At 34.8% G+C, this 72,089-nt stretch overlaps 2 protein-coding genes and 2 pseudogenes across 2 annotated transcripts; 2 read left to right on the top strand and 2 right to left on the bottom strand.

Annotated features, from left to right (window-relative positions):
• Positions 1 to 13,474: 13,474 nt before the first annotated feature.
• On the bottom strand, positions 13,475 to 14,419 carry LOC141559932 (olfactory receptor 52B4-like). Its single transcript, XM_074297590.1, has one exon. It carries the CDS (start codon positions 14,417 to 14,419, stop codon positions 13,475 to 13,477), a length of 945 nt encoding a protein of 314 aa, XP_074153691.1.
• Positions 14,420 to 22,464: 8,045 nt separating this feature from the next.
• LOC141559933 (olfactory receptor 52B4-like) lies at positions 22,465 to 23,782 on the bottom strand (annotated as a pseudogene).
• Positions 23,783 to 35,674: 11,892 nt separating this feature from the next.
• Positions 35,675 to 36,563, top strand: LOC141562495 (olfactory receptor 52B4-like; annotated as a pseudogene).
• Positions 36,564 to 68,910: 32,347 nt separating this feature from the next.
• LOC141559934 (olfactory receptor 52D1-like) lies at positions 68,911 to 69,861 on the top strand. The gene has a single exon (XM_074297591.1). It carries the CDS (start codon positions 68,911 to 68,913, stop codon positions 69,859 to 69,861), a length of 951 nt encoding a protein of 316 aa, XP_074153692.1.
• Positions 69,862 to 72,089: the final 2,228 nt, after the last annotated feature.

Consider the following 72,089-nt stretch of genomic DNA (forward strand, 5'->3'; position numbering starts at 1 on the left):
TCAATTTCTGAGGTAAAATTTGAACTCAGATGCTCCTAATGCCATCTAACTGCCCCAAGAATAGACAATTTCTGAGTTTCTTTTGCCTATGACTCTTCAAATAGCATCATGTGGCTCCAATGATGGGAAGTGAAGAAATGGTCCTTTACTACTTTTGTATTATTAAAAACTAGCTATTCCTTATGTTGAATGTTGTCTCAGATATATCAATTGTCTTTTGATACAGTCCCTCCCTATTTTTATCCCATCTTGCTTTTATAGCTGCACTGTATTTATTTTCTTTATATTCATCCTCCATTTCACAAATTCTGCTTTTCAACAAATTTGAATCTTTTTCATATCTATTTTAAGGAGTTATATATATATATATATTTTTCCATTTCATCAAATCTAATTTTAAGTTTTCTTCAGATAATCTGTTTTTCCTTCTCCATACCCTCTTGCAAAGATATCACTTCCTTTATGGAAAAATGGGAATTTTTCTTCTAACTCTCTTATAAGATAACTTTTTTGAAATCTTCCAAAAAAGCTTTGTGAAATGGGGACCAGTGCATGTCTCTCTTTGGGGCTTTATCTGGAATTGATTAGTCTTTAAGAACCTCAGGGTTTTAGGTCTTCTCTCTCTTTCTCCATAAAAGTTGTTTATGGTCAGAGTTCTTTTTGGTTTTTTTGCTCATTTTTAAGGGTTGAGATCTGCTCTTAAGGTAAAGGGGTGACAGCAGCTTTAATTTGCCCCAGGACTGGTATTTCTGACTGACTTTCAGTGCTGGGTAACTGCGGCCAGGTTCTGAGTTCTTTCAGGGCTCTGTAGCTTACAATTTACCTTTTATATTTGTTTTTGGGAATTTTATTACAAACCTGCTAAACCACCCACAAGCATACCAGGACAGAGTCGCCTAAGAGCCTCACAGAAGATTCCCCAGATGCCACAATGTTCTGCCTCCCTGCCCCAGCTCCTTGCTCTGGGCTCCCTACACTGCAATCTGGACTTGGAGGACTGTCCCCCTGATGGATTGAAACAGACCTGTTCTTTTTCCAAAGTATCTTCTTCTGTAAATGTGTTGTTCTCCAAATATTTTTGGGTTCTGTCACTCTAAAACCAGTTCAGAGGCTTAATCTGCTGTTGGTTTGAGAGGTCAGAGGAGGTCACAGAAAACCGTGTCTATTCTCCTCCCTATTGGCTCTACTACTTATATATAAAATATGTATACGTATACAAGTGCTATGTAGTAAATCACTGAAGTGGGACTCTGTTATGAAAATTGTGGTATCTTGTATTAACTTCATTAGAGCTAATGCAATAAATCACAGACAATTTCAGGAATTTCTGTTTGAGCTAAATGCTGAGTATGAAGATGTTCAATATCACACAGAAGTCCGTTGGCTGAGTGGAGGGAGAGTTTTGAAATGTTTCTATGACTTACTTCCACAGATCACAAATTTTCTGCTTTCAAAAAACAAAGAAGTCGAATATAGAGAGGCCTGGAGAGACTTAAATCAACTGATGCTGAGTGAAATGAGCAGAACCAGAAGATCACTGTACACTTCAACAACAATACTGTATGAGGATGTATTCTGATGGAAGTGGAAATCTTCAACATAAAGAAGATCCAACTCACTTCCAGTTGATCAATGATGGACAGAGGTAGCTACACCCAGAGAAGAAACACTGGGAGGGGAATGTAAATTGTTAGCACTAATATCTGTCTGCCCAGGTTGCATGTACCTTCGGATTCTAATGTTTATTGTGCAACAAGAAAATGATATTCACACACATGTATTGTACCTAGACTATATTGTAACACATGTAAAATGTATGGTATTGCCTGTCGTCAGGGGGAGGGAATAGAGGGAGGGGGGATAATTTGGAAAAATGAATACAAGGGATAATATTATAAAATATATATATATATTATAAAAAAAAAAAAACAAAGAAGTACCAGAGTTCAATGATACAGAATGGAAATGGCACCTTGCCTTTCTGACAGATATAACAGAGCTACTCAACAATTTCAATATGCAACTTCAAGGAAAGGGGAAGTTCATCTGTGATATGCAATCACATGTCAAAGCATTTGAAGTAAAATGAGGTCTCCTCATCAAACAAGTGAAGGAAGAAAACTTCTGCCATCTCCCCACAACTCAAAATCTGTTAGCAGAAAATCTTCTGATTGCATTCCCAAACAAAACATGTGTGGATTCATTGGAAAAATTGCAAAAGGAGTTTCAAGGACCTTATAATCTAAGGGAAAACCAACAAGCCCATGCATAAATACAGATAGAAAAGAATGTTATGACTATAAATACCTATTATTTTAGGTAAAGGATGGAGGACATTGAAGTTGGAAATAAAAGGAAAGGCTTTGTGTAAAAGCTGATGTTTGAAGAGATTCTTGAGGAAAGAAAGGGATTTTATGAGTTGAAGGAAGGAAGTGTATGTATTCTAAGTGTTGGGCAAGATTTAGCAGATGGATGAATATAGGGGGAGAGAGAAAGAGAAGGAACTGAGGATAACAAAAAATGACAAATATGAGAGAAGAAACATGAGAGCTTTCAATAAAAATAGATCATGGCAGTTATGGAGGGTGGGATTAAGGACGCCAAGAAGATGAAAGACCTGAGAGAAGAGAGAACTTTAAAAATAAAAAGGAAAGTTTAGAAGAGGAATTGCTTTGGTAGTCACATTTTAGTGATGTATGAAGAAACACAAAATCAAAGAATTGTGGGCATTTGTTTATGCCTAGGTTATGAGACTTCAAGTTTCATGCATGTACCATCACACATCTATATTTCAGCATTCTTTCCCTTATTCTGCCTCACCTTTCTCCATTCTCATTATTCAAAGTCAATGTCTTTGCTGATTAGTGCCTTCAACACTGTCAGCAGCTGTGACTACTAAGGTCATCCTGAAGTGGAAAAGCATCCCAAATGGGAGAAATATAATCTTGAATCTTTGTAGTTAGAAGTTTATTACTAGTTCTTCACTCCCTACTGCAGATGGCATTTTTAACAACCCAGATGTACTGTCCTGAAAGACCAAGACCTTGACAACCTGATAAGCTTAAAGAAATACTGCTTGCTGCTGCCTGAGAATGACCCCCTTACAGTGATAACTTTTTTTTGCCTCCTATCTAGAATAGAAATTCCTTTATTATGACAAATGTATCAAGAAACATTTTGATGTCTCTCTCTCTCCTTTCTATAAATATATGGCCCTGAGGTCACATTACTGACCCCTCCAGTCTTTGTGTTGGGGGATCAGTCCTGGCCAGTAATAAAATGCTCTTAAAACTTCATTTGTTGCAAAGGAAGAATTGTATTCGGAAGGTAAAAATAATCTGGGAAGAAAAACAAAAAAAAAATGCTCACAGTTTACACTCATTTCCCAGTGGGTGTAGCTGATTCTGTCCATCATTGATCAATTGGAATTGGATTAGCTCTTCTCTATGTTGAAGATATCTACTTCTAAAAGAATATATCCTCATACAGTATTGTTGTTGAGGTGTATAATGATCTCCTGGTCCTGCTCGTTTCACTCAGCATCAGTTGATGTAAGTCTCTCCAAGCCTCTCTGTATTCCTCCTGTTGGTCATTTCTTACAGAACAATAATATTCCATAACATTCATATACCATAATTTACCCAACCATTCTCCAATCGATGGACATCCATTCATTTTCCAGTTTCTAGCCACTACAAAAAGGGCTGCCACAAACATTTTGGCACATACAGGTCCCTTTCCCTTCTTTAGTATTCCCTTGGGATATAAGCCCAGTAGCAGCACTGCTGGGTCAAAGTTTGGTTCTGGGACAAAATTCGGTTCTTCACATATATATTGTACCTACGATATACTATAAGATACTTAATATGTATGGGAATGCCTGATATCTAGGGGAGGGAAGGAGGGGAAAAATTTGGAACAGAAGGGAGTACAAGGGATAATGTTGTAAAAAAATTACCTATGCATATGTACTGTCAAAAAAAGTTTTGATTATAAAATTAATAAAAATAAAAAAAAAAAACGTCATTTGTTTTGGCTGCCCTTGTTTTTCTCTTGCCTGGGTACTTCAATCCTTTTGTCTGTTTTGTTTGTTTGTTTGTTTGTTTGTTTTGTTTTGTTTTGTTTTGTTTTTTTGTTTTGCTTGGCTGATTCTCGGTCTCCTTGAGTAATTCAATTCTGATTTTTAATGAATTATTTTCTCCATTTTGGCAATTTATTTTTTAAGGAGTTATTTTCTTTTTCAAATTTACAAATTCTGTTTTTCAGTGAGTTGTTTTCTTTTTCCACTCTATCTTTTAATGATTTATATGCCTTATTCAGACTCTCTTGCAAAGCTTTCCTTTCCTGTTCCCATTTTTCTTCTAGCTCTCTTTTAAGATCCTTTTAAATTTCTTTTATGAAAGCCTGTGTGGTAGGGACCAGATCATATTCTCCTTTGGGTTTTCATCTGGAGACAAACTTGTAACATGCTCTCCTGGCAGTTACAATTACTAGTCTGTCCTAGGCCCAACAGAGTACTTTTGACCACTGACCTTTGCAGTGTCAACTCTACCCAGCTTGCCTCCTCTGAGGCCTTCAAAGGTCTCTGGCCACAATCTCTTGAATCTATAGTTTAATAACTGGTAGCTCACTCAAGAACAGCCATGTATAATCTTAAAAGCCTTTATTATACCTACTCACATAATACCCTGACTTGATGCCCTGACTTGTTGATTCTCTAGTGAACACCTGGTCAGAAGATCCACGTGTTCTCTACCAAACTCCTTAACTCTTGGCTATCCATCAGCTTGGCTCAGCTACCCCAGGCTAGGGAGCCAGGGTAAAGAGAGCGACTGCTGTCTGCAGTGGGCTTATAAAGGGCCTATGAGGTCACACACACAGCCATTCATTGAGAGAGCCGTCACCCATTACGAATCTATCTCAATATGGACAGGATCCCACCCACAGGGCAGTCCTATATTCACAGAGATTACTTCCAGGCCTCAATCTCCTGTTGTGCTGTGGCGCCGCCCTTACACAAACTGGTTTTGGTCTCCTCAGGGTTTGAAATCTTCTCTCTTTCAGTATAGAACTATCAATAGTTAGAGCCTGCTTTGCCTTTTTAATCATTAAAAAAGAAAACAAAAACAAAAACAAAAACAAAAACCCTGCAGTCTGCTTATGAGGTAGTGAGGGATTTCCAAGCTGCCTCTACAGACAACAGGAACTGGCAATAAAGCAGCAGTGGGACAGCAGTGTCTGCTCTAGGATTAATGGTTGCACACTGACATTGTGCTGAACCCTTCCCAGTGCTGGGTGGGTGTGGCCAGGTCCCAGAGACTCTAGAGTTTGGGGGTTATATTTACCCTCTGAGTTTATAGTTTCTCTGCTGATCTACTGGCTTGCTGCCAGGGCAGAGTAGCCAACATTGTGTTAGAGTTTCACCACAGATTTTTTTCCCCAACAAAAACCACACCCTGCTATCCCCCTCCAGTCTGCTTAGTGTGAGCTGTTTCCCAGGCTCTCACTGCCTACCTGCCTGAGTCTATACCTGGCCTAGCACCATTCCGAACCTGAGCATGAGCAAAAGCAAATCTTTGCTGGCAAATTTCTAGATTATCTTCTATTGGTAATGTAGTTGTACTCCCAATATTCATGAGTTTTGACAGTCAAGCACTATTCAGAGGCTGAGTTTCATAAAATAGTTTGAGGGTAGAGGAGAGCTTAGAAATATAGTTATGTCTTCTCAGCCATCTTGACTCTGCCCCCCATCCTTTCCTTTGAAACAACAAATGAGACAGCCTGTTCCTGATCTGTTTGGTCTTCATCTCATGTACAATGAGGTTAATCACAGGAGGAACCAGCATACAGACATTAGCCTTTAGAATGGGGACATGAGGTGGGATCTCTTTGCCAAAAAGGACAAGAATGTGAAGAATTCCTGAGATATACAAAAGGAAAATGACACAAATATGGGAACCACAGGTGTTGAGAGTATTATGATGAGCTTCCTTAGGGGGGATGTGAAAGATGGCATGAAGAAGCATATAGTAGGAGGCAAAAATGAGGATAATGTCTACTATCACAATTGTTAAAAGGCCAAATATGCCATACCAGATGTTGCTTGAATGTTGGCACAAGCATACTTGGCCAAATCAATTTTCTCCCAATAGTGTGTGGAAGAAGGATATTTTTGCAAAAAGAGAGCTTTTTCCCAAAGAATATTATGAGGAATATGCAATCAGTTTTTCTTATTTAGAAAGGCATAGAAATTTTTATAGTTATTGAAAGGGAGCATTGTATATCTTAGTGGGCAGCATGTGGCAACATAATGATCAAATGCCATTAACAAAAGGATTCCTAATTCAGCAATGAAGGTAAAGTTAATGAAAAGCAAATGAGCAATATACATATATAAGGATATCCTTGCAGATTTACGCCAAAAATTAATTGGATATTAAATAATCTAATCCTAAAGAATGAGTAGGTCAAACAAATCATAGAAACAATACGTAATTTCATCAAAGAAAATGAAAATAATGAGGAAAACATACTAAAATTTATGGGGTGCAATCAAAGCAGTTCTCAGAGGAAATTTTATATCTCTTAATGGTTGTTTGATAAATAAATACAGATGGAAAAGAAATATTATGACAATAAATATCTATCATTCTAAGGTAAATACATGATAATAAGGAAAGGAGGACACTAAAGTTGGGCATAAAAGAGACAGCTTTGTGTAAGAACTGATGTTTGAAGAAATTCTTGAAGAAAGAAAGGAATATAAAGAAAGGAATAGAGAAAGAGATCAGTGAATTGGACATGCAATTAAAAAGTTAGAAAAAGAATAAATTGAAAACCCCCAATTAAATACTGAAATTGAAATTCTGAAAATAAAAGGGGAGACTAATAAAAGTGAAAGAAAATTGTTGAACTATTTAATAAAATTCAGTTGGTTTTATGAAAAAATAGATAAACCTTTAGTTAATTTGATTACAGAAAAAGAAAATAATCAAATTGGCAGTATCAAAAATGAAAAGGATGAACTCATCCCCAATGAAGAGAAAATTGAAACAATAATTAGGAGCTATTTTGCCCAACTGTATGGCAATAAATCTAATAATCTAAGTGAAATCAATGGTTCCTTACAGAAATATGAATTGCTCAGATAAACAGAGGAAGAAATAATCACTTAAATGGTCCCATTTTAGAAAAGGAAATTGAACAAACTATTAATGAGATCTCTAAGAAAAACTGGCCAGGGATAGATGGATCAACAAGTAAATTTTACCAAACCTTTAAAGAAAAATGAATTTGAATACTATGCAAACTATTTGGAAAAATAGGGAAAATAGAAATCCAATCAAATTCCTTTTATACTTCAGATATATGCTGATACCTAAATCAGGTAGGGTTAATGAGAGAAAAAAAAAGTATAGACCAATTTCCCTAATAAACAATGATGCAAAAATCTTGATTAAAATATTAGCAAAGAAATTAGGGAGGCAGAGCCAAGATGGTGGAGAAGCTAGACAGAACTTTCTAAACTCTCTAATTTCCTTTCTACCAAGTATTTAATTCAGTCTCAAAAACAGGGCTTGATGGGTAAAACCCACGAAGTTTAGAAATACAAAAACTCACCAGCGGAAGAGAATCTGGAATATTGCCAGAAAAGGTTTGACCTGAGGTGGTGGGAGCAGACCAGCACAGGGCAGAGATAGAAACGGGAGTGGGGCAGCCTTAGCAGTTGGAAGGTTCACACAGAGCTCTCTGCTGTAGCCTGACTGCTTTGCTTTGGTGGCAGAGTACGGGACCAGCAAAGAAGTTGGAGCCTGGAGTAGTGGGTACTTCGAGGGACGCCAGAGCCTGGCTGCGCCCACCCAGAACCGGAAGTGACCTAGGGCAGACCATAACACAGCTCTTCGAGGCATTCCGCTGTGAGAGGTCATGGGGGGCAGTCACACACAGCAGGGACACAACCCAGGGCAGCCTCTCATCTGTATAGTGAGGGGCTTGCTGGGGGTAGTGGAATTTCCCCACATAAGAGTGAGCCAGGTAATTTATGCATGTGTAATACATGGGGGTGGTCTGTGATGTGTCCTTAGATTATCCTTAGTCATCTTTAGCCCTGGGATCATCAAGCCTTAGATGATCCAGTAAGGGGTGAGCCAGGAAGGAAGTCTTGTTAATAACACAGGACAGTGGCATTCTGTAGTTGGCTTTGGAAGCTAGCTAACTACTTCCAATTTTAATCAGCCCAGTCACCAAAGGGTCCACTCTGTGTATTATAGGAGGTCAGGCTGTGAGATTGGATGCTCTGGAAAGAAGAAGCAGTCCAACTCAAATCTTCGGCGAAAAAAAGGAAAAAAAAAGTGCACTTGATGGGGTATTTTTGTTGTATTTGGGGAAGGGATGATTCTCTTCCATGTAATTTTTGTCTGTGTTTATGTCTGTGCAGAATGTCTTAGTCATGTCTGTTCTGTGAGCTAGAATTTTTTAAAAAGAGAAAGGCCTGAACTTTCCTGTAGACTCCAACTCAAAGTCCAAACTGCAAGAAAGTCTGTTAAAAGTAATGATTGGGCCATTTGGCAATTGGTCATTTCAAGATTCCAAAGCAAATGCTATGTGAGTGTTAAACTGGGTCCTCCTGGAAGAGGATGGTGAATAAAGAGAGTCTTTTTTCCATTTCCCGACTGTAGCAGGGACATGTTGGGGCCAGAGGGAGAGAAAGAAACTATGCTCAGTTTAGGGAAAATTTGTTATTTGAGATGTGAAAGTAAAAGAAGTTTTATATTATTGAAAATTTAAAGCCGTATATGATTTTATTTTAATTAAAATATAGGTTATTAAAACAAAGTTCCAGTAGGTTAGCTTAGGGGAGGTCACATTTGTATCCCCCTAATTAGATGGTATGTTGCTTTCTGGGTAAATTGTAAAATTATGAGTTATGCCTTAAAATTTTGTCAGCTCTACTGGATATATGTATAAGTTTTATGAAGTTTGGTCCAAAGTTATTTAATTGTGAATCTTAAAAGTTTAAAGTTTAAAAAGAGTGATTTAATGACAAGAAATATTGATTGGGAACATGGGAACATGTTAGAGAAAGGGAGAGAGTATGTTGGAGAAGGAGAAAGTATGTTGGAGAAGGAGAGAGTATGTTGGAATTAGGAGAAGGGAGAGAGAGAGAGAGAGAGAGAGAGAGAGAGAGAGAGAGAGAGAGAGAGGATGAATTACAGGGAAGAGATGATATAGAAGAGAAAAAGAGAAAGAAATGGAAAATGGAGTGTTGGAAATAGTGGGAAAAAAAGAGAGAAAAACCAGCATGTTAGAAAAAGAGAAGAGTTAGTTTGGACAGAAAGGCACAAACTCCTAGTGGAACTTGCCATTTGCCAGAGGAAAGGAGACACCCCATGAGGCTGAGGTATGTCTGGCTGGCAGGCTGGATAGTGAGGGATTTGGTACCCTAAAAGAGTTGGCTGTGAGAAGTGGGTGTCAGGAAGCATGGTGGAGTTGGGAGAAATGCCACCTAGAATGGGAGAAAGGCTAAGAGAACCTTGTCAAGTGACAATGTAATTTCCCTCTCCCCCACTTTAACAAACTTCAGATCTTTGGAACTTGCTTTCCCCTTTCTGGTTGAAACACTAATTGCTTATATTGTTTAAAGGAACAGTTCTATATGTATATGATGTTAATAACTGAATGTTTTATTTTTATTTTTCAAATCTATAGCTACTCTAAGAGAAAACTCTTAAGTTTTCTAAAAGTGATTTATTTCTACTAAGGTGTGCATCTGTTTTCACCAAATTATTTAATGGTTATATAATTGTATAATGGTCTCCTTGTTTAAGGAATATGATAACAAATGAGATCTACAGCTTTTTTGTTTGTTTGTTTGTTTTTTTTTGTTTGTTTTTTAAGTACCTAAAGCCAAATTTTAACCTGATTTGATAAGTTGATCGGGCTATTTCCAAAACTTTGTAGGGACTCCTTAATTGGAGGAACTTGACAACATATTTTTATTAAGAATGGAGAAGTTGTTAATGTTAATTGTGTCACCTTAAAGTTGTACCCATTATTTAAAGGAACTGAGAAAAATAGTATTTTTTTCCTTTGTCCTTTTGAACATGTTTCTGTTATGGACAATGTGCAATTTGGAATTTTTCTATGTCTGGGTTTTTAAAAAGCAAAATTATTTGTGAAATGTTGAACTTAGCCATCTACTTAGATATGAAAGATAAACTGTGAACTTTCTAGGATGCATTTCCTACTATGATCCTTGAGAGCTAGATTTATCTGAAGCTTTGATTAATAAGAAATACTATTGGAAATAAAATTTCTTGGGTCTGTGGTTGATATCTATTTGGAGTTTTAAGTGCAGATATAACTGTATGATCATCAAGCCAGTGATCTACCATCTGAAAGTAATATGCCACAAGCTACTCAGAAGAAATTGTTACAGGTGGAAGTTAATATCTGGGAATGAATTAGGAGGATGATCTTGGCTTCTGCTTAAGGTAGGATCTTCTGAGTTACTTTTCTAGTTGTGTTCTTTTGAATTAGAGCCCATCTGATTATTCCTGAGTCTGTCTTAAGGTGGAATTATTAAAACTAGGACAGTTACCTGAAGTAAAATTGCATTAAGGATGCATTATTTTATATTACTCTCAGGTCAAAACCTAAAGGTCCAATTTTCATACTATTTAAATCACGACCCTGATTTTTCCTCTTTTACCAAATTTCTATAATCAAAGCAAGTGATCAGTGGAAGATATGAGGCACAATGCAAGTATACAGATGATATTCTGATTTGCAACCCAGCCCTGGAGGATTCTCTGGTGGCTGCTATAAAATCATTCACTCTTTTGCTTTCTAGAACTAGAGTTTCCTTGTCCAAAGCCCACTTTGTCTAAGTATTTGGGGCCACTCCCACTTTCCCTTTTGCTAACTGAGAGAGGAAGCAAACAATCTTAGCATTCCCTGATCAGGCCCAGGTTTTTAGGACCCTGAAAGCTAAACTAATCTGCCAAGATTATACTTTTATACTGTATGTTTACAAAAGGCAGGGCTAGATCCTAGGTGTCTCTGGAACACTATCCTAGACTCCTTGTTTACTTCATAAAGATCTATACTGACTTCAAATGTGTTTTTTATGTGTTGCATGATCATGAGGGCTATATGGAAATAAAGGGGATTTTGACAGCCAAACAATTCCCCATTAAGAATGCAGGAGGAAAAAATTACTGCAAAGTGTCCATGGATCTATGAGACCATGTTCCCTTAAAGAAGGGAAATTCGTTTGAGGTGAAGGGAAACAGGCTTACAGATCAGCTGCCCATTTGCCCCTAACCATGGCACTTTTAATTCCCCAATTCCTGACTCCTGCATTCCCCCTTATAAAGCTCCCAGGCAAATAAATTCTGAAAGGACTATCTAAAAGGCCTGCACATATGTCCCCTTTCAGGGATTTCAAACTGCTTTTGGTTTTGTTAATACCTTCACAAATTGGGTAAACGCCTTTCCTTATAAGACTCCAGGTTTTTGCTGGGGGAGATCATACTCACTGAAGGGCATAATGTTCTATCCATTACCCCTACTCCTTTGAAGAAACAAAAGCAAGAATTTTTGGAAAACATTATTTGGTATTTCTCTAGGAAAAGCTGTTTGGATGAGAAGCATTTATAATAACCTCATCTCCCCTGCCCAGCTTTCCTCTGGGTGGAGTTTCTGGTTACTGTTACTGTCCCTAGTAATCTCCATGTTAACTACACTTTTGTTTATTCTTTCTCTTTATCTTATATTTAGTCCTTATATTTTTAATATATTTGTGAAAGTTGTTTCTTCTAGACTCTGAGTCATGAAATTCCAACAACTTGGTCAATCTGAAATCAGATGATACCTGATTCTGACATTCAGCACCAGATGCTACTGACACTGCCTACAAGTCACTTATCTCCTCTCTTCAGTACAGACCCCACTGGGTAAGGCCATCTCTACCACCCCTTATCAGCCTAAAGCAATTCCAGAAGATGAGACCTTCATCCCTTTGTCCCAAATGAATTTGGGTCTGGGCTGCTTGAGGTGAGAATGGTGATGATGGTCCTGAGGCCCCTGGGCTTCCACAGTGCTGTAGTTCTATGGCTGCCAGATGCCAATCTGTTCGGTGATGACTAGATTTCCAAGATGGATAGTGGGAGTTGATAGAAGCAGAGTCTCTGATTCCTGCTCATTGTTTTAAGCAGCAGTATGCTGTCACCCTCTTGCTTGTGTACTTAATCATTAGAGTAGTTCAAGATTTAGCTAAGTTCAGGAGTACCTAAAGTGGTTTTTGAAACTTCCACTGATGTGCAGGTATTGCTTCTAAATGGATTACAGTTAGTACTGAAGAGAGTGATGAGCCTAGGTCACAAAGATTCCCCAGTAGAAAAAAAAAAAAAAAAAAATATATATATATATATATATATATATATATATATATATATATATATGAATGAGGAGGTCTAGCACCTGTCAAGAAACCGATCATTATATCCATGAAATCAAAGATAATATTTTAGAGATGAAACTTTATATATCTTTTTTTTTCAAATGTTTTATTGTAAATATAAGGAGCTTTAAGACTTAGATCAATAAATTGGGCTGCCTAAGGTCACATGAACAGTATACACCAGGACAGTGACCTGAATCCAGTTCTTCTGATTTGTAGTCCAAGGTTTTTCTAGTACATACACAGTTCCTTCATGGAGAAAACCAAAGGATGAAATTACATAGAACTGGAAGAGAACTTGATTCAACTAATTAAGTAAGTGATCAATAAATATTTTGAATCACTCACAAACTAGGTGGCAAGTATTATGTTATCTTCCCCGAAGACAATTACAAAGGAATACAATAACCTCTCCAATCAAGAATTTTGCATTCTAAAGGAAAACCAACAAGCACTTGCATAAATTCAAATAGAAAAGAAACATACTGACAATAAATGCTTCTTAGTCTAAAGTAGTTAAATACAAGAGAGATAAGGAAGGAGACACTGTAGTAAAGCATAACAAGAAAAGTTTTGTGTGAAAAGTTGGTGGTTGGGTGTATTCTTGATGACAGAAAGGGATTTTATGAACTGGAGGTAGGAAGCTGTTGGAAAAAATTTAGAAAATGGGTGAGTAAGGGAGGAGAGCAAAAGAAAAGGATTTGAGGATGACATGAAAATGAGAAACCTGAGAGAAGAGAGAGCTTTCACCAAATACTGGAAAGTTTGAAAGAGGGATTGGTTCACATTTGACTCAAAACCAAAGAATTTCTGGCATTTGTCTCCAAGTACACAGAAGAAGAGGCAAAATCTGTGCCTCATTTATCAGGCTACAAATTTCATACATCCCACATCTATGTTACAGCATTCTTTCCTTTTGTCCCTTCTAACCTTCCTTCATTACTATTGTTCAAAATCAACATCTTTGTTCATTAGTGCATTCAACACTGTTCATAGTTGTAATTACTAAGGTCATCTTTTTCTGTGAAACAACAAATGAGACAAGCTGTTTTTTATCTGTTTGGTCTTGATACCATATATGATGGGGTTCATCACAGGAGGAGCCAGCATGCAGACATTAGCAATCAGAATGTGGACATGAGGTGGGATCTTTTTGCCATACCTTTGGACGAGAACAGTGAAAATTCCAGGAATGTAGAAAAGGAAGATGACACAGATATGGGAACCACAAGTATTAAGAGCCTTGTGACGAGCTTCCTGGGAAGGAAGGTGAAAGATGGCATGGAGAATCATACAGTAGGATAAAACAATGAGGATAACATCTAGAACGATTGTTATAAAAATGACAAATAAGCCATACAAGATATTCACTCGAAAGCTGGCACAAGCATACTTGGCCAAACCAATGTGCTCACAATATGTGTGTGGAAGAAGATTGTTTTTGCAAAAAGGGAGCCTCTTTACAAGGAATATCATAGGGAATATGGTAACAATACTTCTTAAATAGATAGACATAACAATTTTTATAATCACTGAGCGGGTAAGGATCATTGTATATCTCAGAGGATAACAGATAGCAACATAGCGGTCAAATGCCATTAGCAGAAGGATTCCTGATTCAGCAACAAAGGTGGAGTGGATGAAGAAGAACTGAGTGATACAAGCATTTAGTGATATTCCTCCAGAATTAAACCAGAAAATTGCCAGGGCTTTGGGAATTGTAATGGTGGAGAGTGAAATATCAAGTCCAGCCAATATGCATAAGAAGATATACATGGGTTCATGAAGGCTATTATCAGTTACAATAATAAAGATGAGGAGACTGTTACCAAGGAGGGCAACAATATAGCAGGTAAAAAATGGGATTGAAATCCAGATGTGTTGATCCTCCAGGCCAGGAATGCCCAGAAGGTAGAAAAATGTGTGGCTTATGACAGTGATGTTAGTGATGGCCATGTTTAAGGCAGGTCATCCTGTCAAGATAGCAATATCCCAAATTAAAGGGTGAGCTTAACACTTCTGATTGTTTAAAATATGTATAATTACTTTTTGTATTCACCCAACCACATGGTCCATTTTTGTAAATGCATTTATTGGAGCTGAGAATCATATATAGTTTTAATGGTGCCTCTCAAAAAAATTTTAGACCTTTCAAGTCTAAATTCTCCAACATTTTTTTCAATTTTGCACTTTTTCTTAACTTTTGTATGAAATTAGCCATCTTTTGAAAAAGTAACATTATTGGATTTTGTAATTAGTATTAGATAGATATGTGGCATAAGAAAGAGAATGTCTGACCTTTTCTAGACTCATCTTCCTGAGTTCAAAACAGGCTTGAAACACTTAACAAGTTGTATGACCCTGTCTAAGCCACTTCATTCTGTTTACTTCAATCCCTTCTCTGTCAAATGAGCTGATAAAGGAAATGGCAAGCCACTCCAGTTTCCTTGCTAAGAAAACCCCAAATGGGACCATGAAAAGTTGGAAACAAGTGAAATGATTGAACAACAAAATAATTATTATTATACAATACACGTTATCACAATTAACATTATGTATGTTCATTTAGATTCTATGTCAATTGGTTTGTACACCCTGAGAATTGATATTTGTTCCTTTTCTTGATCCTAATTTCATACTTAATCACTTTGAATATCCAACATTACATAAGAAATAGAGTGATTAACCAAGTTAGTAGATTCAGTGCATAATATGCAACATTAGTATAAATGTAATAAGCCTGAAATTGACAAACCCCCAAAATTCAACTTTTTGTAGGCAAGAACTCATTAATATTCAAAAACCACTCAGAAGGTTGGAAAGGAATCTGGAAGAAAATAAGCCTAGATAAATATCTCATTCTGTACACCAAGATAATGCCAAAATAAGTATATGATTTAGATATATAAATACACAAAATATAAAAATGATTTAGATATAAGCAAATGAACCAGATAGCTTGAAACAATTTCCTATCCAATCTACAGATAAGAGTTTACTACAAAACAAAGAAGAGAGAATGGTTAGAGATAGAATGAAAAAAATTTATTATTTTACTTAATTTTATTTTCCAGAAACAAAACCAATCCAAGACTAAAAAGGAAAGCAGGAAAATGGGAAACATTTTAAAATAGGTTCCTCTGGCAATGGTTTCATTTCTCAAGTATATAGGGAATTGAGCTAAATTTACAAAAATCAGTGTCATTTCTCAATTGACACATGATCAAAGAGAACAGTTGTCAGAAGAAGAAATCAAAGCTATGTGAAAAGAAGCTCTAAATTACAAATTAGAGAAATATAAAGTACAGTACTACCTCACATCTAATAAAATGGATAATAGGATGGAAAAGAAATTTAAACAAATTGAAGAGGGAACATAGAAAAATGGGTACAGTAATATGTTGTTAGTGGAGCGGTGAACTGATCCAACCAGTGGGCAGAAAAATGCCAAAGGTCTCCAAAACCTAGCAATACTTCTATTAACATTGTATGCCAAAGAAATAATGAATGAAATATATACAAAAGAAAATGAAAAGGAAAAATGAAAAATATGCATATACATATAATTACATATATATGTATATATATATTTTATGATGGCAGAGAATTAGAAATTACATCAATTGGAAGATGGCTGAATAAATTATGATATATAATTGTAATAGAATACTATTCTGCTGTAAGAATTGAAAAGGGAATGGCATCAGAAAAACTGAGGAATATTTATTTAAACTGATGCAAAGTCAATTGAAGGGAAATAAGAAACTGCCACAGCAACAACTACATTATAATATTAATCATCTATGAAAGACTTAGCAACTCATCTCTGTACAATGATCAGTAACAATTACAAAGGATTCATGAAGAAAAAATACTATCTCTAGATAGTATATTATCTAGATAGTAGACCTCTAGAGGAAGAATTGATGAATTTGATACAGCTTAAAGGATAGTTTTTTTTAATTTTATTTTTCTTGCTTATATTTCTAACAATTAATATGGAACTCTGCTTTTCATGACTGCAGATGTGCAATAGGTATCATATTGTACACATTCTTCATGATTCAGGGAAAGATAAAAGGTTAATATAGAATTTAGAACTCAAATTTTAAAATAAATTTTAAATCACTTCAACATGATCTCATATTCTCTCTCTTTTTTTTGGCTATATGCTTGGGGAAAGGTGTAACCTCCTTTTGACATTCCTTCTATCTATATCATATTACCTGGGCTCTGACTCAGATCCCAACCTGCTTTCCTTGAATCCATTCATTTGCCTTTCTAATTCAGCTTCCAAAAAACTTCCAAAGTGATATTCTTAAAGCAAAATTTTGATCATAGAACTTTTATACAATGCTTGTCCTGGGATGGATCTAATATACAATTGAGTCTAAATATATCATTTGATTGGTGATAAAATAGGTCCAAAAATCTTATGGGATTTGCCTGTCACAAAATTAATAAAGCAGGTTATCCTTTTCTAGTCTCCTTCTGCCCATCTACTATCATCTTTCCAAATTCATAGTTGCCTTGAGCCTGCTTTGTCAAACATGCATATATGCATAGTATATGTATGTATTCAGATATGTATACATATCTATGCACACACTCATAAACTTTATGTGTAAATGTGTGTATCTCATATGTTATATCTGCTTGTTACAATGAACAATACAGTCTACTTTACTGGGAAAAAAAAAAAAAACTTCCACTTTAGTTTACACATTACTTAGTACAGTGCCTAAGATATATAAGATGTTTAATAATTGTATGTGTGTTGATTGATACATACATATACCAATTTACTGTTTCAATCAATCAATCCCAGGCAAGTCACACTCATTTTCTTTATCAGCAAAATAGAGAAAAGTAGTAGTACCTGCTAATCTTATTGAGTTGTTTGCAGGATCAAATAAAATTTATCAAATGTGTAAAGTGCTTTTTTCAACCCTTAAAGCTATATGAGTGTACTTTATTATTATGATTGTTATTATATCATAACTTTTTGCTTTATGAATGCTGGATTTGATATCCTACCTTCTCAGGTAGAGAAACAGAGATTTTCTCCAGTTGATAATTTAGGGCAGTAAACATCCAGACTGGTGGGATACTGTATATCCAGGGGTGCTGTGATGCTGAAATATTGTGGATCTAAAGCACATTGTAAACTTTAAAGTGCTATATAAAAGGCAATTCTTTTTATTTCTCTTATCACTAGTTTACAATCACTGGATTCAAGATCTGATCATGATTTCACTCCCTGAGGCATCTACTGCACAAATACTGAGCTTAAGTAATCTTTGTAGTAATACAGAGATATGCTGTCAAATGTTCATAACCAGGTTATATATTTGTATGTGCATGCATATATAAAGATGCATGGATATACACACATATGTATACATGCACACTTATATTTGTTTATCTTAATTATTAAGCTTTTCAAAATTCTAGACAATCAGCAAAACAATCATTCAAATCTCAATTTACAGATTGTTGATTTCTGAGGTGCAGATGCTCAAACAGATATTATACCACTCTGTTTGCAGGGTCAGAGCTGCCTTCAGCCCATCCCCATTTTCAACTCTAAAATGATGTTCCTAAGATCCCTGAAAACCTGGTCTGCAGATGTCAAATACAATGTTCTTTCACCACACTATATACTGCCTCAAAATCTTATGTAATAATCTATAAGAAAATACTAGAAAGAGCATGAATTGTTGAGAAACTAGAAAGTAAAGGAGATTTCACCTAATCATGAGCCAGAGATGGCTGACACAAAACTTTAAGAAGCTATATACCAACCTGAAAAGGCTTCTCTTCAAAACAAAAACAAAAGGTTTGAGGACATGATCATTAAGCTCCCTCCAAGTCTGATATTTTATGACTCTAGATAAACCCACAGGATAGTGCAATGGGTAGAGAACCGGATTTGGATTCAGGAAGACCTGAGTTAAAATCTGATCTCACACCAATTACGTGATGCTGGGCATATCATTTCATCTCTGTTTCAGTTTCTTCGTGTGTAAAAAGGGCATGATAAATGATACAGAGAGGACAAAAGGAGATAACATTTGTAAAGTGATCTGCAAGCCATAAAGTGCTTTATACAAAATAGCTTATAAGTTGGCAGCAATAGTAGCTAATATTATAGAACCTTACGATAGATATGTTATATCATCTGGTTCACAAAACCATCTGTGAGGCAAATGCTCACATTGTCCTCATTTTATTCATGAGCAAACTGAGACTGAAAGATGGAGAAAGATTAAATAATTTGTCCAGGTTCACATAACTAGGAAATATCTGAAGCAGGATTCCAACTCAAATCTCGTTGAGAGATCTAAAATCTGGAAATATTCCAAATCCAATTCTCTAACCATTATACCACCTAGCTGTGAGAAGAACAACCAAGGAACTCTGTCTAATCATGCATGAGCTGCATGCATCTGAGCTTTATTTATTACAGTAGCCAAATATATATGTTTTTCTTATAAAATAGACATTGAGAGAAAGTCTGGCTGGTAAAGGCATGAAGTAGGGTTGAAAGTATAATATGTTTCTTTAGTCAAATACTCTATGGTAGGCACCTGTGGTAGACATAACATATAGACTTAACATAGCCTGTGTCTTATGAAGTTTCAGATTCTAGGAAGTGTCAACTGATGTACTGATCATTTAAAAAGATCACTAGAAAAAGAAATGTAGGACAAAGATGTATATGACTTCAAAACCCAGTTAAAGACAAGACTTTTTTTTAATTCCTTGGATAGTGCAATCTCCTAAAACCAAAGCCAAAGAAGGGTCCCTTTATCTCTGAGGTCATTCAGAAAGGGCAGCCTTCTTATGCTGATCCTGAACAAATCTTCTGTCTCTGATATGAGAACCCAGTGCAAGAGTCTTTTACTCACTCTACCCATAAAAGGCATTGTGGGTTAATGCATATGGCACTTGACTTGAAATCAAGTTCAGAACTGTGTCAAGATCCTGCTTCATTTAGTTATCTGCTTTATAACTATGGGCAAATTATTTAATATACCTCAGGCTCAGTTTCTTTGTCTGCAAAATGAAAGATTATACTTTGTGTTTTTTGAGTTCCTTGCTAGTTCTAAAATATTTGATATGACCCAAGAGGATAAAAAAAAAATTAAATGGCTCAAATTTTCTTTCCTATTCTTTTAATTTTGATTCCTCATCAAGTCCCTCTGTTACCCATCATTACCAAGTACTCCTCTCATGTTCTGTCTCTCATTCAAAACACCTCACTGACTGAATTACCACTTTCAGATAGTTTCCTTACCAGCGTCATCTGGTGGTTATTACACCAGCCAAAATGTGCCCAATGTTACTGGTGACCCTTAAATATAAAGTACAGGAGAAGCAAAATTGTTTATTCTCTTCTTTATCAGTCCCAGGAGGTCAAATTCTTAAAATTGTAATTATCTCCCAGAAGAGAATATTAATTTAAATTTGTCTACCTCTTAATTAAACCTTCCATTAAGATATAAACTTTTTGGAATTAGAAACTTTATTGTCTTTCTTTGTATACCTAGCATGTAGGCCTGTGTCTAAAACATAGAAATCTGAATTTTTATTTAGACATGTTTCTGCTGTATTCAATATCTCTGTTAATGATAACACCATTAACTCAGTCCTCCATGATCAAAGCCTCCATTTTATCTTTGATTTGTCTATCTTCCTTACTTGCTACCAAATTTTTCATTAGTTACTTGCTCTCTCAAATATTTTCCTTCATTTCTTTCTGTTTAGCCTTAAATACCAGAGATGTGGATAAATAAAATAACTTGATAGCTGATCTTCCCTCTCAATATAACTACTTTTTTTGTATTTCAATGAAGATAAAGCTCTCCTCAATGGATTCAGTGCAAATTTATCTTTTGTATAACTCCAGAAGCATACACAACAAAATAGATAATACCTTTGCTTTCATATGACTTTGAAATCTGCTTTTTCCTTTTAATTAAGTACATTTAAAAAGTTTTTTTTTCCATGTAGCAAGAGATTCTGAATATTTGGTATGAGGCATTTACACAAATTTTGTCCTTATCTTTTTATGAATCAATTTTGTATTAAGGATATTGTAATGTTAATGGGCAATCAAAAGATTGATTGGTGATATTGATCTGGTTCTAGTACAATATATCTGTTCTGCACTCCAGGGCTTTTGAATTCTATTTTTGTAATATGGGATTTGGTATACTAATACATGAGATATAACAAATTTATGCCAGATAACTTTAGTCACTGTATCAGGTCATGGTAGGTATCTAATTGGTGGTAAATTCTGGAAATCTGCAATGATGGATTGCATAGTTCCTACTAATCATTATATATTTTATTTTGATCATTGAATCCAAGCCACTTAAGGAAATCTTCCAAGAATTAAATTAAAGGCTTAGTGACCAAAAAAGATACAGAAAGATATATAGGAGGTAAAAGAGATCATTTTGATTACATGAAATTAAAAAGGTTTTGAACTACAATCTGGGAAACTAAAAATAAAGTTGGTGAGAGGCAAATTTTTGAAAAAAAATCTCTGAAAGAGGTCTCATTTCTAAATGAAATTTACAGGAATTGGCATCATCCTCTAATTGATAATTGGTCAAGGTCATGAACAGGTGGTTTTCAAAATAAGAAATCTAAACTACCAAAATAGTAAAAAAAAAAAAAAGTGTTCTAACTTAGAGAAATGAACATTAAAGAAACTATGACATGCCATCTTATTTCCATTGGATTTGCACTGACAGATAAAAAAAGAAAGAAAATGTTGTAGGGTTTATGGGAAAATATATACATTATTGCATTATTGATGAAGATATGAACTAGTCTTACAAAGAGCAATTTAAAACTGTACCCAAAAGGTATTATGCTAGACATATCATTTGATCTAATATACTACTACTAAGTCTTCACCTGAAAGATTGCAGAAAGGAAAAAAGTGTGTGTGTGTGTGTGTGTGTGTGTGTGTGTGTGTGTGTGTGTGTGCGTGTGTCTGTATATGTGTGTGTGTGTGTGTAAGTAAATAAAAATAGAGAAAATTGATTTTTGTAGAATGGTATTAGAAACCAAGTAATCATCATACTCATGAAATCAAAAGATGATAGTTTAGAGATGAAACCTTATATCTTATTTTTTCAAATCTTTATTGTACACATAAGGAAACTAAGATTAAGATCAATAAAATGGGTGCCGAAGACATATGAGCAACATGTGGTAGGGCTTCTCTGGTTCTTCTAGTATATGCATAGAGAAAACTAAAAGTATGAATAGAAGTAGGGTATGAAGGGACCTTGATTCACACCATCCAGCAAGTAAACAAATATTTTTATTCATAAACTGTGACTAATATGTTTTGCTATGAGAAGAGAATTACAAATAAACAAAATAAGGGAAAACCTATAAGCACATGCATAAATTCAGATAGAAAAGAAACATAATGAAAATAAATACCTCTTAGTCTAAGATGGTTAAATACAAGGGAGATAAAGAGAGAAGTACTCCAGTTGAACCTAACAAGAAAGGTTTTGTGAAAAAGCTGATGTTTAAGGTATTCAAAGAAGAAGGAAAGGGGTTTTATGAGCTGGAGGTAGGAAGGGTATATATTTTAGGCATCAGGCAAGATTTGACTGATAAATTGAGAATGTGAAAAGAGAAGGAAGCATTTGAACTTGACAAAAAATAGCAAACCTGAGAGAATGGAGTTCAAAAAAATAAGGAAATGTTAGAAGAATTATTTCATATTTGAGTGATGTATGAAAAGATTCAAAACTAAAGAATTTTAGGCATTTGCCTCCAATTTTACCTTTTACACAAAAGAGGCAAAAAACATACCTACTTCATCAGACTCCAAATTTCAAGTATGTACTTTTGCACTACTATGTCTTTCCTTTGCCCGTTCTAACCTTCCTCCATTCCTATTGTTCAAAACCAACATCTTTGCTTGTGTACTTTCAACATGTCCACAGCTGCCATTACTAAGCTCATCTTTTTCTCTGAAACAACAAATGAGATACTCTGTTCCTTATCTGTTGGGTTTTGATCCCATATATGATGGAGTTCATCACTGGAGGAGCTAGCATGCAAACATTAGCCATTAGGATGTGGATATGAACTGGGATTTGTTTGCCAAACCTTTGGACCAGAAATGTGAAGATTCCTAGGATATGGAAAAGGAAGATGATACAAATATGGGAACCACAAGTATTAAGAGCCTTGTGACGCGCTTCCTGAGAGGGGATATGAAAGATGGCATAAAGAATCATACAGTAGGATAGAACAATGAGGATTATGTCTATTACCACAGTTGTTAAAAGGACAAATATGCCACACCAGATGTTCACTCGAATGCTGGCACAAGCATACTTGGCCAAACCAATGTGCTCACAATATGTGTGTGGAAGAAGATTGTTTTTGCAAAAAGGTAGCCTCTTCACAAGGAATATTATTGGGGAATATTCTGATAATACTTCTAAAGCAGACATACATAGCAGTTTTTATGATCACTGAAGGGGTAAGGATCATTGTATATCTCAAAGGGTAACAGATGGCAATATAGCGGTCAAATGCCATTAGCAGAAGGACTCCTTATTCAGCAACATAGGTGGAGTGGATAAAGAACAACTGAGCAATACACCCATATAGGGATATCCCTCCAGAATTAAGCCAAAAAATAGCCAGGGCTTTGGGAACTGTAATGGTGGAGAGTGAAATGTCAATTCCAGCCAACATGCATAAGAAGATATACATGGGTTCATGAAGGCTGTGGTCAGTGACAACAATAAAGATGAGGAGACTGTTACCAAGGAGAGCAATAATATACGAAGTAAAAAATGGGATTGATATCCAGATGTGTTGATCTTCCAAGCCAAGAATACCCAGAAGATAGAAAAATGTATGGCTTATGACAGTGATGTTAGAGCTGGCAATATTCATGGAAGTCACCTATAAAAATAGTAATATTTCAAATTAAAGGGTAGATTTCAACTTCTGATTATAATTATCTGTAGTCTTTACCCAAGCACATGGTCCATTTTCGTAAATGTATCAACTGAAGCTGAGAAATACACATAATTTTAAAGACACTATAAGTCTTTCAGATTCAAATTCTCCAGCTTTATTTTTGCAGTCTGTATCTTTCCTTAATCTTTCTATGAGTTTGCCAACCTCTGAAAAAAAGAACATTAATGGATTCTATAATTATGGTTAAACAGCTAGGTAGCACATGGGATAGAATTCCTGGCCCTTTCTAGACTCAGCTTCTTGAGTTCAAAACTGGCCTCCAGATAGTGCCTAACTGTATGACTTTGGCAAGCCACTTAATTCTGTTTACCTCAGTTCCTTGTCTACCAAATTAGTTGATGAAGGAAATGGCAAACCACTCCAGTATTACACATACACACACACACACACACACACACACACACACACACACACACACACACACACAAAGCTTCAAATGGGACCATGAAGAGATGGATACAATTGAAATGATTGAACAATATTTTTTCAATCATCTTATCACAGTTAAAATTATATATACTCATTTAGATGCTGTTCATTGATTTGCATATGCTGAAAATTTATATTCATTCCTTCTTTTAATGCTAATTTCATACTTAAATCTCCTTGAATATCCAGAACTGTATAAGAAATAGAGCAATTGACCAGTTGAGTAGATCTGATGCACAATATGCAATACTATTGTAAATGTAGTAAATCCGTAATTGATAAATCCCAAAATTCAACTTCCTATAGGCAAGAACTCACTATTAGACAAAACCTCCCAGAAATTTGGAAAGGAAAGCCTAGGCAAATTTTTCACTCTATATACCAAGATAAGGTCAAAATCGGTACATGATTGAGACATAAAGAGTGATATAAGCAAATTAAGGTAGCATGAAATAATGACCAGTCAAACATACAGATAAAAGTTTTTACTACCAAACAAGAAAGAAAGTATGACTAGAGGTAGAATGAATAATTTAAATTCCATGAAATCTAATTTTTTGCAGAAACAAAACCAATACATTAAAAATTAAAAGAAAAAAAGGAAAGAGAAGACATTTTTTTACACTAGGTTCCTCTGACAATGGTCTCATTTCTCAAATATATAGGAAATTGAGCCATATTTATAAGAATCAATGCCATTTTGCAATTGACAAACAGTTAAAGAATATGAACAAGACAGCTGTCAAAAGAAATATGTCACATGAAAATAAGTTCTAAATTACTAGAGAAAAGAAAATTAAAACAGCTCTAACATATTATCTCACATCTATCAAATTGATAATATGATAAAAAAAGAAAATGAACAAATTCAGGAGGGTATGTAGAAAAATAGGTACAATAATGTGCTGTCAAGTAGTGAACTGATCCAACCATTTTTTCAGAATAATATGGAACTATGCTCAAAGGTCTAGAAAACCTAGAAATATCATTACTAAGTCTGTATGCCAAAGAGATCAAAGAAAAAGGAAAAGGACATATGTATTAAAAATATTTAGAGAAACGTTTCTGTGATGGCATAGAATTGGAAGTTAAGTGATATCCATTAATTGTGGGTTGAATGAACAAGTTATGATATATGATTGTGATGGAATACTGTTGTGTTCTGTAATATTTGAAAAGGGAATGGTGCCAGAAAAACCTGGGAATATTTACATAAATTGATGTAAAATGAATTGAGTAGAAGTAGGAGATTGCCACAGTAACAAAATTATAACGGTAATTAACTGTGAAAGACTTAGCAATTGCTCAGTATAATGATCTATGACAATTCCAAAGATTTATGATGAAAAAATGCTATTCACCTCCAGAGGAAAAATTGATGAATCAGATAGAAGTTAAAACATAATTTCTTTTCATTTTATTTTTCTTGTTCATGTTTTTAACAGCTAATATAGAACTAAGCTTTACAAGACTACACATGCATTATATTGCTTGTCTTCTCAGTGAATGAAAGAATTGAAAAGGAGATATATAACTTAGAACTCAAAATTTGTAAATGAATTTTAACTCACCTTGACAAGATCATCTCCTCTTTTTTTGGCTATAGACTTTCAAGTAGCATTCCGTCTATTTATATCCTATTACCTGGACTCTGATTCAGATCCCTACCTGCTTTTCTTGAATTCATTCACTTCTCTTTCTAGTCCAACTTCCACAAAACTGCCAAAGTGATATTTCTGAAGCAAAATTCTGATCATAGAATTCCTACAGAATGTTTGCCCTGGGGTGGATCTATTATACAATGAAGTCTAAACATCTCATTTGATTGATCATGAAAAAAATAGGTCTGTCTGTTATGTGATTTGCTTAAGGTCACAAAATTAGAAAATCAGGATATACTTTTCTGGTCCTCTTCTGCCTAGCTACTAATATCTTTCCATTCACTGTCACCTTGTGGTTACTTTGTCATACACACATACATATAATCATGCACACATACATGGTATATATGTGTATATGGATGTAGGTATGCATATATGCAAAAGAACAGGAATTGTTGAGATTTCAGCTCCTCATGAGCCAGAACTGACCGAAGCAAAGCATTGAGAGACTTTTCTTAAATAAAAACAAAAGGTATGAGGAGATGATCATTAAGCTCCCTCTAACTCTGTTGCTTTATAATTCTAGATAAAGTCAAAGGATAGTGCAATGGATAGAGCACTGGTTTTGGAGTCAGGAAGAGCTGCTAAGTAAGTAAAAAATGATCTTACACTAATTATGTGAGCCTGGCCATATCATTTCATCTCTTTCTCAGTATCTTAGTGTATAAAAAGGCAATTATAAGTGAACTACAAGCAGGACAAAATGAGATAATATTTGTAAAATGCTCTACAAATCATCAAGTGCTTCACATAGGCTAGCTTATTATAAGGTATAGTTTAGCAGTAGTATTATCTAATATTATAGCACCTCAAGTAGTATTATCTAATATTATAATACAACACTGCCGAGTGATATTCCTGAAGCAAAATTCTGACCATAGAATTCCTACAAAATGTTTGTCCTGGGATGGAGCTAATATACAATTAAGTCTAAACATCTCATTTGATTGACAACGAAAAAGAGGTCTTGAAATGTTATGTGATTTGCTTAAGGTAAAAAAATTAGAAAATTGGGATATCCTTTTCTGGTCCTCTTCTGCCTTACTAGTATCTTTCCATTCACTGTAACCTTGTGCTTACTTTGTCACACACAAAAACCATCCTGTGAGGCTCTTGTTCCTCATTTTATTCATGAGCAAACTTAAAGAGAGATTAAATTATGTATCTAGGGTCATGTAGCTCTGAAACATCTGAAGCAGAATTCCAAATCAGATCTCTCTGATTCCAAATTCAATGATCTAACTATTATATGACCTAGATTTCTAGGTCAAGACTGTGATTTTAAAAAGCAAGAGTTAAAATTGTCTGTTTCATATGACAAACATTCTAATGTGTGCACTTGTGGTTGACATAACATACAGACAATACAACCTGTGTCCTATGAGATTTCAGATCCTAGAAAGGGAGATTTTCACCCAAAATTGCAGTTATATTCTAATCATTTAAAAAGAGCCTTGGAAAAGAAATTCAGGGCAAAGCTGAATGTGACCTCAAAAACCCATGTTAAAAAAGAGAGTTCTTTAAATTATTTGGGTAGTGAAGATACCCAGAACCAGAGGCAGAAAGAATGTCTTTTTCTCTAAGGTCAGTCAAAGAAGGGCAGCCTTCTTATGCTGACCTTAAAGAACAAATCTTTAGTCTCTGCTGTGAGTACCTAGTACATAAGTCTTTTACTCACTCTACCCATAAAAGGCATTGTGGATTAATGTATATGGCACTAGAGTTGAAATCAAGTTCAGAACTGCATTGAAATCCTGCTTCATGTAGTTATTTGCTTTAGAAGTATAGGTAAATCATTTAATCCCTCAACTTCAATTTCTTTATCTGTAAAATTAAGTAGTTATACTCTGTGTGTTTTAAGTTCCCTGTCATCTCAAAACATAGATGGTGTTGTGATCTAATAGGGATAAAACCCTCCATGTCCTAAATTTCCTTTTCCATTCTTTTAATTTTGATTCCTGGACAAGTTTCCCTGTTGCCCATTACAACCAAGTCCTCCTCTCATCTCTTGTCTCCCATCCAAAATATCTGACTGGTGAAATTACTACCACTTTCAAGTAGTTTCCTTTCCAGTGTCATCCAGTGGTGATTACACCAGCCAAAATATACCCAATGACTGGCGACACTTAAATAAGAAGAATAGGAGCAGCAAAGTTGTTTATTCTCCTCTTTACCAGTCCCAGAGTATCAAATTCTTACAATCTGACTTATCTCCCAGAAGGGAATATAAATTTAAATTTCTGTCTACCTCTATATTTGTTTTTCTCTATCTCAACCTTTTTTGTCTCTCTCACTACAAGGGCATATTTTTCTGTTTCTCATTGAAGGTATATGACTCTCTTTACTTTCCTCATTGATATACATCCTAATAAAAAGTGGTATCTTTGGGTAGTCTTCAACTTATTTGTCTCAGATTATTAGGAACTTTTCATTAGGAACTTTGGGGATGATCTGCATTACTGATTGAACACTGGTCTTTTGAGGATGATAGGAATCTTGCTTTTATGTCCTTGGTTTTTCCTTGGAAGAAGAATTAGCAATTAGCTAAGTATTATGCAGCATACTTACCCAGATATTCATTAGCATAATAACAGTATATTTGTATATATAGATATACATATTTAAATATGTATTCTCATCTCCATGATATCATAACAAATCAATTGTTCCTCATGTGAAGTGAGGATTCAACTAAATAGGTTTCCAAGTGGGTCTTCAGCAGATTGTACCTTATCTTGTACTTAAACACATTGTATTTATTCTATGCATATAGCCGTGGGAGCACGCGCGCACGCACACACACACACACACACACACACACACACACACACACACACACACACCCTTGTAGTGTCCTTCTGGAGGTCCCTGTTCAAGCACCAAAATGTAGTGTGCTTTCTAGAGCCCCCAGTTGGCTGCCAAAATATACCATCCAGTCTAGTTCTCTGGAGGATCTTGGGACCAGCCTTGGTCTTAGTGGAGGAATGAAGAAAGGCAGGAGACTCACAGGGATAGTGGTCAAAGATGGAGTCTGTCATTTCCAGTCCTCTCAGCTCTTAAATAGCTCAGTATGATTACATCATTACAGCACACTAAGTATGTGCCAACTACGGAACTATTGTATCATCACATCACACTGAGCAAGTGCTAACTATGGTAGCATCACATCACCATAGCACACAGTACAAGTGATAACTATAAGCACTCTTCTATTGATATGTAAATGTCTCTTACTATAAATATCCCTTGCTTCAAGTAGAACACAGGTATCCAAGCCCTCCCTGATTTCTCAGGAAAGGTAAGAACACCAAAGGGAGGTGGGGAGCCAAACTAGACATTGTCAGCTGGTTCCCTCTGGGCTGAAGGATCTTACCTTACCCAGAGTTCCCCCACTATGTTCCAATCTCTACACACCCCTTTATAATGTAAGTTTCTTGCTGATAGAAATTGAGATTGTGATGATCAACTATGACAAGGGCATGGTTGTTCTCAAGGTTCAATGATCCAAATGCCATCTGCATCCAGAAAAGAACCAAAAAGAATGAATGTAAATCAACACATGCTTTGTTCCTTCTCTTTTCTGTTTTTTTTAAAATGATTTTTCTCTTTTGTTCTGATTTTTCTCTCCCAACATGATTCATAGAGCAATATGTATTAAAATTATATATTAAAAATAAACTTACTTCAATAAAAAAAATCTAAAAGTAACATAAAAATTTAAAAAAATGAATCCCTGAAGGGAAAGAAATATTCTGGGGAGATACTGACATTATTCATATCATTCTCTAGGTAAATTTCAAATGAAGCCAAACATGGGTTTAAACTGCATAGCTTCCCTGTTTGAAGTCATGTACCACTGTCAACTTTAATTCTTAGAGACTTTAATTCATATTTCACTATCATATAATGCCATAAATATTATTGCTTTTAAAAAAATTGGTCTTTTATCATACAAGTTTGATATTCCAAATATATAGAAAATTAATACAAATATATGACAAAGAATCATTTCCTAATAGAAAAGTAAACTAAGTAATTTTTAAAAGAAGGAAAACAGACTGTTCAAAATTCAACTACATAATTGACTATCAATAATTATATTAAAAATGATCCAAATATCTCTTAATTAAAGAAATTCAGACAGAAAGAACAGAGAGAGATTTTTTTTTTAATTTTTGGTCTTATTTCAAGGTGGTTTTTTGAATAAGAAGGGGGGTTTAGAAAATTGGAGTGGAAAGACTGATTAGTTGAATCTACAGGAATTGGGACACTTGAGAGATCTATTAATCAAGTCTATAGGGACTTGGGCTCTTGAACCTTCCTGTCTTATAGCAAGCTATTCAGTTCAAACCCCATAAACCTCGTCAGGCTTGGATCTGGACCACTCCTTTTATTGATATTTATCCTCTCCCATATAGAAACTTACTTTGGCTTTCTTGACTAGAGTCACTTACAACTCAGGACCTCTGGACCTTTCAAAGATTGGCTCCATCCTGGATGTATTCATCCTGTGATATTCCTTTGACTAAGATTAAGAAACAAATATAAATCAAACAATAAATCACCCAACAAGTGAATAGTATTTCATTAAGTGCCCACTAATACAAAGCACTTAACTATATTCTGGAGATGCAAATGTTATGAATGAGAGAAAATGGGTAGTTCATTCAAAAGACATTATTGAATTATTCAGTCATTTCAGTTGTGTCTCACTGTGTCATGATCTCATTTGAGGTTCTCTTAAGTAACATTCTATCATTTCCCAGAACTCATCCCATTAACGCAACTTCCTCCTTTTATACTGACTTTTCTCTTTAGAATATAAGTTCTTTGAAGGCAGAGACTTATATTTGCCCTGGTTTATAGAGCTCTAAATAAGGAATAATCATTTGATACATATATTTTCAATGTATCAGACTATTTTGATATCTTGGTTTCTGTGCTGGTTTGTTTTGCTGTGCTCAATAATGTGTTGTATCTGGGATCCAATTAACAATGTCTTCTCAGGCATTGCTGCTAAAGCCTGATGCCTTCCCCACCCCTCTCATTTAGTTCCTTCTCTCCTATTCTCTCTTCAAGAGGCTCCAGGATGCCAAGAGTATGTTCCCTGGGATTTATTTAAAAGGGAAAAGGCTTAAAAACTGTAAACTTTTAGTGTTCAAAATCTATCTTCAGCCAGGGAAATACCTGATTACTGCCTTTCTAGTAAGTTTCTGACCTGAGTTTGGGTCTGAGTTATGTACCTGTGGGCTTGTTGCTGACTGAAGTTCTAGTAGTTTGCTATTGAATTTAGCCCACTTTTAGCATGCTGGAAAACTCTGCATGTTCAGAGAGACAGTTTCAGGGTCTCTTTGATCTGGCACTTTTGCTTTGATTATTACACTGTAAGCTTCAGATTGGATTGGAGATTTGAATGGAATCCTTTTTGTGATCCTGGGCTTTAGCCATACAGCTACTATTTGCTTCTAAACTTGTTCTCAGTACTTAACAACTAAGACCTCTGACCTCTTCTCACTCTGGAACTACAATTTTAGGCATAAATCTATTTTGGAGTCTGTGAGCTGGAAAAGAATAGAGAATACAGAGCTATCACTGAATCTTTTAGGAGGCCAGGGTCCCCTTATCTGTCATCTTTTCTTACTCCGGTGCATTTTGAATTCACTCTCCATATTTCCAGTCTACCATCTGGGGTCCAGAGGATTTCTTCCCTTTTTTAAGGACTTTTCCCAAAGTGCCCTTTAGCAATAAATCTCAGAAATGACCATATATGTGATACAGACCTTATACTGTCCTAAACTTATGTAAAGAAATTGAAATCAATTATAAATACAAAATTATGCAGGCCATGAAGCTTATAAGAGTTTATTATTTGCCTAGAACTCATAAATTTCCTATTTTGGTGCTTGGAAAGGCCTAAAGTTGGCTGGCTTCTCACAATCATGTTCAGGATTATCAAATAAATGGGTAGCATGTCTTTGTTTCTCTCTTTTATTGAGTATAACTTGTAAATATAACCAAATCTCTTATGCCATCTTCCAACTAGTTTATTTATGGATAATTTAATGTCTCTTTCAGAGATTAAGTGGTCCAAGAGATCTTTTCCTTATGTTATTAATTTGAGCAAGATTTTCCAATTTTTTTTTAAATTCTCAGTTTTTCTGGAACTTAATAATTAAGTATAATAGTTTTATTATAATTCCCTTAATGTTCTATTTTGTATAATTGCCTAAATGTTTAAAAATTTACTTTTTTCTCTAGTTTGAATTAAATTAGAATATTAGCTTATAGAGCACATCTTTTATTCATCATCTCAGTTTTTTTTTTAATATTGTTTTTCCTCTAATTTTCCAAAATTTCTCATTATGTGCTTTATGGGGCCTTATTAATTTGATAGCTTAATGATTATTCTCTTCTTTCATATGTAATTAATCAAACTTTTACTACTTCCTATATCTATTAGCATATGTCAGAGATATGAATTATCCTCTAAAATGGGACTATTTAAGTAATTTATGTCCTCTTCTGTGAATCTGGGCAATTTATATTTTTGTGAATATTAATCAATTTCAGTTAAATTATCCATTTCTGGCATAAACTTGGGCAAAATAGCTCCTAATTATTGCTTTAATTTTTTTTCATTGGTGGTAAATTCATCCTTTTCATTTTTGATGCTAGAAATCTTTTTTTTTCTTCCCTTTTTTTAAATCAAATCAAAGTTTTATCTACTTTGTTAGTTTTTGCATAAAACCAACTTTTAGTTTTATTAATTAGTTCAATAGTTTTCTTAGTTTCAGAATTTTTAGCTTGATATTTAATTGGGGGGGTTTATTTTGTTCTTTTTTTAGCTTTTTCAGTTGCATACCTAATTCATTGATCTCCTTTTTCTCTGTTTTAGTCATGTTTAGTCATTTGGAGATATAAAATTTCCCCTAAAAATGCTTTAGCTGCATCCCATAGGTTTGGGGATGTTGTCTCATTATTATCATTCTCTTTGATGGAATTATGAATAGTTTCTGTGATTTGTTGTTTGACCCACTCATTTTTTAGAATTACATTATTTAACTTCCAATTGATTTTTAATCTATCTTTTCCTGGCCCTTTATTGAATGTAATTTTATTATGTTGTGATTTCAAAAAGAACTATTTACTATTTCTGCTTCTCTGCATTTGATTGTGAGGTTTTTACACTCCAATACATGGTCAATTTTTACGTAGATGCTATAGACTACTGAGAAAAAGGTGTATTCCTTTTTATCCCTCTTCAATTTTCTCCAGGGATCTATCATATCTAGGTTTTCTAGGATTCTATTAACTTCTCTAATTTCTTTCATTTTTATTTTGTGGTTAGATTTGTCTAATTCAGAGAAAGGAAGGTTGAAGTACCTTCCTTTTTAAAATTATTTTTAATTTGTTTGAATGTTTTCTTGATGTCTCATTGCCCTGTTCTAATTTTTAATGTGTGATTTTCTTCAGTTAGCTTCTGTATCTCCTTTTCCATTTGATTAATTTTATTTTTCAAGATATTTCCTCCAGGGGATTTTTTTGTCCAATTATATTTTTAAGGAATTGCATTCCTTTTTCAACCTATTACCTATCTCTTGCATACCTCCCATTTATTTTTCTCAGTTTTTATTATACTTCTCTTTTTTTCCCTTTAAAATCTTTTGCGAGTACTTCCAAGAAGGCTGTTTGGGTTTGAGACTCTTTGAAATCTGGCATGGTAGATAAGAGTGCTCAGTTCTGAAGTCAGGAAAACTTGAAGTCAAATCTCCTTTAAGACATTTATTAGCTGTATAATTCTGAGCAATATCTCTTTTAGCTTCATCATCCTTAAAATTAGAAAAATAATAGTGCCTACTTCCCAGTTATGTTTTAAGGATCAAATGAAATAACAGTTAACATAAATGTTAGCTAATATCATTAGTCTCTCAAGTCAACCCAAGAACTAATGAGTACTTATTGATCTTCTCCATGCTTCTCTTCCATATTTTTTTGTTTCCAGGACCTTCTTCTCAGGTACTGTAAATTTCCAATTTCTAGAAATAATAACTCATAGAGTGTAAAGAGCTAGAACTGAGCAATCAATGCACTTGGATAATGAAGCACGTGAGACTAATTGCCAATTGGACGGTTCCCTATTAACTTGTTTGAAGGTTGACCCTCCCCAGCTGTTCTGTGCTGACTTGATTGGTGGGACAAAGAGGGGGAAATGACTTGTGTGGGAGGAGTAGGAGAAGGAAGCGGAAATTGAGATGCAGAAGCGGACTCAGTTTCTCCTGGCGTTTGAGGGAGAAAGCTGTGTGTGAGATTGCTAGACCTAACCCCTTGACCTTGACTGTGAAAGATCAAGAATAAAGACATTTAGTGATCCTGACTCCGGCTGATTTCTGGGAAGACAGAGTTCCAGCAATAGAGAGTTAAAAGAAATAAGAGAGCTCTACATGCAGAGTCAGGGGACTGGGGACCTGTGACACCACTTTCCTACACTGGCGATGGCATTTTTTCCACATACTAATGGCACTTCCCTATCTTTCTTTACTCTATGTGTCAGAAGTCATTCAATCCAATCTGTAATTAAGTAGGAATATCCTTTTCAAAAAATCTTGACAAATGAGCATCTTGGCGACACTTGAAAATTTTCAGTGGTAAAGGAATCAATGTTCCCTGAATCTTCCTATTTGTTTTTATACCATTTTGATTTTGGAGACATTTTTCTTTAAATGAAACATAAATGTGTCTTCCCACACATACCATTTCTATAATTTTGGAATAGCAACCCTTCCTTCATGTTTCTAATTTTTCTCTCTTCCTCCCACTATGGCATCATCATTATCATAATAATAAAAACTTAGGTTTTGATATGATAAAGAGAAAGACAATTTTAATACCTGTACCTATAGAGATATCTTTTTATTCCCATCTCCCTCAAGATCCATTTCTTTCTCTTTAAGATTTTCCTCAGATGAAATGAGCAGAGCCAAGAGATCATTATACACTTCAACAGAGATACTGTATATGGATATATTCTGATAGAAGTAGGTGTCTTCAACAGAGAGAGAGAGGATTTAGTTCAGTTCCAGTTGATCAATGATGGACAAAATCAGCTACACCCAGAGGGGGAGCAGTGGGAAATGAGTGTTAACTGTTTGCATTTTTGTTTTTCTTCCCAGGTTATTTTTACCTTCTGAATCCAATTCTTCCTGTGCAATAAGAAATTAGGTTCTGCACACATATATTGTATCTAAGATATACTATAACACATTTAACATATATGGGACTGCCTGCCATCTAGGGGAAGGATGAAGAGAAGGAGGGGAGGGGGAGAGGGAGGTTTCCAATTAAGTAATTAATTAATTAATTTTTAATTAAGTGAAAAGAAAAATGTTGCTGTTCAATCATCCCTGGCTCTTCATGATGCTTTAGGATTTTCTTGCTAAAGATACTGGAATGATTTGCCATTTCCTTTTCCAGCTCATTTTATAAATGAAAAAACTGAGCAAACAGGGTTAAGTGACTTGTTCAAGATCATACATCTAATTAAGAGTTTGAAGATTTCAATTCGGGAAAGTTGAGTCTTCTTGACTCCAAGCCAACACTCTCCACTGTGACAACTAGCTACCCCAATTCCATTGAGAATTATAGTTGTACAAGATGGAGACTGAGCTTATACATATATGTTGCTACTAGAAATCTCCAAAGAAAGAAGAGATGATTCTTTCTAGAAGACGTGAAAGAGCTTACTTTTTAGTATAATTTGAGTTATGAAGATTCTGTGAAGTAATGTAAACTGAATTATTCAGGAGATGGAAGAATAATGCAGAGTATCTCAAACAGTTTTAGTTTAGTTTCAAAAAATTTATAGTTTAAAACTGCACTAAGACTTTTGGAAATATCCGGTAAAGCTGTGATTATTTTGCTTCAGGAAGTTTAAAGTGAATTAGAGATACATGAGTAAAATATTACACTTGAGAATTCTCAGCCCCACTCTTTCTATCTTTTGAGAACACTTCCTGAATCTAATGAGTGGCTTAGGTATTGTGTGGGATATAAGGATCTTTTTGGGAGTTCATTTGCTATAAAGATGGAGGCTGGACAAGAGGACAATAGAGGGTATGGTTTAAGAGTTTGATACTTGGAGGTAGTCAAAAAGATCTGAAATTATAGATCCAAGGGTATTAAGTAGATGTTGCATAAGTACTTTGTCACTGAGAGAAGCTCCATGAGCCTATGTATCTCTTTTTGTCCATGCTGGCCGCTGCTGACATTGTTCTCTCCATCACCACTGTACCCAAATCATTGTCCATCTTTTGGTTCAATGCTAGGGAGATCTCCCTTGGGGCGTGCATTACTCAATTGTTCTTTATTCACTCTACATATATGATGGAGTCAGGGTTTCTGTTAGTTATGACTTTTGATTGATACATTACAATCTCTTATCCTCTGAGATATAACATGATCCTCACCAGTTTAGTCACTAGAAACATTAGCTTGGTTAAGAAGCTTTGGCACCACTGTTCCTGGTATTCCTTCTGACTTGGTTGACAATTTGTAGAAATAACATTCTTCCTTATATATCCTGTGAGGTTAGATGTTGGTTTGCCCAAATATGCTTGTGCTGACATCCATGTGAATATATGATATGATGTGTTTGTCCTTTTAATAACTATAATGTTGGCTATTATCCTCATAGCAACTTCCTATGGGCTGCTTCTCCAAATTGTCTTCCGTATCCCTTCCAGGGATGCTCATCACATGACTCCCATGTCTGTGTTATTGCCCTCTTCTATGTTACAGGAGTTTTCTCATTTCTTACCCAAAGTTTTGGGCATCATATCTCACCTCAAGTCCATATCCCATTAGCCAATGTTTGTGCTCTGGCCCCACCCATGCTGAATCCCATTATCTATGGGATCAAGACAAAACAGATCAGAGACAAATTGGTCTGTGTGGTTTTTCTAAGAGAGAAATGACTTTGGACAATGGATACCAAGAGAATCATTTTTCAGATGCTGTCTAGCCAAGATTGGTAATAGTGGGAGTGAGAAGAGTTAAGAGGAAGCAACAAAAACATTACTAAGAGTTCCATGACTCAGTGGTTTGTGGGATAATAGAATATAGAGGTTTTCCTGAAGGCACTTCTCCATAGATCTTTTTAAATGAAATATGAATTTCTTTCTGGAATAGACAATATGATAAACTCATATTACAGTGATTTATTTTGAGCTTTCCTTAAGAAACTTCATCTATGTGGATACAGCTTTTGCCCCATGAAAATTATATTGGTTATATCTTCATAAGTATAATCATGGTTTCTAAAAACTTTTCTGTAAAAATATTAACTACCTAGTGATATGCATTCTAGTGATAATCATTTATTGAATTTAAACAAAAACTTGAAGTACAGACATAAAGTCCAATCATTATTTCTATTCTCAAAGTTTGATAAGACTGCCAAAGCTTATTTGACATGTCCTTGAGAAAACCAGGCCAAAAACCTCCTTTTCCAGAGTTGTAGAGGGCAGTCAGGTAGCCCTGTCGAAGTGGAAAGAGAAAGGAATGCATTGAATCCAGTCCCACTGAACTTTGCCCCCTCTAAAGTGCTACAATTCCCTTCTCCCCTTCACCCCCTTACCACTGGGAGTAACAAAGATAGACCCTTTATTTTGTAGCCCCTCTCCCCACTTTAACTTCCAGCTTCTCCTGTAGAAGGCCAATATTGAATAAATCCAAGTATTAATTGAGACCTCTTCTTTTTAAGGGCGAATAATTCAAAGCAATGGCTCAAACTCTCCCTTAACAATGCATGAAAAACATTCGAGGTTTAGAATAATCTTGATGGAAAATGCATGTGATAGGGACAAGGCAACAAAACTGGGCTATTTACAACTGTGTTTGACAACCTGTTATTAATAAAATTTCTGCTACTTACAACTCTGTTTTGACAAATATCTTGTTATGCAGAGTTATTGTTATTTACTACCTTGTTACAATAGATATCTATAAGGTGGAATTGAAGTGGCAAAATATGGCCTATGCATTCAGGGCAGCTTAAAACCATGTGAGCAGGAGCCTTGACCTTGAGGTGATGAGGCAATGTCATCAGACATGAACCAGAGCAGCATAGTTCAAGTGGCCAATTTTTGGATGTGGAGACAGTAAAGGTGAAGTTTTAAGCGACTCTGAATTTAGAGGGGTGGGGAATAGGATAAGTCAGGTTCAGTGGCTTAGGATCTTTCACTCTCCACGCCCTTTCAAGCACATTTTCCCCCGTATCCCATTCTACTCTTCACCAGACTAGAGTTCCCCAGACTTGCCGTCCCACTATTTCTCTCCCACTAGGTGTAACGGGCCTCAAGAAAGGAAACATGATGAAGAATGTTGTTGCCTCTGGCTGAGAGTGGACTTGAGGACTAAACTCCTCTCACTTATAAGATTGTTTAAATATTTTCTTCCCTCAAAATTCGATATACAAATACAGTTCGTTAAACTTATTCAGTATCTGGTACATGCATGGAGTGCTGGGGCTGGAATCATTTCAAATCCAGTCTTGGGCACTTCCTTGCTGTGTGACCCTGGGCAAGTCACTTAACCCTGTTTGCCTTCTTTTGTTCATCTGTAAAATGAGCTGAAGAAAGAAATGGCAAAGCTCTCCAGTATCTCTTCCCAAGAAAATTCAAAGGAGATCACGAATTATTGGACAGACTGAACAAGAGCTGGATGAGAATAGAATTTTGTTCTCAAGGTATTTATATTGTATCTGGGAATACACTTATACCCAGATAAAAGAAGAGGGACAGAGAACACAAAGTAGAGAAAGAGTGGATATATAGAAAAACACAACATAGGTGTGAAAAAAGAAAATTCAGGTTTTTTTTTAAAATAAAGTTTTTATTTTTTAGTGATCTGAATGGGCAATACTAATTTGAAGTATTGAGTTAATTTGTAATCTCATAATTTAGGAAAGCAGGAATGTCCAGGGTGCATTCAGGATGGTAAAGAGGTCAGCATCTAAGGCATAATTAGAAGTAGATGAAGGGCATTTCGAATACTGATTTGCAATGATGAATAGTATAAACTCAGAAAATAGTGAGCAGTAGAAGGAGAAATAGATTTGAAGAAAGCTTGATTTGGATTTCAATGAAGCAAGATCATACAGAGAATTTTTATGGATGATACTAGAGGAAGGTTAAAGAACAAGAAAGAAAGTATCCAGATTTCTGTCACAAATTTTTTTTAATGTATTCATTTTCTCACAATTTCTTTTCTCTGTCAATGCCATTGTAACCATATTTGTTTACTTAACATCATAAGTTTTCATATCTCATGAAGAAAGAGAAATGATATTAAAGCAAAAGACAAAAACCAGGTAGAACAGATCAGTGTTTTTTAGTAAATGTTATTTTCATTGCGACCCTAATTATAGAAATTTGACTATAAACTTACCTTTATTATTTTAATAGAGCTTTTTATTTACAAACCATATGCACAGCTGATTTTTCAACATTAACCCTTGCAAAACCTTGTGTTCCAAATTTTTCTCTTCTTCTCTACTCCCCTAGATGGCAGGTAATCCAATACATGTTAAATATGTTAAAATATACGTTAAATCCAATATATGTATACATATTTATACAGTTATCTTGCTACACAAGAAAAATCGGATCAAGAAGGGAAAAAAAACTGAGAAAATAAAATGCAAGCAAACAACAATAAAAGGAGTGAAAATGCTATGTTGTGGTCCACATTCAGTTCTCACAGATCTCTCTGGGTATAGATGGCTCTCTTCATCCAAAAATTGGAATTGATCTGAATCTGCTTGTGAAAGAATGTATGTTTTTATTTTAATAACCTTGCTGTACTTAAAAAAAACTTTTATATATATTCTGTATTGGGAATGCAATAAAGAGAAAAGTTCAGAGATTTTCACTCAACTGTCTCTTTGTCTCCTTGTATCATTATTATCCTCTCACATGATATGATCTATTTTGCTGATCAGAACTAGATCCATAGCAGCATTTCAGTAGTCCAAGTAGATGTTAATTAGGGGATAAATTCGAATTGTGGAAGTGAAAAAAAGAAAGGACTATTCATATATAAGACATTTTAAAGGAGTTTAAAAGATATGGGAGAACAATCAAGATAGATTGTGAGCATGTAACTGGTTGAGTAGTGTTGACATCAGAAGAAAAGAATAAATTTTGTTGAATCAACTTTTCCTTTTAAAAATTTAACATCATTATTTTTAAATATTGAATTCTAAATTCTCTCTCAACTTGGACATCCTCCACTCACTGAGAAAGAAAACAATATACCTATTATACATGTGAAGTCATGTAAAACATTTCACAGCTGATTATCATTACAATATTACTGTTACTATAAGCAAAGTTCTAGTTTTGATCACTTCACTTTGCATCAGTTAATATATAACTTTATAGGTTTTTCTGAAACTCCTTTTGTCATTTCTTATAACCCAACAGAATTCTATCATAATCATATGCCATAACTTAAGACATTCAAACAAAATTTCTATAACTACCTTTATCCTTGACCTGCTGCTATTAAAAAGTTTTTTTCTGTGACATTTTTTTAAAATGTGGTGGTCCTTCTAAAGACTCACCTTGCTACATATAAATTAATAACGCTCATTTTATCTTTTCCAATATTGCTCCCACTATAATCTTCATTTTTCATCTAATGCTCAATCTCTATTGGTTCTATGCTATCTACAAACATATATATGATTCCAAAACATATGAATAAGAATATAAAACTCACAATTTCTATTCCTCAGGTTATTGACCTATATCTCTTTTTTCATTTAAACTTAAATTTTTAATTGTCTATAAGATGCTTCGATTTTATTTTACCTGAGTCTCAAATCCCCTACAAACTGTATCCAAACTTGTTATTCAATTGAAATTGCTTTCTGTCTTCAAAGTTACCAATGATTAATTATTTTTCAATTAGGATTATGATCTTTCCCTTTCATGTCCTCACATTGAGAAAAGAAAAAGCCCTTATAGCAATTATACCCAATCAAGGAAATAATGATCCCTCGATTTAAAATTTTGATTTTTCCCCCAAACCTTATCTTTCTTGATATATACAAGTGTTGATAATGTTGATTTCATCTCTCTTGGATATTTAGTCCTCTTTAGGTTTTGTTATGTTGTTGTCTCTTGGTTCTCTCATTTCAAACAGAATTCTATGTTGAAAACAGATAATAGATAATATTCATACTTATCCATATAATTATGTATGTCTATAATATCTATCATCTATATCTGTATATAGATGGATTATAGACTATGAAATGAGACCATAAAAATGATAATTCCACTTTGGTAAAAGACCAAGTAAGATTAAGTAATTAATTTCTACTAGACTCAGCACAGTTTTTTGTTGCCAAAGATGATGCCAACAGGAATGTTTATAAGGAAAATAGTAATAATGATGGTAGAGTGGTAGTGGATAGAAGGGTAAAAATCAGAGGAATTGTTATGCTAATGAGGGTGATCAGATCTTTCCAATAACAATTATATTGAATATTCTCTTCTTTGTTAATATTATTTGCTTAAACTCCTTGTATCAAGGAGAACATGCTCTAAATTTATGTTTTCTTATGAAATAATTATTTCTTTTAAACCTAGCTCTGTAATTTAAAGTTCCAAAATACACACATAACACCCAGACATAGACATAAAATAGCACATCTTCATACACTTGGACACGAACCTGATTTTGGGAGACACCTGATATCTGCCCTTATATAAAAGAAAATTTAACAAATCAATTTGTGATATAAACAAGTGAAGAGATATAATTAAAAGTAATACAATTTCAAAAGTAGATAGATCAATTACAGACATGACAAAGGAAGAGAAAATCTGCTATAATCATGTTGCCTCTATGGAAAAGGATTTAAAAATTACACAAGATCTGGAGTCCCTGGGGTTGGAGCTGTCCCTTCAGGACTCTCATGAGAAAGAATAAATATCCCTGAAACATCTACTCCTCACAGTCAGGAACTTACAACTCTCCTTTAAAACTGGTGAGCCATTTAGGCAAGGTTGGGGAACAGAGATCAGCAAGGAAGGGATTTGAGAAGTGTTAATGGATTGCTCAAAAGCAAATACAGAATAGAACCAAATAGATAGAAATGAATGAATATAAAGAAATGGAAGCCTTTATCATCATAATTTGCTTCCTTGGATTTATTAAATGCTGGACAATTGTGGATATGTGTGTGTTTATTCTAAATCTTGCTTATTTGATGTATTCTACCAATACACTTCTTCACTTTTATAAAAAGTAAGACTAAATAATTTTGATGTTTTCTGCTTTATAATATAAGTTGAGACCTCATAATGCTGGTCTTCTTTTATGCCTTTATTCCATATTATTTTCCTTGAAATTATTGATTTCCTTCCTTCAAATGAATTTTGTCCTTATTAAAAAAAAAACTTTTAAAGTAATCTCTTGGGAATATTGGTAAATTGAAAATAAAAATTCGTTAGGAATATAATTTTTAACATATTAATTCAAATTAATCATGTATATTGACTATATCACCAATTACTAGGTCATACTTTATCCTTGAATCATGTATCCTTGTATGTCTTGACAGTTTAAATTCCAGATCTTATTATATCATGTAACTGTTTAGGATGAGATTTCTCTATCTAGCATTTATTAATAATGCACAGATTGCTAGTGATTTTGTGGTTTTAGTGTGTATCCTTCTACATTTTTGAAACTATTAATCATATAAAATCATTTCTTTGCAGATTTGGGGGAATTTTATAATTAAGTCAGCCTAACATCTTTCAACGGAGATTATATTATCTTTTTGCCAATATTTATTTATTCCTCTTCATTCATTGTTATTGCTAGCATTTCTCTCTCTGTATTAATTAAAAGGGGAAAAAGAAACAAGCTTTTGGGGAAAGCTTCTAGAATTTTTTAAAATTACAAAATGTTCTTGTTCTTGGCAAGAGATTTATTCTTTTGACCATTCTTCCATATTTATGCTTTGTAGAATTTTCAACTAACCAAAAAGCATTCATTAATCAATTATAACTTGTGAAATACTAAGGTAGGTACAAAGATACCTTAGGCGCCCTCTCCTGCGCGGAGCAGTCACTGCGACCCCTGCTGCGCCTGCGCCATTTCCCCAGCGCGATTCCTGAGAACCTGCTCAATCTAAGCGGGGTGAAGCCGAGCGGGGCGAGGACATTCTGGAGCAAGGCGCAGAGAAATGTGATTGGTTCCGGGTGAGCGGGCGGTTTGACCCGGAGGCGAAGTGTCAACGTCATCGGACGTGGAAAGAGTCGGTGTAATTCGATTGGTCATTTCGTGGATATAGAGGCGGGAAAGGTGAAGCTCGAGGCGGCCGGGATGTGGAGGGGTGGGAACTGGAGGAGTCGGAGTTGGTGATTTAGGATCTTTCACTCTCCACGCCCTCTTCCTCTACGCTCCTTCTTTCCCGTCCCCCATTCTATTCTTCTCGGGACGAGAGTTTCCCAGACGTGCTATTGTGCGATTCCTATCCCTCCGCGCCGCTGCGGGACGCGAGAAGCATGACGGGATGTTATGTCTCCAGTTGAGTGTGACCTTGAGGACTAAACTCCTCCCACTTATAAGATAGTTTAAATATTTTCTACCCCCTCAATTCGCTATACAAATACAGTATCTGGTACGTGCAAGGAAGGGGCAGCTAGGTGGCGCCATGGTGCAAGGAGCTCTGGGGCTGGAATCACCTCAAATCCAGCCTTGGGCCCTTCCTCGCTGTGTGACCCTGGGCAAGTCACTTAACCCTCTTTGCCTTCTTTTGTTCATCTGTAAAATGAGGTGGAGAAAGAAATGGCAAAGCTCTCCAGTATCTCTTCCAAGAAAATCCGGAGGAGATCAGGAAGTGTTGGGCAGTCTGAACGAGGGCTGGTGCAAGGGAACTGGGACTTTCAAATACAAGGATGAAATTTCGTTCTCAGATACATCTTATCTGGGGATATGCCTAGAGAAAAGAAGTGGAGCATCCAAAGTAGGCAAAGAAATGACATATAAAAGAAAAGGATGAAAAGAAAGTTTTCATTTTTAGTGACCTGAATGAGTTAAGTTGTGATCTCATCATTTAGGAAGGCCGCTAATCAAGCAGGAATGTCCAGAGCACATTCAGGACCGCAAAGAGGCCAGCATTGGAGTATAATTAGGACTAGGTGAAGGTCACTTTGAATACTGTTTTTCAGATGAGGAAACTTATTTTAGATAACTTGTCTTTAGTTCACATAGTAAGTGCTTGAGACTGAATTTAAAATCAAATTTTCTTAACTCCAGGTCTGCACTATCCACTGTGCCATCTAACTCCATGCTGGAGTTTCTATAATTTTGAGAACACTGGAAGACTGATTTCCAAGATTTTTATGGCTGCTTAGAAAAAGTTATTACTAGTTATGAGTAAATCCTCTGAAGACATCTCAATATTTAACCATCACTTCTCTATACCTGTAAAATCTTTAACAGAAAAATGAATATATATATCCATATTTTCTTGATGAAGATAAACATGGAGTCTTTGTAAATAGTTTTGTGTAAAGTAACTTAGCAGTCAGTTGACTGAAAAGTTCAGAGAATAGAAGATCCCACTGAGTTAATTTGTTGACTGTGAAAAATGTATGATTTGGAGGGGAAAATATGACATTGAAGCAGATGTGTCACTTAGTGTTTAGTGTGAATGGACTTGAAGTCAGGAAGATTTAAGTTCAAATACTATTCAAACTCTTACTAGCTGTGTTCCCCCAAGAAAGTTTTAACTCCTTTAAAGCTGCTTCTTTCGTCTCTAAAATAGATATAATAGTAGCATCTACCACATAGGGTGATTATGAGAATCAAATGATGTAACATACAAATGCTAGCTATTATCACGAAGGTGTTTAAGGCTCTCCATCAGTTTATTTTTCATGACTTGGTAAAAGACATAAAATTCACTGATGGGGGCAATAACAGGTCCATCTTTTTTAGATCATCTTCTGGTTGTCAGTTATTTCAAGGGAGAGAGTTAAACAGGGAGAGAATGTTTGCCATCATAATGGAGGATACCCCACTCTGGACTTTCTCTTTAACATATTTTCCAAATATTCCTCTTTAAGGATATTATCATATTGGACCCAGGTTGTCTAAACAGAAAAGTGCGTTCTCTGTATATATGGATTACTGAAGAACTGTATAGTTGAGAAATGAATTATTCTCAGAATGAATAGCAACAGACTAGATAAATTTGAGAAATGGCACACTGCTTTAGTGACTCCAAGCTTTTATATGAAGCAAAAGGCAATCTTTTAAAAGTCATTTTCTGTTCTTTATTGCTTTAAATCAGGGGTTCTCAAAAGACGGCCTGCAGGCCAGAATGGGCCAGCTGAGGACCTTTATGCAGCAGAGGGGTTCTGGCAAATGGGCTGAGGGGTGGAGACAGAGTGTGAGCTTTTGTTTTTATTATCTTCCGGCCCTCCAGCCGTCTGAGGAGGGACAGTGAACTGGCCCCCTGCTTAAAAAGTTTGAGGACCAAGTTTAAATCATGGAGTACTATCATCTCTGAAGAATTGAAATTATAAACAATAGGTGGGGGTGGGGAGACTTGTTATAGAAAAAGATAGGCTGTAGTATATTACCTGGAAGACTTTTAGATAAGAACCAGCATAAAAAAAGTAAGCCCCCCCCCAAAAAAAAAGTGTAATCATAAAATAAATTTATTGATCACAGGAGGGAGAAGAATAACCAATGGGAGTCAGTCTAGACTTCATTTGTATTTTTGTTTGTTAAGGGACCTAAAGGAAGGCCCCTAACATTTTCTGAAAATTTCTCTGGATATTTTATGAAAGGACATAGACAGACTTAAAAGACCTGAATGAGTTATAATTTTCAGTATTGGAGAGAAACTTAAGGGAGTGCTCAGCACATAGTAAATCTATAGTAAATATTCATTGTAATTTGGAGGATGATTTATGCCAGATTTCCACAGTTTCAAAAAGAAACTAGTACCCTTAGAGAAACAGAGAAGATAACTGTGTCTGCTCTTTCTACTAGTGTGAGTTTCTTCTAATCATCTAATTTCCATGAACCTCAGTTTCTTCATCCATAAAATCAGCAAGACAATGCCATTTAGCCTCTGAAGTATCTTTCATTCTATCTTTAATCTTGTGATAATTTATCGTTAGGAAATTGGGAAAATTCTTAGTGGCATAAATCATTTATGGTTTATTATCTCCTGTTTAAGTCCTCACGCAATATTTATCAATAATGAAAAATGATTGCTGTTGATATATATATATATATGTATATATATATATATATATATATATACATATATATATATATATACACACACATATTTAGTATACTTGCTAAAATTAACATATCTAATTGTAAGATGTATGGTTATGAAGTTGTATGATTTTTTTTCATTTCAGTTTTTTATTTTCAAAACATATTCATGGATAATATTTCAATATTGACCCTTGCAAAACCTTGTGTTTCAAATTTTTCTACCCTTTTCCCCTACTCCCTCCCCTAGATGACAAGTAATCCAATATATGTTAAAATATGTTAAATCCAATATATGTGTACATATTTATACAATTATCATGTTGCATAAGATAAATCAGATCAAAAAGGAAAAAAATTGAGGAAGAAAACAAAATACAAGCAAACAATAACAAATAGAGTGAAAATATTATATTGTGATCCACACTTACTTCCCTTAGTTCTCTCTCTGGGTGTAGAAGTTGTATTATTTGTAGCCTTAGCACTTAAGTACATGAGTTAATTGGGGCTTAGGATTAGTTGATAGGATTTGGTGGGATGAACTTGAGTAGTGAAATTTCTACATCCTACTGTTACTACCATATAGTGAGACACACATTTTTTAAGTTGTCAAAATATTTGACAAAAAATATTCAAAATTCTGAATCCTGTGAGTACATTTCCATTCTGCCAGCTGTCTGATTCCTGAAAATGATAGTCATTGGGTAAGGAGGAATGTGGTTGATTTAGGAATCCATAAAACTTAAAAAATGTGGCTTTGGAATTCACTTGGGAGGAGTGGAAACAATTGGACCTTGCACAGAAAGACTTGTCTCAGGATGTTTTGATGGAGAACTTTGAGAATTTCATCTCCATGGGTAAGAATAGTATCCTAGGTTTTGCCCTTTATCCCTTTTGGGGTACATTTTTACTTCTCCATTGTACTACTCTATATCTGTAGTGTACCTGAAGTACACTATTGTGCAGTAATATTTAAGAAATTATAACTTAAGAGACCTTTGACTATTATTAATGACCAATAAACAGAATATTTGTTACCTTTTTCTCGATGAAGTTCTTTGGTTAATAGAAATAGAAATCTCATAGCTTTCTCGAACTTAATCCTAAGACTATATTTTCCATATTTTCAAGTCAAAGATTCCTGCCAATGTCCCAGGAATTATGAAACTACTTCCTTTCAAAAGTCTTTTCCTTCCCATTATATTTCTCCCTCCCAGAATTTAAAATGCCTACTGACTGATTTGGATAGCTGATTTGGATAATTTATTCCAAATTATATTTGTAGCCCATTCTTCCTTGAAATACAGTAGAGCAGAGTTGTCAAACATATGGCTTAAAGCATGAAGTGAAAGAAAATATAATTGGGAAGTATATAACAAAATAAATTAAAATACAAGAGGTTATAGATAATGTTAACATGTGGTTTTCTGAGTCAGTAATAGCCTATGATCTTTATGTATTATTTAATAGCTCTATTTCCATTCTGTTTGAGTTTGACACCACTGTAGTGGAGTATGCCTCATTTATCTTTCATAATATGTTCTACATGCTTTTTTAACTGTCCTTTTTTCATGAAAGTAATTTAGTTTTCATATGGATATTTATCTTCAGGGATTTTTGTTTCCAAATTGGATGTGATTTTGGCTGTTGGAAAGAGAAAAAGTTTCATGGATATCAGAGACAGAATATCCAAGAAGCATTTGTTCAGATGACTAAGGAAAAAGGAAGCAAATGAAAATTATTGCCATCATTTCCCTTTTTCCTTGATAGTAGGGAAGTCCAAAAATTCTTCAGTATTGTGTAGTAGCTTAGTTTTCCAGGCCTAACACTTTAATTTGCATAAATCCAAAGTTATTTGCCAATTAAGTAAATTTCTAGGTTTTTCTCTTCCTGTTCTGTCTTCCAGAAGGAAATAGTGTCTGCCATTGCTTCAATGACTATTTCATGACTTGAGATATAATTTGTTTTGGAAGTTACATTCTCTTGTTTCTGTCTCTTCTCCTACCTATTCTCCACATACAAATTAAGTATTTTTCTATTTTATGGAAGAGGTACAGACAGAACTTGTTATAAGTCATTTTCTTTTATCCTGGCACAGGGTACAAATGTTAGTGGCATTTAATAAAATTTCTTTCAGATTCTTTTAACCTGGACAGTTGGAGTAAAGCAAAAACTGGAGTTTGTACAGGGTATTTTTCTCATATCATCACCTAAGAAAAGACTGCCAGTGGATATTACCCAGAATGCCAAGGTGGGAGACTCCACAGTATATGATGTCATTTTACAGAAACAGGGTAACCAGGAAAGACAATCTATAAAGATAATCATTATTCGTGATGCAACTCATAATAAAGTAAGTGTACCTCAACAGAATTCATTTGGGAGTAATTTTAGTTCAGGATCAGTTGTTGTTACAGTGAAGTCCTTAAAATACTACTTAGTAAACAAACTTCTCAATATGTCCTGGAAGAAACTTATATGAACATAATTAATATAGCAAAGTCTGTGGAAGAAAATCTAATCTTACTCTATGTGAGAGAATTTGTACAAAATTTATGCTGGAATGAAATCCTTTGTATGTAATGAATGTGTGAAGGCTTTTACTAGCAGGGGGAATCTTAATCACCAAGAGAGAACTCATGCTGGAGTAAAATCTTAAATGTGGGAAAACCTTTGCTGAAAAGGGACAGTTGAATAAACAAGAGAGCATTCACACTGGAGAAAAACCCTTTGAGTGTGATAAACATGGAAGAATCTTTAGCCATAGGGAAAGTTTAACTAAACATGAGAGAATTCATACTGGAGAGAGATCCTTTAAATGGGATAGATGTGGTAAAGCAATTTTTTTTTTTTTTTTTTTTTTTGTGAGAGGAAACCTTATTAGGCATCAAATAATTCATACTGGATTGAACCTTTTTGAATGTGATAATATGGGAAAGTCTTTAGGAATAAAGGAAGCCTCACTGATCATCTGAGAATTCATACTGGAATGAAACCCATTGAATGTAATGAATGTGGGAAAACCTTTAGTTACTGTGGAAGCTTATCAACACATAAGATAATTCATACTGAGAAAAACCCTTTTAATGTAATGAATGTGGGAAAGACTTTAGTAATAGGGGAACTTTTATTAGACATCAGAAAACTCATATTGGAGTGAAGTTCTTTGAATGTAATGAGTGTGTGAAAAGCTTCATCTAGAAAGTACTTTTTGAAGATCACCAGAGCATTCATACTGGAGTAAAAATCTTTTGAATGTAGTGAATGTGGGAAATCATTTTTTGAGAGGGAAAATCTTTTTATACCCTGGAGAAATCAAATTAGAGTGAAACCCTTTGAATATAGTGAATATGGGAAAATATTTGTTAATAAGGGCCACTTCATTGATCATCAAAGAATTCATAATGGAGTGAAACCCTTTGAATGTAATGAAAGTGGGAGAGCCTTCTTTGAAAGAGGAAATCTTAATCAACATGAGAGAATTCATATGAAAAAGATACTTCTTAGTTTAGTGAATGCAGAAAAATCTTTGACCTCCATAAAAATTTGATGAAATATAAGAAAATCCATACTAGAGAAAAAAATCTGCATTAACAAATGGTGTAAAGCCTTTAACAATTTATCATTCTAACTTTTTCATCAAGGATTTCATAATGGAATAAAATTATATAAAAGTAGTGAACATAAATGTTTTATCTAATTCAGTTCCAGCCACCATAGAATGTTTGTTAGAAGTTGAGGATACTTTGTTTTTCATTGTATCCTCATCACTGACCATGATACTTAACATGTAGATTGTCAGACGACCCCTTGCTACATGTCAGATAATTTATACTGGTAAGTGAGACTAAATTTTACATAAAAAACATCATGGGAAGAAAGAGATTCTGAATTATATTGACCATAGGAAAAACTTTGTTATAAACATTATCTTTAAGGTTAATTTCATGTGGTAATAATAGGGAAAGTTTCACAAAAAATAAAAAATTTTGTTAAATACTGGAGTGTCAAATTACAGACTATATTATTAGTTTCTATTTCCTTTTATCATACTCTTTATTGTAAAACATTTTATAACAATTAAGAGTGAATAAGTCTGTTGCAAGTGTTCCTAATGTTAAATTGATCATTTTAGCAAAACCACAAATCTTTAGTGAATTCAGTTTCATTTTCTCTTTCATACTTAATTTAATAACATTAAAAGTGAACATATAAAATTCAAAGAAGACAAAATTAAGTATGTTTGAAAAAATAATCTCCTTTATTTACATTTTGCTAAGTAAAGTGTATATATATTCACTTTCACAAAATGGCAGCAAGATGGGGTTAAGTAGTATCAAGTATCTGAGGCTGTATTTAAACTGAGGTCCATCTTACTCTCCTTAACTTCTCTGCAGCTTTTGACACTGTTGATCATCCTCTCATTGATTTTTCTCTCTGTTTACAGGATAGCACATTCTTCTGGTTTTATCTCCCAGTCTACTATTTTTCAATGTCATTTGTTGGATCCTCATCCAGATTATTCCTTCTAACTGTAGGTTTCCCACAGGGTTTTGTCTTGGGAACCCTCTCTCTCTATATATATATTACTTCAGTTGGTGACCTCATCAGCTCATTTTCATTTTCACCTTCATGGCAATGATTCTCTGATCTACTTTTCATATCGTAACCTCTCTGCTGACCTCCTGTCTTGCATTTCCAACTGCTTTTTAAACTTTTTGAACTGGATATCCAGTAGATAAATAAATCATATCCAAAAGGTAACTTTCTGACCTCCCAAGCTCTCTTAATTCTCTTAACTTCTCAATCATCCTCAGTCTCTTACTCTTGCAACTCCTCACTATTTCTTATCCTCCATATCTATTCTATTACCAAGTCCTGTAAATTTCACCTTAACAACATCTTTCGAAGTGTCTCTCTTCACTGATGCTGCTACTTTTCTATCACTGATCATCACTACTTCATACTTCACTTTTCTCCATACCCTGTTCAAGGAAATCTGCCTTCTGCCTGTTTCTAGTTTCTCTCCACTCCACTTCATCCTCCTTCTAGTCACCAAAGTGATTTCCTAAAGCACAGTTCTAAACATAACATGTGCATGTGCGTTGTGTGCACACACACACTCACATACACACACTGCACAAATTCCAGTGACTTCTTCTATCTTTCAGTTTCAAATAAAAAGCCTCTGAACTTCAAAGCCATTGATAACCTGGCCTCCAACATTCCACATCATCTAATACTTTGTTCTCTGTCACATAATCCTTGATCCAGGAATACTGGCTTCCTTGCTGTTCTATAAATAACTCTATCTCTCCTGGGCATTTTCATTGGTTGTGTCCTATTCCTGGAGTATTCTTTCTTCCCATCTCAGATTCTCCTGCCTTCCTTTAAGTCCCAACTAAATTACTATCTCTTTCAATAAAACTTTTCTAGCTCTTAATTCTAGTGCTTTTTCTCTTATAGTTATTACTTAATATTTGCCTATATTTGTTGGTTTATCATCCTTGTTATATTGTGAGTTCCTTGAGGGTAGGATTGTCTTTTGATTCTTTATATATCTCTAGAGATTAACATAGTGCCTATGTCTAGCACATAATGGGTGCTTAATAAATGTTTACTGACTTACTTATATATATTTCTGTAAGAATAGTGGATATAAGAAGTACAAAAAGTGGTACTGTCAGAGCTATACCTTCCCACTCCTGACTCTGCCTTTTACAATTTGCAGAGTAGTGGCCTCATAGATAATTAAACTGATTAACTAAATGATGGTAGTGATTTTAGTTACATAGGAGTACCTTGCTCTTTTCAATTAATCAATTTTTTTTTTTTGGAGGTGCTGGAGATGTGGAGGTAGAGCCTTCAAGTTCTACATGACTAGGGCTATAACCCTAAACTGAAGTTTGGCAAAATTTGCTAAATGTTACCAAAATAGGAAACCCCCTTTATCTCTGCACTGAGCCTTCATTTATCACTTAGACGTTTCCTTTCCCATTCATTCTTACTCTTAAGATGGATTTTTTTAACATCCTTATGATTTATTGAAACATAAGTTTCAATAAAACAAAAATTGTGTCATTATAAAATGACAACAACACCAAAACTTTAAAATTCCTTTAATAGTAAGCAGCATTATTTGGGAAGCTTCGCTCCTTTTTCCTTCTACTTCTTTAGATGGTATAAGGAAAAAAAGAAAAGTAATGGATTTGGCAAGGTTTTGAACTTCATTTAACTTACTTTTATTAAAAAAGTTTTTCTTAATAAGTACTCTGAGGGAATAAACATCATCAGAATCAATTCCCCTCAATCTCTTGTGACTATTTTACAGCACACTTATATGATCCTGACAGTTTCAAATTGGGTACAGTTTGTTCCTCTTTTCTCTGCTCTTCATTTACCATCCTTGAAGAATACATGGAAAAGCTCCCAAATGTTGGCTCTTATAAGAGCATATGATGATCTATTATTAAGCTTTTCAAAATCACAACATTTATTAAAACCATTTAAGATCATACAAATAAATAATTTTTTTTTTCTTTAACATGAATGACATAAAAAATAAGAGTTAACTTCTATAATAGGGAATCAGTAGAGATCTTTTCAATAAGGATTCTATATTCCTATTATTAACAGTTCTAGAAATGTTAGCAGTAACAATAGGATGAAAAAATAATTTGATAATATATTATTTTCAAAATATATGCAAGATAATTTTTAACACTCACCCTTGCAAAGTCTTGTGTTCCAAAATTTTCTCCCTCCCACTCCATTCCCCTAGAGAGCAACTATTCCAATATAGGTTAGACATGTGCAGTTCTTCTAAACATATTTCCACATTTATTATGCTATACAAAAAAGTCAGATCAAAAAGGAAAAAAGAAATGAGGGAGAGAAAGAGGAAAAAAGCAAGCAAATAACAAAAAAGGTGAAAATACTGTGTCAGTCCCCATATTCCTCTTTCTGAATGCAGATGGCTGTCTCCTTCACATGTTTATTGGGATTGACTTAATCACCTCATTGCTGTAAAGAGCCAAGTTCATCACTACTGATTATCATAGAGTCTTCTTGTTGTGTACAATGTTCTCTTGGTTCTCCTCACTTAGCATCATATAAGCCTCTCCAGGGCTTTCTGAAGTCATGCCTCTAATAATTCCTTATAGAACAACAATATTCCATTACATTCATATACCATAACTTATTCAGGCATTCCACCACTGATGGGCATCCACTCAAGTTTCCAGTTCCTTGCCACTTTATAAAAAGGGTTGCTGCAAACATTTTTGCACATATGGTCCTTTTCCCTTTTTTTGATCTTTAGGCTACAGACCCAGTAGAGACACTATTATATCAAAGGGTATGGACAGTTTGATAGCCTTTTGGACAATTCCAAATTGCTTTCTAGAATGGTTAGGTAAGTTCACAACTCTATCAATAATGCATTAGTTAATTACATGTCTTCTAATATTTATCATTACCTTTTCCTATCATTTTAGCCAATCTGAGAGGATTGTAATGCTACCTCAAGTGTTATCTTAATTTGCATTTCGCTAATCAGTAGTGCTTTAGAGTACTTTTCATATGACTAGAAATGGCTTTAATTACTTAGTCAAAAATTGTCTGTTCATATGCTTTGGCCACTTATCAATTGGAGAATGGCTGTATTGTATTGTTAAAATTTGAAAAAATACTTTGAAAGAAGAAATCAGTAGAGTTAGAAAAATATGGAAAAACATAGACTAAGGAAAGATGATATTATCTGCTTCATAAAAACAGGACAAATAAGCATAATACAGCCTTAAATAAATGAATATGAATGTATATGTGTATGTTATTATAGATATCTAAGTATATCTGTGTTTAATTATGAGCTGCTTGGGGAAAAAATGAGGAAAATAAATGTATAGCAGAGAACAAACAATCTAAAAGGAAGCAATGAAAAGATGGATGGCTCTGAACAAAATGTATAGTATTTCTTGGATAGGCTTGAAATGAAAATTGTCTCATGTTTTGAATCTTTTCTTATGTTCTGCTGGACACATGGCAAAGTTTTTTTATTTTTTTTCTTTTACTGTTTTTTTATTGTATTTTTTTCTTTTTCTATTTTATATTTGTTTTAAATAAATAGATTTTTAAAATAACAGGCAAAATTGTTTTTTACAAATGATATAAACATTTATAAACCTTGACACTTAAGGACAAAATAACTTTTTTCAGTCCTCCTCATTGTTTATTTTTTTTAACTTTTTATTTATAAAACATATGCATGGGTAATTTTTCAACATTGACCCATGCAAAACTTTATTTTGCAAATTTTTCCCTCCTCCCCACCCCCTCCCCTAGATGGTAGTCCAATACATTTCAAATATGTTAAAATATATGTTAAATTTAATATATGTATATATATTTATACAGTTATCTTGCTACATGAGAAAAATTGGATCTAGAAAGAATAAAAAAAAAAAACCTGAGAAGGAAAACAGCAAGCAAACATCAACAGAAAGCGTGAAAATACTGTGTTGTGGTCCATACCCAATTCCCACAGGCCTCTCTCTGGGTGTAGATGGCTTTCTTCATTACTGAACAATTAGGACTAGTTTGAGTCATTTCATTGTTGAAGAGAACCAAGGGACAAAATAATTAAAACAACTTCAGTAAAGCAGGATATAAAATAAAATTGTGAAAATCTTTTACTTCATTTCATGACTAGTATGTTACTTTTCTTCATATACCCATTGTTTCAGTTAAAGCAACCTGCATGTGGTTATCAAAACCATTTGATATTGGCTAAGAAATAGACTAATTGAAAAGTGGAATAGGTTAGGTTCAAAGGACAAAACAGTCAATAACTTTAATAATCTAGTGTTTGACAAACCCAAAGACCCCAGCTTTTAGGATAAGAACTCAATGTTTGACAAAAATTGCTGGAAAAATTGGAAATTAGTATGGCAGAAACTAGGCATTGACCCACACTTAACACCATACACTAAGATAAGGTCAAAATGGGTTCATGATCTAGGCATAAAGATTCTCTGACCTTTCTCCACTTCCCTCTTGCCTCCACTTTATTTCATTCCCATTCCACAAGGAATATCTGCATTGGTAAAGGCTGCTTTGCAACTTCTTCAAATGTTATGATTCATAGTTGTGGAGGCTCTTAGAGAATTAACCTGCCTCTTCTTCTCGGCATGGTCCTTAACAATTCCTTGTTTTTTGTTTTATGGGACTGTGATTATTTTTCCCCCCACAGCCTGATCAGTAAGTTTATGCATTTGCTGGTTATCTAAGTCCACATGCTAAGGTATCTGATTCTATATAATCTGTATGCTAGGGAGTGCAAACAGCACTCTCCTATCCAACTTAAATTTTCTATATTTTGCATATCTTTACATATATATATATATATATATATATATATATATATATATATATACACACATAGAGAGAGACAGAGACAGAGACAGAGACAGACAGAGACAAACAGACAGAGAGTAATCTAAGCACTTTCAGAACACATCTTTTAAAATCTTTCAGGGAAAAAAAGATAAGTAGACTAATTATATTCTTAGAATTGAAAAGAGCAAATAAATGTAGCTACTCACAGAGCCAAAGTTTGTTGAACAATGATATTCTCTCAATGTAGCATAATTTAATGCAGCTATAGAGACAAAGAGATCCTTTTGTGTGTGAACAGATAGTCATTCTTGAGAAATATTCCATTGCTTATTTCACCAGTGCCTCCTTCTGAATTTCATCTAAACAGTAAAACAATTTCAAAGGATCTTGCTGCAGTAGAAGATTTATAATCCTCTTTATGTTGCTTTCTACATTGGTCCCTTCGCTCTTTCTGACATTTGAAAGGTAAAATTTCTCTCCAGGTCTCTCCCAATCTCTTCATTCAATAGGCCAAAAAAGGAAATACACTATGAAAACTTCTGTGATAGATTCTTTATTCTGTTACAATAGCTTTTTTGTACTCTTCAGAGCAAAGACTGAATTACCTCTTCTTTCTACTCTTCTTCCAGCACATAGAACATGACAGCATAAAACTTCAGGAATCTCCTGTGAATGAAACTGTAATAGTTTTTATAATTAATCTTTTTTTTTTCAAGAATGTACATTGTTAGGAAAGCAGAGTCATTAAATGCATCTAACCCGTCTTTCTTGAGATCATCATCAAATATAAATTTCCCACCCCAGTATTCCTCTGCAGACAAAAGAAAACAGGCCTCAAAGTTGGATGTCATGATGCTAATTTAGATAGTTCTCATCGTGAGGCAATCCAAAAGAAAGGTAGGACATGTACAGAGCTGTGGTGGTTTGGAAATCATTATGGGCTCTTTTTCCATTTGTAGTTTCAGGGAAGTGCAGACAATTCTGCACACCAGGGGGACAGAACACATTCAACAGTTATTAACTTTTATCAAACTGAAGATTTTCAACAAGATTTTCAGTTTCATTTTTGAAAAACTAAGAGATGTATGTCTCAATATTAGTTTCAGTGAATCTCAGGATCTCTGCACAGTGTGGATTGTCTAGAAAGAACTTGAGTGTCCCCAAAGCTGAGGACTGTGAAGTGATCAGTAACAATGACTTGGGAAACATTGTTTTCCTTAGTAAACTGCCCAGGAGGATAGGCACTGGATACTTCACCTTTCCGTGTCGACAGGTTTAAATTGAGGTTCCTCAAAGTATCGTTTCAGTTCATCAAAATCATCAATGATAAAAAGAAGTGCTTTTGGCTTGTACATAATTGTTTCTATGAGTGCTTGAACATCTGGCCAATTTTTGAAAAACAAATGTTAAGCTCATCTCTTACATAAAATTTAGTATTCTGCAATTCAAATAAAAAAACATGTTGAAACCTACCCTGCAAGAGATCTTCCTTTGTCTAATCTAGCATTATCTTTCTGATCAGAATTGTTTTCCTAATTCCAGAAGTACCACATAGCATAACAGTCTGTGGAACACATTTCCTTTTGTTAGTCTGAAATAATGTTGTAATGTCAATGATGTGTGTTTGCTTGGTTATGACTGAATTATATCTATTTTCAATGGATATATTCTCAGGTTCTCTGGATTTACACAGAAGCAGAAGAGATATGAATTATTTGTTTGTCTCCAAGGTTTTTGAAATAAGAGCTAGCATCCCAAATGAGGCTGAATTTCTTTCTCATTCTGTTTATTTTCTTCTGTTACCTATGACAGTGAGAAAAAAGTTGTAAAATACAAGACAATAGAAATGTCCAATTCTCTAATTGAAATAATTCTAGAGCCATTAGAGTAAAAGTGTATACTTGGACTTAAGTCTTGAGTGGCATTGATTTATTTTCATAATCAACTTCAAATCTCCATGTCTGAGCCCCAGAAAGTTTTGTTAATAAATTTTAGAGAAACTGTTGATTGGCCCTGATATCACAGGGATACTGAAAAATCTTAGCTAATACTAATGAGGCAAAATTATTTTTTGTCTCCTCAGAAATTATAGATATAATATTTCTTTTCCCAATAAATCATAAAAAGTTTTCAAAAGTTGAATGAAGAAAAATTCTCAGAGAGCTATTCTGGGGAAAAAATTAAGATAAGTAAAGCAAGGAGTAAGGAAAGGAAATTGCCTTTTCTTTTCTTTTTTTTTTATTTTATTTATAAATTTTTTTGACAGTATATTTGCATGAGTAGTTTTTTTTTTTTTTAATAACATTATCCCTTGTATTCATTTTTCCACATTATCTCCTCCCTCCCTCTACTCCCTCCCCTTGATGACAGGCAATCCCATACATTTTACATATGTTACAGTATAACCTAGATACAATATATGTGTGTAAATACCATTTTTTTGGGGGTGCACATTAAGTATTAGATTCCGAAGGTATAAGTAACCTGGGTAGATAGACAGTAATGCTAACAATTTACATTCACTTCCCAGTGTTCCTTCTCTGGGTGTAGCTGTTTCTGTCCATCATTGATCAACTGGAACTGAATTAAATCTTCTTTGTGTTGAAGATATCCACTTCCATCAGAATACGTCCTCATACAGTATTGTTATTGAAGTGTACAGCGATCTTCTGGTTCTGCTCATTTCACTCAGCATCAGTTCATGCAAGTCTCTCCAAGCCTTTCTGTATTCCTCCTGATGCTCATTTCTTACAGAACAATAATATTCCATAATCTTCATATACCATAATTTACCCAACTATTCTCCAATTGATGGACATCCATTCATCTTCCAGTTTCTAGCCACTATGAAAAGAGCTGCCGCAAACATTTTGGCACATACAGGTCCCTTTCCCCTACTCAGTATTTCTTTGGGATATGAACCCAATAGCAGCAATGCTGGATCAAAGGGTATGCACAGTTTGATAACTTTTTGGGCATAGTTCCAAATTGCTCTCCAGAATGGTTGGATTCTTTCACAACTCCACCAACAATGTATTAGTGTCCCAGTGTTCCCACATCCCCTCCAACATTTATCATTATTTGTTCCTGTCATCTTAGCCAATCTGAGAGGCATATAGTGGTATCTTAAAGTTGTTTTAATTTGCATTTCTCTGATCAGTAGTGATTTGGAACACTCTTTCATATGAGTGGGTATAGTTTCAATTTCATTATCTGAGAATTGTCTGTTCATATCCTTTGACCATTTATCAATTGAAGAATGGTCTGATTTCTTATAAATTAGGGTCAGTTCTCTATATATTTTGGAAATGAGAGCTTTTTCAGAACCTTTAACTTTAAAAATATTTTCCCAATTTGTTACTTCCCTTCTAATCTTGTTTGCATTAGTATAGTTTGCACAGAAACTTTTTAGTTTGATGTAGTCAAAATCTTCTATTTTGTGATCAATAATGATCTCTAGTTCTCCTCTGGTCATAAATTCCTTCCTCCTCCACAGGTCTGAGAGGTAGACTATCTCAAATGTAGCTATTTTATCTGATTTCTAAGTGTTGACCTTATTTATTATGATTTACACAATCATTGAGTGAGTTGATCCATAAAGACATGGGCAAATATAAGGGAACAAAAAATATCTAGTAGTGAGAAGCCTCTCTGCAATATGAGAGCGTTAATGTTAATGGAGATGTAAATACCTATTTTCAAGAAATCCATGGGCTGATAGAGGACATAGATATACTAATTTCAATTCAGATTAATTCAGTAATGATTTACTATGCATTGACTATGTGCATATCAGTGGTCTTGGGGATACAAAAAAAAAGAAAAAAAAAAAAAAACCCCAGTGTATAGAAGCTATCTTTGAGCCTCCTGAGAACACACACACACACACACACACACACACACACACACACACACACACACACATACACACACACAAAGTAAAACAAAATCATTTTAAGAAGGTAAGGCACCAACTGAGTACATTAGATCAGGATTGCTCTCAATAAGAATTGCCATCAGTGCTATACTTTGTAGATAGCAATTCTAAAAGGTAAACATAGAGGATCACCTATGAAAAAGCACAGATCTGGAATGTGGACTATCATACATAAGGAATGGCTAATAGCTCTGTTCCGGACGAAGACACTTGCCCAAATTGACTACTTAGGAATCACTCCAAGTGAAGTGCAGAATATTTATTAGAATCTTGAGAAGTGGACCATCCTGTTCTATGAGCCCAAAAGGACAGTAAAGATGCAGACAGCAGGAGAGCCACTCCCTTGAGAGTGGTCACAGTTTTTATACATTGCAGACAAAAAAACCCCAAAATCTCACCTTCAGATGTTGTGATTGGTCACAAAAGTTTCTATTCCCCTATTTGGTCAGTGGAATACAATAGATAAGGCAATGTATAGCTTCTTAGTCCATAGACTTTCTAATTCCTTCTTTGGACAATGGAATATAGTCCAGGCCTTATCTAAAATCACATGACTCTGGAGAAGCTGAAACTGAGGCCTAAAGGCTTCAACTAATTTAACAGTTACTGATCAATATGTGCTTGATCTATAAGTTCTTCACCTTTTCCACATAGCTCAGAAAGGAGTAGAGAGTTCATTAAGGGTAATAATATAGAATAAGATTGGAAAAGTAATTGGGAGCCATGTTGAAAATTTGTTGATTGCCCAATCTTTATATTTTATCCTAAAAATGATAAACCATTAACATTTTTGCATAGGAATGTTACATGCTAGGATCTGTGTTTTAGAAATATCAATTTAATAACTGTGTGATGACTTGGATAAGAGAAGAGTGAAAACTAAAAGTATGTCAAACAAGAAGTTATTGTAATAGTCCAGGGGAGAAATAATGAACTAGTTTAGAGATTATGTGTGTAGAGAGAATGGGATAGTTGCCAGAGATATTGTGCAGTTAAGTTTAAGAATGCTTGAAAACTGATTGGATGTGGATGATGATGGAAAACGAAGGGTAAAAGATGGTTTTAATCTTTTCATCCTAGATAGCTAGGAGTTCTCAATAAAAACTGACATGTTTAGAAGGAAGTATGAACTTGGAGTATGAACAATTAAGGAGGACAAGAGCATGAGTTATAAGGGAGAGAAATTTAGCTTTTCTTAGATTGAGACTTTCTACTTTTACTCACTTATCAGAGGGTCCTCAGCCTTTGCACTTTCACACATTTCCTTCAATCATATCTTCTCTCAGTTTCTGACCACAACATTGCATAGTCTCTGATTATTGAAGAGAGAGACTATGATGGAGGCCACTTTAGTATGACCAGTGTTCACTAACTGGTTCTAATTTTTTTGAAAAAATTTGTTCCCTAAAAGATAATTTTGCTGTAGCAGCTTGAATGTCTTAAGTTCTTTTTTCTTCAGCTCCCCAAAGAACTGGACTAGTCACTATCTAATATTCACTGCTATTTTTTCCTTATTTTTTTTCCCCCAACATTAGAACTTCAGGTCAAAAAGGAGAGGAGTGGCTTAATTGACAGCCTCAGGATACTGAGAATACCTTTTCCTGCATACACAGTTATTCTTTATTTACAACTGAATAGTTTCTTGGTAGGGGGTGGGTGGGTGGGGAAGATAAGAAATGGGAGAGGAGATAGAAATCCAGAGATGAATAAACAGCAATATTTTCAAAAAGAAAAAAAAAAGTAAATGATAGTATCGGACTAAAAAATTAGAATGGATTGTTAAATTGATAGTTTCTGAATGTTTAGAAGGAAATCAGTAATCATTAAGAAACAGCAATAGTTCAGTAAGAATCAGATGTATTTATTAAGTGCCTACTAGTACTTAGGCCTAGTACTTAGAGCTAGCATTTCAAAGAAAAGCAACAGTCTCTGATCTTAAGGATTTTAACAATCTAATGGTGAAGACAAAATGCAAACAACTATGTACAAAGAAGAGAGTCCTAGAAAAAGCCCTGAGGACATCCACCACTAGCCAGCTAGACCAGGATGAAGATCCAGCAAGGGAAACTAATAAAACCATGATAGAATAGTATCATGAAAACTTAATGAGAAGACAGTATCAAGACTGATAGTGTCAGAAGCTACAGAGAGATTAAAAAAGAGTCAGGTTTGAGAATAAACTATTAGATTTGGCAATTAAGAGAACACCAGTAATTTAAAGACAGATAACTTTCAATTGAATGATAAGGTCAGTAGGCAGACTCACTATAGTCTAGTAGTAGAAAATGAGAGGAAAAGAAGAGGGAAGCAGTGACTATAGATAGGATTCATAGTGAGTGAGTTTAATCATAAAAAATGGAGAATTGATAGACAAAGGCTGGTAGGGATGGATGGATCAAGCATTTTTGAGGACGAGGAAGAAATAGTATGTGTAGCCAGTAAGTAAGTAAACAGATGGGGAGAGACTGTAAGACCTTACCATCCACAAAAAATCTTTCTTCCATCTGGACTCTCCTCTGAATCTTTCCATCATAAAGATTGTGAACATTTTTGGTAAGCATATATCATGTCCTATTTTATGCTTCATCTGATTTTTAGGACTATATTATTTCTGCTATTATATCTTTTAGAGAATCTGAAAAAGAGTTTGACATATTGATGAAAGATATTTTGTTAGGAAAACAACCTTTAAAGGAATGTTTTATTTTTCTGTTGAATCAAATGATGTTTCATCATCAAAAAATATCACAAAAGCCTCTTGTATTTTTTGAATATTTTAGTCAACTGAGATACAGAGAAGTTTGCTTAGTAGTGAAATGTGACTTATACTTTGGGAAAATTATATTGGCAAGTTTATAGAGGATGGATTTGAATAGGGAAAAACTTGAGGTAGAAAGATCAATTAGTAGGCTATTACAATATTCCAATTAAGAAGTGATAAGATCTAAACTAAGTTGCTGGCCATGTGAATAGAGAGAAGATATATTTGAAAGCTGTTTTGTAGATATAAATGACAAGAAGTAAATGAAACTGAAAATTGAAAATGACATTGAAGTTGTAAACATGGGTAACTGGAAGAATGATGCCTTTTATAGAAATAGGGAAGTTTGAAAGAACGTTGAAGGGAAAGATAATAAGTTCTTTTTTATTCATTTTAAATTTGGGTTGCTTCTGAAACATATATTTCAAAATATCCAATAGACAGTTGGTAATACAAGACTGGAACTTAAGAGAAAGACCAAGTACTCAGCCTCCTAGCATAAAGTAAGGCTGCTGATCCTGGTCTCTGGTTGGTATTCTTGTCCATTTTTTAAAAAATAATGTTTCATCCTGCAGTCCAGGCCCTCCAGATGGAAAATCTTGGAAAGCTAAGTGGGATGTGACTTGGGTGAAGGGGGACAGCTCTCCAATTCCCAGTTCCTCTTTTAGCAGCTGGTACCACAACTATTCTCATTATAGTCCCTGATCTCCATATTTAGATTACTCCCTACTCTACTTTCATCCCCAGAGATCTAGGATAAAGCTGATTGAATCTTAGCTCCTGGAAGTACATTTGCCCTGATCTTTGCTCTGACCCCAAGCTAGGGTGAGTGAGTGGCCAGAAGTGTGAGGTGTGAAATATGTCACTGAAGAAAAGGAGCCAAAGTTCTCTTCTGAAAAGGGCTCAAGTAGTGGTGACTGGAAAAAAATATCTAGTAGAGGCATCACTATTAACAGTGATTTTGGGTTTCTTTCTCCAGGCAAAGACCTCTAGACATCATCTTAAGTATTGTTCACCAGGACAAATAGGAGTCTTTTGAATTCCTCATATTATTGGATATGATATGATACAGGATCATATTCTATACTTTCAACAATAGTAAGTCCTTTTTTGCTTCTTATCTGAGCCTTTCTTACTGTACCAGAAGTCCTGATCTTGCTATATCAAATGTATAGATGAAAAATAAGAATGAGGGAGCCCTACTCTCACCCTCTTCAGAGAAGTCTTTATAATAATAATAATAATTAGATTAATGCTTTTCTAAACTATTATTCTGATGCTTCATTGTACACAAGTATATCTAGGTTCTTGAAGTTTATGCTAAAAGATCACTATCAATCAACAAGCATTTATCTAGTCCCTATTATGCTCAGTGAGATATTATAGGTTGTTAGGGGGGAAAAGCAATTTTAGATAAGACATGGTTCCTGCTCTCTAAGATATTATAAACTTTAAACAAGTGCTATTAAACAAGATAGGGCTCAGATATGGACCTGGGAATACATTGCACATCTGTTTGACCTCTAGCCTAGTTAAATAGTCTCATGAACAGAAGGCCGGCCAAAAGACAATAAATTCCTTTGGTCACAATGGCTCATGAAAAACCCCATCTACTAAGATACAAAGATATTTCAATAAGCTACAATGAACATTGTATCCAAATAAATGAAATTGTATTTTTTTTAAAGGACTGAAGTGATCTAAGATACTATTTCTTCTTCTAAACCTTTTACTATGATCTGGCATGATGCTTGAAACAATCTTTTGAGGAAGGTAGGAAACAGATTATTGACTCTTTCAGAAGAAGGAAATTGAGTAGATTAGAGAAGGGAGGTGATTTGTATGATATCACTTAGCACAATAGTGAAAGAACTGGGTATATAGTTTTGTAGTACAGCATTCATTTTGACTTTATCAGCCACGGGGTATCCTTAGACCCTGTAGCCATTTCTTCTTCATGTTTTAAGGCACCTGAGCTTCTATTTTAATCCTTGATTCAAGCCCTTATTTCCTTCCCAAGACCCCATTCCCCAACCACACAAAGGTTACAGCTACATATCCGTAGCTGTTGTGTCTGAGATAAGTGTCTATCTCCTAAGGGTACAGTCTGGAACATAGAGGGTAGTATGACCAACATTTATTTCCATTTCCCCTTTCAGACACTGCATGTCCATCTGGGGACACTCCTAGTCTCTAAACTCTGAGAGGATATTTGTCAAAGAGCCGGTTGGATACACTGTTATATAATATGATGTATCATGATAAGAAGATGATGAGTTGTACTTTGCCCATCTCCCCATATAAAAAGAGGAAACAATCTTCGTGTAATGTATGAAGAATTTAGGTGAGCTACCTGGAACAACTTCACAACTGAACTGCAATGAATGAAATGAGGCAGGAGGGAAATTCCCTTTTCATAGAGTCCTTGACATTTGGGAAGATTAAGAGATACAATAATATAAAGACAGACATTTTATATTCGTACTAATGTTATAAATGCAAAAAAAAAGATTTATTTTATAAACATTTATTTGTACTTATACATGTATGGTACATATACTAAATGTATTCGAGACACTTAAATTGAAACAAAAATAATACAAAGTGACTTCACTCATGGAGTTTAAAAACACCAGAGAAAGTTAACATATATATATCAATAACTATCATGCAAAGGAATAATAAGTATACAAAAGACACAAAATGCTATATGAAGTGAGAGGGAAATAGGACAATATATAACTGCATGAACAAGGTAGTCTTTAGAATTAGTTCTTATTTCAAGAGGGAGAGATGGTAGGGAGAAGGCAGTTCAGGTAGACCAGGATGAGAAAAGACATAGAGATTGGAAAATACAGGAAGTGTTCAAGGAAAGTGAATTTTATTTAGGAGCAGTTTGCATGTTAGAAATTTGAACTTGAAGTTAAGAAGATTTGGGTCTTACTTCTACTGCCTACACCTAATATTTACAAAGCAGTGAATGAATCACTTCTTTTCTCTGAACTTCAGTTTGTCATATTTAAATGGAATTAATTTGACCTCACAAAGTTATTGTATGTATACAAAGTACTTTGCAAACATTAAAGTACGATATTTTGTTTTAACTTGGACATTTTTTAGTTTTGTATGATTTTTCATGATTTCACTTGGGTTTTTTTTTGTTTTTGTTTTTTTTTTGGTAAAGTTACTAGAGTGGTTTGCCATTTCCTTCTCCAACTCATTTTACAAATGGCAACTGAGGCATGACTTGTGCAGTGTCACACAGATGATAAGTGTCTTAGGCCAGATTTGAACTCAGGAAAATGTCTTCCTGACTTCAGTTTATGACTCTATTATTCTTTTTTTTTTTAATTTTTTTCACTCTATTATTCTTTAAGAAGTAGAGTATAGAAAGGGTAGTGTTGTCACTTAAGGATGAAAAAATAAGCTAGCATCACAATATCAAAGACTTGTTAAGGAAGTTTAACAGGAATTAATCTGTCAGAGAAAGATGAATGAGGGGGATGTGATAGAAGAGAGGGGAAGTAGTGAAAAACTGTTAGGAAATTATTACAGTACGGGAATGGGAGTGAAAATAGATAATAAATAGATAAGAGATTTATCTACATGAAATTGTGTAGAAAATAGAAGCAGCCAGACTTGTCAATTCAAAAGACTCATTTAATATGAGAGGATGAGGGAAGGGGAAGAATCAAAGATGACACTAGTGTTTCAACCACAGGAGCTAGATTGATGTCTTTTGAAAAAAAAAAGTCAGAAAGAGAAATTTGTTGAGGAAGCAAAGTTATATTATTTGTTTTGGAAAGAGTAAATTTGAACTGATATAGATGGAAGCAGTTGAAGACACAGTTTTGAACTTTAAGAAAAAGTTCATAGTTATTGTTAGAGATATAGAAATCATCTGCTTAAAATTATAGTTGAAACTATGGGAATGAATTAAACTGAAAAAAATGAGTGACAAATATGGAAGTGAAGGTATCAACTACAGGCAGTTAAATCACTGTTCAAACCATATGAGAGAAGGGGGAAAAGATCATACCATAACTTGACAGAAGTATTTTATCCTTTCTACTCCTGTTTTGCTAGCTAAGCTCATGGATTGGGCTGAGGTGGTAAAGCTAGTCATGTTAGTTTTATCCTCTCTAGATGATGTAGGCTCCTATAAGAGGAACACATCGGCCCAAGACTAATATCTTGAATTTCACTTCACAACTGGAAAGGTGCCAGAAGTTATCCTTACTTTTCTCTCTCCCAGTGCCCTTTGGCCTGTCTGACCACCCACTCACTCACAGATATGCTTTAGACTGCATATCTTTCTTTCTGCTTTCTTCTTTTTCTTATTAAACAAGCTGCTCATAGGAACCTTTCTTTGCTAAAGACCTGAGAAGTGAATCTTAATTAAGGAGAAAATCATAGAATCAGTCTTGAAACTGTAATAACATTTCAGGCATATCTACTATAATTTCTCACTCTCTACTCTTCCTTCTATCCAATACCCAGTATAGAAATCCTCTGTATAGTATTCCTAATAGATGAGTTTCTAAATATTATATGAACATCTTAAATGATAAGGAACTCACTATTTGCCAAAGCAATCAGTCCATTTCAGCTCTGATCATTAGAAAGATGCTTCTTATATTGAGAGTCATGTAATGTAGATATGAACATCCAGTCTCATAATACTTTGGTTTAAATCCTATTTCTCAATTGATTAATTGAGTGATCTTGGGAAAGTCTACATCCTCTCTGATCTTTTGTTTCCTAAAATGAAGGGACTGAACAAGACAATCTATAAGGTTCTTTCCAAGTCTGTTATCTAATTAACTGATCCTCTTTCTGATTCTAATGATACTTTCTAGCATCACACAAATAGATAAATAATCTGTGGTAATGCTTAATTTGACATTGTCCTTGACTCATCTTGCCATTAAAGAAAGATTCAATGTTTTAATGAAAAGAATAATAGGATAAGAAATTTAAATTTGAAAGTGATTGGTGGGAAAATTGAAAACTGTGGTAATGCAAAAGAAAGGAAGGAAGGAAAGCAGAAAGGGAGGGATAAAGGAAGGAAGGGAGGGATAAAGGAAGGAAGGGAGGGAGGAAAGAAGGAAGGAAGGAAGGAAGGAAAGAAGGAAGGAAGGAAGGAAAGAAGGAAGGAAGGAAGGAAGGAAGGAAGGAAGGAAGGAAGGAAGGAAGGAAGGAAAAAACAATAACTTATTAAGTACCTACTATGTGTCAGGCACTTTACCAAATATTTTACCAATATTATCTCATTTGAGTGTCACATTCTCCTTTGGAGTTATTATATAATTGAGGAACATGAGGCAGACAGAGGTTCTGTAATTCACCTGGAATGCCATAAAGCTAATAAACGATGAGGCTAGATATGAATAAAGATCTTCTAATGCTAGACCCAGGGTTTTATCAACTCCACCATTTAGCTCAGGAAGTTGATGGTTACCAGAGAATCTTTTTTTTTTTTTTTTTTTTTTTTTTTTTTTTTTTTTTTTACTCACTAGCCAGTCAGCTTCTTAACTTTTACACACCTTCAGCTATTTATGGGTGTTTTATACAGGGAAGGAAAGAAGAAAATAACCATTTATTAATGACCTAATATGTGTGAGACCCTGGTCTAAGCACTTTACAAATACTATCTCATTTTACCTTTACAACCCTGAGAGGCAGGTGCTATGATTATAGTCGAGAAAACTGTGGGAAACAGAGACTAAATAACTTGCTTGAGATTATATAACCAATAAGTGTCTGAGGTCATATTTGAACTCTGGTCTTCCTGACTTCAGGCTTAGCACTAACCACTATACCACCTAGCTACTTCCAAGAGCATCTGCCTGACTTTACAGAACTAACACATAATGATATGAGTTTATAGGCCTCAGAAATCCACACAAGGTTTGCCACTTAAGATGGCAATGTATCTGGGTAATTAATACACAGGTAAAAAGAATCATAGAACTTCAGAGTCACAGAATCCTTAGATAGTAATTTTCCTCTTACACACTATTGGAATGACATAAGAGGAGCATTAACTCTGAAGAAAGACTTTCTTTTTCTTTCCCCTGGAAGCACCACAAATCAGGGCTCTCCTATTCTCTCTGAAGACAAATATCAAACTTTCTCATCCAGCTCCCTATTGTTACTCTTTGGACATTCACCCCTATTTGCTACCCCTCTTTATTTGACTCATTTCTTGTGAAGTAAATTTATTTCTCTTTGCAAATCATCTTGTTTTGTCTGGATCAGAAGGAGGAAGAAAAATCTCATATATACCATCCTGCAATGCTCATTTTCAATTATTTTTCTAAATGAATATTTATCTGTACAAGACGTTAAAATGAGATCTCTTTGGGGACAGTTTCACAAGACTAGTTGCTATCTGCCCTCGCATTTGTATGAATGAAAAAACCATAGAGTTAAGTATTATTGTCAGGTACATGCTAGAAGAGTAGGGCAGGGGCATTTATCACAAAGTAAAGCAATCTAGGATGAGAAGATTTAGATTTGTCTTATTAATTAAATAGGTTTTCTGGAGGAAGTCAGGTGTTTGTTTGTTTGTTTGTTTGTTTTGTTTTGAGGGTAGGTGTTTTTTATTAGCTGCTGGTAGAGACACTATTGTGGATGAAGATGAGGGTCATGGCTGGTCCTTTTGCTTTTCTTTTTTCTTTTTCTTTTCTCAATTGAGTAGGTGAGGTGGGAAAGAGAAGATATATGTATGTTAATTGAAAAAAATAATAAAATAATGTAAAAAGAATACAGGGAGGTGATTTTTTTTTAATCTGCTGTGAGAGTTTCCTTCCCTTCACTTTATTTCTTTGCCAATCATTTTCATTTTTTTTTTTGTCTGGACCAGGAGGAGGAAGAAAAGTCTCCTGTATACCATCCCACAATGCTCACTGCATCCATTCCCAATGTCACTGCCTTTCATCCATCTACCTTCATCCTATTGGGCATCCCAGGCATGCAGGACCTCCACGTCTGGATCTCCATCCCATTTTTCTCCATGTATATCCTTGCCCTTGCAGGTAATGGCACCATCATTTTTATCATTATGACAGATAAGACTCTACATGAGCCCATGTACCTCTTCCTCTGCCTGCTCTCCATCACAGACCTGGTTCTCTGTTCTACCACCCTGCCCAAGATGCTGGCCATCTTCTGGCTTGATGCCCACACCATCTCCTTTCATGGCTGCCTGACCCAGATGTTCTTTGTCCATGCTGTCTTTGCCACTGAGTCAGCTATCCTGTTGGCCATGGCTTTTGACCGCTATGTAGCTATCTGTCGCCCACTGCACTACACATCCATTCTCAATGCCACTGTCATTGGGAAGATTGGGGCAGCGTGCGTCACCCGGGGTCTTCTCTTTGTCTTCCCTTTTATTATTCTCATTAAGCGCCTCCCTTTTTGTGGGCGCCACATCCTTGCCCATACTTACTGTGAACACATGGGCATTGCCAAGTTAGCCTGTACCAGCATTAAGCCCAACACTATCTATGGCCTCACTGTGGCACTATCGGTCACAGGAATGGATGTGGTGCTCATTGCAACCTCCTATGTTCTCATTCTCCGTGCTGTGCTGCGCCTGCCTTCCCAAGATGCCCAGCTTCGAGCATTCAGCACCTGTGGAGCCCACATCTGTGTCATTCTTGTCTTCTATATCCCCGCCTTCTTCTCCTTTTTTACCCACCGTTTTGGCCGTCATGTGCCTCCACAGGCACACATCATTCTTGCCAATCTTTACCTCCTTGTGCCGCCTGTTCTTAACCCACTAGTGTATGGTATCAATACCAAGCAGATCCGCACTCGTATCCTGGGACTGAGTCTGTGGAGAAGGTAGTAATTATTTTTCCAGCCCTTACATTCTGATGAAAGCCCAGGACAAAATAGGTAAAACTCCTCAACAAGAAGCCCCTGAAAACCTATGAAGACTAAAAGGGCTCAAATGGAAATCATAATTTTTGCCTCTTCAGGAGGCAAATTACCAAGTGTTATGTGGGACTTTAGAGGAATCATATGGCAATGGATCTGGATCTAAAAGCAACTCCTCTGACCCATGAAGTAAGGGTGAGAGCCAGTCTCACAGAGATGTGTATTGAATGGCTGATTCTTGCACTCATTACTAAATGGGAAAAGGACCTGAGACAATGGAGGGCCAGTGAGCATCATAGAGAGTGATCCCTGCTGTTTATCAGTTTTCTTTTCATTATCAGAAACTCCTGTGCATTATAGACTGGGGAAGGGAAGAAGGAGGCATTAGAGATGAATACTTTTTTATTCAATTAAGGGGAACAGAAGCCTTTTTGCCATATCTCCTTAGGACAGGGTCCTAGAATATCACACTTCCTCCACCACAGGGGCATCTCCATCTTCTGAGAATACTCTGGAAAATTCCGAGTAACTTGATCTAGATATGGCTTTACTTAACCACAATAGAATAGAAATGATATGACCTTTTGACAGTTTTTTTTTTTCCCTGAACTGTACAATTCAGGCATTTAATTCATTTTCTGACTTCCTGTAGGCAAGTGGCCCCCAAAGTCTAGATTTAAGAGCCCAAACACACTTCCCCCTTATGTTCTATTATAAGCACCACTAAAAGTTCTCTGGAGAATTTAATTGTATCTCGACTTCTTACTTAAAAAGTGATTGTCTTTTGCTAGGTAGGGAATTACACAGGTGCTCTTAGTTGAAAGAAACTATTTTTTCTAATATAATTGTTGTCTTTTGTTTTTATATTACTTTAATTTTCTGAAAGAGACCTCCCACACGTAGAGAATATTTCCTTAAAACAAAGGATTAAAAAAAGAGAGAAAAGTAGTTCAGCAAAACTAACAGATTCATACATCTGACTGTATATGAAATGGAAGAGACTTTAAAAGTTATTAAGTTTGGTTTCTCATCTAGTTCAGACACTCTTATAGTTTCTCATAAAGGAGAGTCACATATGACTTCTATAATATGATATATAAAGATATTTGTAAATGATAAAGTGCTATATGTATATTCTTTTATTATTTTTAGTGATAGGAAATTTACTTCTCTTGAGAAAATCCATTAAATTATTAGGAAATTCTTTCTTATATATGAGAAATCTTATTTACTAAAGCACCTATTCATTGATCCTACTTGAGCTCTCTAAAACCTTATTTAAATTTAAGGATGAGAAGTGTGTGATTTTTAAGCCCTAATCTACTTTGACTCCTCTCATTTGACATAAAGAAATTATGCCAAGGAGAAGGGAAATGTTTTGATCAATAACACAACTAGTATGTAGTAGAGCTGTAATTCAAATGTAGATACTCTAAATCCTTATGAAGTTGATTAAAATGTAATTGGGAAAAAATTTAACAAAACAAAAATAAAATAATTTTAATATGTGGTTTTTAAATTCAATGTAGGGTTTGTTTCTATTTGATTGTGATACAACTGCTCTACATAACTCCCAAAATAAATTTTCTATTGTTCCTTCTGCAATAGGAATCTTCTATTACGCTATCCCATGCTCTTTTGGTGTGCACCAGAGGAGCATGAAAGAGAGAGTGTGAAAGATTTAAACATACAAACTGACTATAAACCTGTCTGAGGAGTGGTTCTTAGCTCTTGTTACTATAATAACAAAACTAAAGAGATTGTTTCACTGATTCATTCTGGACTTTCACTTGGTTATCATAGTAATAGTGAAGTATACAATGGAAACATGCAGAGATCTTCCATGACTACCATGGCAACAAGCTTGAATGGTCTCACTGACACATTTTAGATTTTTGCTGAGACTTTTTTGTGTTTCTCAAATAAGACATTCTAGTATTTTTGCTGTGGGTTATTTGGAGGAAGAATACCAAGGACATTTCTCAGCCCTGAAGAAGTAGAAGTAGATTTGCCTCTGGGCAGATCCATAACTCTAACTTCTATAAACCTGAGAATGAATTCAATAAGGAACTGGAGATGTTTAATCTAGAGAAGGCAAGATGTATTTAAGGCAGGGAGATAGAAATATTGAAATTGTTTATAAGTCTTAAACAGATGTCAGCTTCTCAAACTCAATATGTTCAAAACAGATCTCAT

Source organism: Sminthopsis crassicaudata, chromosome 3, assembly GCF_048593235.1.
Source record: "Sminthopsis crassicaudata isolate SCR6 chromosome 3, ASM4859323v1, whole genome shotgun sequence".
Lineage (NCBI taxonomy): Eukaryota > Metazoa > Chordata > Mammalia > Dasyuromorphia > Dasyuridae > Sminthopsis > Sminthopsis crassicaudata.

Excerpts from the sequence above, each read along its gene's own strand:
- LOC141559932 (XM_074297590.1), bottom strand. The coding sequence starts at position 14,419 with ATGGCCATCACTAACATCACTGTCATAAGCCACACATTTTTCTACCTT.
- LOC141559934 (XM_074297591.1), top strand. The coding sequence starts at position 68,911 with ATGCTCACTGCATCCATTCCCAATGTCACTGCCTTTCATCCATCTACC.